Source organism: Phacochoerus africanus, chromosome 9, assembly GCF_016906955.1.
Source record: "Phacochoerus africanus isolate WHEZ1 chromosome 9, ROS_Pafr_v1, whole genome shotgun sequence".
Taxonomy (NCBI): domain Eukaryota; kingdom Metazoa; phylum Chordata; class Mammalia; order Artiodactyla; family Suidae; genus Phacochoerus; species Phacochoerus africanus.
The window spans coordinates 124,240,338-124,310,715 of record NC_062552.1 but is presented as its reverse complement, the minus strand read 5'-3'; the positions used below and the strand labels follow the sequence as shown (position 1 = coordinate 124,310,715).

Here is a 70,378-nt window from a genome sequence, read left to right as displayed (position 1 = left end):
ACAGCAGGTGCCTAAGCTGGGGCGGCCCCCCGACCCCACCGGGTGCCCCCCTGGCACTGGGGGCTGTGCGGGAGCCGGGATGAAGGGCTGCAGACGAACCCCTGGACTGGGGCCCCGGCTTGCAGAACGCCCCCCGAAGCGGCAGCCTTGCAAGGTGGCAGGAGCACAGGCTGCGCTGGGGGCTGGGTAAGGCCTGGCCCTTCAGGGTCACCATCGATTCCAAGTGGGAGGGAGGCAAGATCCAGCCTGGGTCATTAACCCCAGTAGGCCAGGTAGGGGCACCCTGTGGGCTCTCCTCCTGGCAGTATGGCCCTCTGACTCCTGGGCACTGAGGCCCCGGCCAGAGATGGCAGGAAAGGCTCCTCCTGGCCCCGGGGCCCTGCCCGGTGGCCGTGTGAGTATCCTGGCTCTGGGCCCCTGGTCTTCACTTTGGCCTTGAGCAGCCGACGAGCCCCCCGCAGGCATACATCCGTCCACTCCTTTCACCATCAGCCAACACCAAGCAAACAGATAAAGTGCTTTGTGAAGTGCAGGTATACAGGTAACGTTCCACAATGCCCCCCCGCCCCCTCCCCAACCCAGGGCAACTCGGAGACCCCGGTGCGCTGCCCCTGGAGGCCCCTCAGCAGCAGGAAGGCTGCTCTGGGACTGTGGGCTGTCTGGGAAACACTCCACTCTCAAATTTGCCTCCGAAACGTCCCCTAGGACAGGGACCCCCCTCCTTTGCTGATTAATCGAGTCACGTCTGGCTTGAATTTGGCCTGGCTCTCTGGACCAGCTGGCTGCGGTCCTGCCCTCCTGGCCCTGCCCGTCCGTCCTCCTGGCCCGCCTCTGCCCACCCACGTCCTCCCAGCCTCCCAGCCTCCCAGGCTTCTGCTGCTACTGGGTCTGGCTTCCTGGAGGCCCGGCGTGACGGCTGGGTGCACAGGTGCGGTAGAGCCCAAACTGTCTCCTGACAAGTCCAGGGAGGACGCTGCCTCCCGCCAGCCTGCGTGTGAGGACAGCCCGAGAGAAACCTTTCCTGGGCCGCCTGCCCCCACCTCCATCCAGCCCCCAGCTCCAAACTGCCGGCCACCGGTGTGGATAAGAGGGAAATTACAGTCATCCTGGAGCAAGGTGCAGCCCAAGGCAGCTTCAGTCCCTGCTTCCTCTAAGAGCTGGGCTGGGAGGGTCTGGGGAATTGGGGGCATAGCTCAACCTCTCCTGGGAAGAAAGGAGGCCAGGATTCTCCTCTCCCTCGGTCACCGCTTGCCTCCTTGCCACCAATCTATTTCACCGAGGGGCCACTACTCACAGAGCACAGGGGGGAACTCCCCCCAGAGACCCTCTCTCTGAAAAAGCAGGACAGAGCGAGTGATGGGGAGACTAAGGCTCTGACAGAGAATCGGAGACACACAGTGGCCAGGCCTGGCTCCCTAGCCTCCTGGGGGCGGGTAGGGGGGAGGTTCTGCTGTCCCATCACCCCCATACCCCAAGCAGCCTTGCTCCCTCTCGTCTGGTCTTCCAGCACGGCGCTGGGGCTGGGCTCCTGGAGAGCAGGTACCATCACAGTCGGTCTGTCCAAGGAGACAGGAGCCCTGGCATCAAGCCTTCCTGCTGCTTTCTCTCTCGCTGGGTGTCTGTGGACAATCCTTCTGGGCTCTTCCCGAATCTCAGAAAAATCAGAGGCGGCCCGCGTAGGAAATACCGACTTTCAGAGAGAGGTCTGGTCTTCACAGACGTCAAGCAGCCAATCTTTCTCTCGGCCTCAGGGTTCCCATCTGCAAAGTGGGAGACCACCACGGGCCCATCCAGGCCTGACCAAAGGGAAGCCGAGACCACAGCCGCAGTGCCTGGAATGCGGCTTTCTGCACGTGGGAGGGCAAAGACGGAGGCGAATTCACCTCTTCCCCCAGAACCTCAGCACAATGCCTCACACACGCCCGAAAATCTTAAGAGTTCCACGACCCTCCCGGGAGGGGCTGTGTAATAATCTCTGACCCCCATGAAGTCAGGAGGCTCTGCCTGACGGTCCAGGAGTTCCATCTGTCCTAATTTCCAAAACCGTGGAGCCTCGCTGGCCGAGGCCGATGACTTTACGGAGCAGAGTTCACGTTTTCTTCACAAACATTACAAGCCCGCTGGCTCACCCGTTCGGCATGTGGCTACAGAAGTTGTCGTGGAGACTTCTAGGAAGTCAGCAATGAGTGATTCTAATGATTGCTTGTTCTGGGAAATCTCCTAAAATAACTTGGCCCAATGAGGGGGGGGGGGGCGGTGTCCTCTGAGGCCACACGTTGCCTCCATTCCCCCCCACGTCTCGAGTCCCGGTTACTCAGAAAAGAGGGGTTTGTGTGCATAGTTCCAAAACCGAATGCATTTCTAGGAAACAGCCCCGAAATGATGCTGGCATCGTTGGGGCGTGTTTTTCAGGAACGAGCACACTTGCTCGTTGCTCCCTTCTCCTGCAGCCTCCAACTGCAGAAAATAAGTCAGTTGCTGAGATCCATTATTGCAGTTGTGTCTGAATGGCATAAATGATCATATCAGATTCTCAGAGCCTCCCCGTCAGCACATCCAGAACGTCTCTCAGCGTTCTCTGCGCCCAAAGTCGACACTTGCCGCAATTTCCACTGCGTCTGCCTACGCCGTTCTGGTGGCTTCTGAGCAAGTCAACACTGGGGGCCTTTTTTCATTCGTGGTCGTCTCTCTCTCTGGTTTGGGGGACAGTCTGGTGTCAACCCAACATCTGAAGGACCATCACGACCGGTGGGCCAGCCCCAAATGCAGCTGCATCTGGAGAGTCGTCATCATATGGCCCCTGGGGGAGGGGGGAGGGGGCCCCCCCTTGGCCATCCATACCACCTTCGTGCCCATCGAGATGGCCTGGCCCCATCTCAGTCCCAACCTCCATGAACTTCCGTTGCGGGAAAGAGGCAACCAGATCCGACCAGCCCCAAGGTCACAGCCTCACACCGCGCTGGCGAGTGGGCTTTTAGCACCTTCCCCTGGGAGAGGAGCTAAGCCGCAGAGATGAGCTTGGGTTACATTCCAGGGTCCGGCCAACTTGGCAGCCCCGTGGGTCAAATCTGGTGTGCAGCCAGCATGAGTCCAGCACAACTAAAAGGCATAAAACGGCGCTCTGCTGGCGAGATACGCGCTCACGGGCAAGATTCGGCCGCAGGGCTCCACCCACGATCCACCGTTTCCAGGACCGGGCTCTTCCCGACATGCTTCCTCCAGCCAGGAGGTCCTGCTGCACCGCTCTCCTTATGCAGCTGGAAGCCAGCTTCCTGCAGGGTTGAAACGCCACCTCCAATGTGGCCAAAGGGGAGGGCGGCAGGCCATGGGGGGACAGCGCTCTCCGTGGCTGCCCAGTCTCAAGTCAAACCTTGGCCACACACAGTCCTGCCCGTGGCCTTGAGCCTTTCTCACCAGTTCTGCAAGTTTGAGCTTCATCAGAGGCTGGAGCTGGGGTCTCAGCTTTGGACATCACGGGGCCCTTGGGCTCAGTGCCCAAGGTTCACTGGAGGCCAAAGATGGGGTCTCAGTTGCGGAACATAATACATCTGGGCATCTGAGCTTCAGCAGAGGCCAAAGATGAGGTCTCGGTTCTGGAACATTGAGGGGTTCCCTCGTCATGGACATCTGAGCTTCATCAGGGGCTGGAGCTGGGGTCTCAGTTCTGGACATCATGGGGCCCTTGCTCTCAATGCCCAAGGTTCACTGGAGGCCAAAGATGGGGTCTCAGTTCTAGAAGGTCATGCGACCTTCATCCAGGATGCACGAGCTTTGTCAGAGGCCGGGGCGCTGCCTGTCGCACGCAGGACTCCCCTGGAGTCTCAGTCCCACTCAGCTGGCTGTGGAGACCCCCGGGGCAGACACACCCTGGAGGCCGTCTTTGTCTCATCTCCCTGCCGCTGTGACCATCACTCAGCACCGTCCACGTCTCCATCTCCATCGGGGTCTGGGGTCACGTCCCCTTGGCTGAGACGCGGCCAGGGTTCCCGCCGTGGTCCTGTCTCTCCGAGGGGCCGGTCTCAGCCCCATGCGATCACAGCCGGGCTTGCCTGTGGTTCTCTTGAGGCGATCCCTTGCAGAGAGCGGAGAGGAGGAGAAGCAGGGAGGTGAGGGAAGGAGAGAGAGGGAGGAAGACGAGGAGCGAGAAAGGGGGAAGGAGGAGGAGATGGCAGGGGTGACGGTGATGGTGGCTTTGGCACTGATGGTGGCGGTGGCAACGGTCAGCCTCTCCTTTCCCACTGGTTGCGTGTCCAGCTCATTCGCTCCAGGAAAGCCAGGTGTGCCGACCCCAGGACTCCAGGTGGATTCAGGTCCAAAGCTCCCTGGCCCTGGCTCCCTCCTGTCCCCACTGGGCCCCAGTCACATGATGCTGACCAACAGCCTGACCTTCCTGAGCTGCGTCTGGGGGCTGCCAGGCTGGGTGCCCCTGCCAGTGGAGCAGGGGCTGCATCTCAGGCTCTACCTCTGGGCCCCCTCAGGGCCTGCCCAGTAGCCATCTTGAGGAATGAGTGTTGGCCACGGGCCGCAGCCAGGCTGGACCACTTGGCCATCCACTCGCTGTTACTTTAAGCCTGACGACTGCTCTCCGAGGCGCGTGCCAGGAACCTGGGGGAGGCCCCTCCAGGGCTCCGGAGACCAGCTCAGGCTTCCTCCGCCTCCTGTCTACATTCCTTTCCAGAAAGAAACCCGGTCCTAAAACTGTTAGAAGGGGACCAGCCCAGGTTAGTCCATCAACACATGCATCCATCTCAGGACCCGCAGGGCCAGCTTTGCTTCCAGGCGTCCCATCACCCTGGAGCGCCCGAGGGGTAGGGGCAGGCAGCTGCCTGGGACTGGAGCTGGCTCCCCTGCCCCTCCCATCACACAGGCCTGAGGCGAGGGAAGCCCCTGACCAGACAGCGCCCCGACAGTCACCCCTCCTCCGATTAGCAGCACATCCATCACTGTTTTTGTTAAGGCAAGAAACACATTTATTGAGAGCACAATGGCTGTGCCAAGCCCCCAGGTGGGGCACTTCCAAACCGCGTCACACGTGCCTCACAACAGCCCTGTGAGGTAGGGGTCTGCGCCCATTTCACAGATGCGGACGGCGAGGCGCGGCGCTCCCACGTCTCAGGGTTCAGGAGGGGTTGGGTAGGGGTCAAGCCCGTGGGTCTGACACTCAGATCAGCGAAGTCCACCAGTCAGAGGGCGGGCGGCCACCCAGGGGTGGCGGGGGAGGACACGCCCCTCCTCGCAGGGGGCCGCCCAGGTCCAGAGTCTTTGGGAACATGTGCAGGTGTCCCCGTGGCTGCAGAGGCTGAGAGAGACACAGGTGCAGATGAAGGCTGCCCGCGCCCCGGCTCCCTGGCTGACGAGGGTTCTCAGGCGGACGGGCCACCCAGGAGGCGAGGGGAGGAGAGCAAGCCCGCTCTGCTTAGGAGCCTGGACAACATGGGGCGGGGGCGCAGCTGCGCAGGGGCGAGGGGAGCACCCAGCCACCACTCCTGCCCTCTACCTGATGCCTCAACTCTGGCGTCCCATGAGTCACCCCCGCTCCTCGGCAGAGATTTCCTGAAGCATGACCCCTCCCATACCAGTGATGGCTGTCGCCTCACTAACCAAAATTCAGAACTCTACTGCAATAACACATAAAAAAATGAAGGAAAAAAAAACACAAAAAATATAATAATAGAGAAAAGACTACATTTATTTCTGAAATTAAAAAAAAAAAAAAAACAGAACTCTTGTCCTTTCTAAAATCCAACCCAACCCAGCTCTCATATCCAACCCCGCTATCAATTAAATTTGGGTGTTTTCTAAAACATCAGCTTCCAGAGTTCCTGTCGTGGCTCAGTGGAAACAAATCTGACTAGCATCCATGAGGACACAGGTTCGATCCCTGGCCTTGCTCCGTGGGTTAAGGATCCGGCATTGCCGTGAGCTGTGGTGTAGGTCGCAGATGCAGCTCAGATCTGGCATTGCTGCGTCTGTAGTGCAGGCTGGCAGCTACAGCTTCAATTCAACCCCTAGCCTGGGAACCTCCATATGCCACGGGTGGGGCCCTAAAAAAAATAAAAAATAAAAAATAAATGTTTAAAAAGACAAAAAGACAAAAAAAAAATCAGCGTTCTCCTCCTTGGTGATTTCTTAGAGTCCTCCCTGACCCTCCCACTCTGGCCTCTATCCGCTCTCCTCCGCACCTGCTACATCTCTGTATTCAAAAGCAAGCCCTTCCGGCCCTCACTGTCTCCCGAGATGGCCGGGTGCTTCCCTGACACCCTCCACTGGGCCCCACAGTCATTTCAGAAAGCCCAGCCCCGCCCAGTGGGGACAGGTAACAAAGCAGGTACTTTCACATAAAATCTAATTTAATCCGACGATAACCATGGCAGGTGACAGGACCACTTCGGGTGACAAGTGAGCCAACTCACCCAGCCACACACAGAGAGGTGCTTGGACAGTCGTGGACCCCAGACCTTGATTCTCAGTCAGCATCTGGGGTGCAGCGAGGCAGCCACCGTCCCCTGAGCGGACTCTGTCACTAGGTACCCATTCCACAGGTGGGAAGACCAAGGCTCGGGGTGGTTCAAGTAAGCGCCCCGGGCCACTACGCTGGCCAACAGCGATGCTGGGACCAGAACTCCAACAGGGGGGAGCCCCACCCCCCCCGAGCCCACCCCTCAGCTTGCGCCCGAGAATGGAAGAAAGGAGTCAAGGTCAGGGGTCCAGTCCCCCCTCGTGGGCTGGGCGACCCGGTTAATGCTGACTGTCACCAATGCCGAGGACAAAAACGTTTTGAGGACCAAGACCTCCACCCACCCCACCCCCTGCCTCAGCGAGGGCGTGGGCGTGGCCAAGACACCTCTCCCCCTTGGGAACCGCCAAGGGCCACATTTTCAAAATCACTTGGGCCACAACACATATGGGGTCATTCCAGCCCAAATAAAGTTTTATTCTAGATATAAGTATTTCCCAAAATGTTCAGAAGAAGACAGCAGTTTCCATAGGGAGGGTCTGTCTGGTGGCTGCCCCCTGGGCTGTGTCCCCCAGGGTAAGCCCCCCGTCACAGGCAGAGACCCTCAGGATTTGCCCCGAAGAGTCTTTGCCAAGAAAACACACATTTTCCTCTTAAAAAACGAAACAAACAAACAAAAATGCACATGCAGATTCAGCGTGTACATCGATCAGCTAACAATTTAGCTCAACACAGCCATTAAAAGCCCTGCCTTGTCCACTCCCTGAGCATCTATTAGGCACCCACTAGTGCAAGCAGCAGGGCCGTTAAGGGTCAGAGAAGCACAGGTCTCAGAGTAAGGGAGCGTGAAGGGCAGCTTGGCAGTGACCTCACTAAGCCCTCCAGAGCCAGGCACCCAGCCCTGCCCACCTGCAGAGGAGGAGGCCATGAAAACACTGGTGCCTAAAAAAGCCCCGTCCCTGGGTCACATACAGGCCTGGCCTTTGAGGAGCCTGAGGTCCATGACGGAGTGACACCTACACACAGGTACGGCCCTGCCCACCTGTCCCTGCCGTGGGGCCCCTTAGGAGCACCAAGGCAAGGCCCCCTGCTTCCAACAAAGTCTCAAGGACAGGGTGGCCACAGTGCAGGCACCAAGGGTGCCACCGCGAGGGCTCCCTCAGCAAAGCCAAGGCAGAGGGGCCTCGGGCACCCTGAGCTGGTGCTCCTGGCGGCCGGCACCGCAAGGCCAAAGGTGCAGTGGCCAGATGTCACACTGAAGGCTCCACCTCTGGACAGGAGCAAGGGCCATCACAGTGAGCAGTGGCCTGCCCAGGGAGGCTGGGAGGGCAGAGGCCAACCAGGGAGGCCAGAAAGTGCCCACCAGGGGGCAGACAGGGCGAGAGGGGGAGAGATCCCCAGCTTTCCTGGCACGGACTCCTGCTGCAGCACCCCACACATGAGATAAGGGCCGGGGGAGGGTCTCAAGGAGACCCCTGAGCCCTGCAGAGACGCCTCCTGGGACTTGGGGCAGGGGCACAGTCTAACTCAGCCAAGTTTCCAAGTCCATCTGGGCCCCCACTGAACTCCCCAAGGGCACTGTCCAGGGCCAGGCAGGGACGAGGACATATGCCCAGGCACTTGGGGGCCGGCAGAGGCCAGCCCCGTCCCCTGGGAGGACTCATGTGGCCAAGTGGAAAGAGCACCCTCCCGCTTCTCATGCAGGACTGTTGCCCTGGCTCTAATTCTCAGCTCTCCCTGATTCTCCACTTGCTCATCTGTAAAATGGGTCCACACTACATTCCAGCGGGGAGCCCCTGAGGCAGAGCCTTCAACAGCCCCGTGTCCGGCTCCAGGCCCATGCACGGGGCAGAAGACTAATTCCTCTACTTTACAGCCAGGGCAAGAAGGGGGACAGTGTGAGGACATCAGGAGCACAGGCCGTTCCCCTGAAGGGCGGGAGAAGGAGTTTTAACATCCCCTGTGCTCTCTCTGCACTGTCCCCCCCAACCCATACCCCGAGGGCACCCGCATGTCTGCAAAGCACCTCCACAGACCTGGCAGCAACGGATAGGGCCAGCCCAGAGCAGTCACCCCAGCCAGCTTCGACAGCCCAGGATGGAAGTGCGGGGGGGGGGGGCCTCCGAGGGAGGAAAAAGGCCATCGCTCATGCATCAAACCAACGTGTACCCTGGGCCCACCTGGCCAAGAGCCTGCAGACTGCCCGGCCTCTGTCTTACACGGCCCACTGACTGCTGGAAGCACAATCTCAGCATAAGGTCAAGGCTGACTTCTGATTCCCTTTGAACCAGCAAAGACTTCCCTGTTCCTTTTCAGACGGCCTCCGACACACACAACGGTCCTTGGGGAGAGCCAGCATGTCATTAGCACGGTCCCTCCATCCCTGGGCCCTCACAGCCACCCTGAGAGGTGAGCTTGCTGGTGACCCACGGCAGAGAGGAGAAGTGACTTGCCCAAGGCCGCCCGGTTGGTTAAGCGCCCCCCGGATTCTAACTCCTAACACACAGCCCCGCCTCGTTCATCAGACGGCTCACGTTCCATCCAGTGACGCCCGCAGCAAAGCCCAGGTTTTCAAACAACACGCATCATTCAAAAGTCCATACAACACGATACAACGGCTGTTAACAGGTTAATTGGGAGCAAAATACAATCTCTTAGGAGCTATGAACAATTACGGCTTGCAGTTGGTTACAATTCCGTTATGTGACCATCTACCCATCCAACAGAAACGGAAGACGACCCCTACCCCTGGCCTGACACTGTGTTAGGCACCCAGGCTCCTCGCATCTGAGCCCAAATGTTGTGACCTGGGGGAGGGGACACTGGGGGTGGGGGGGAGTAGTGTCTTTGACGGCTGGTGCCTAGTGTTTTTGCGGGGAGCACACTGCTGGGGGCGGGGTCCCTCGTGGAGGTTAAGTGCCGCCCACAGGCCAGGCGCAGCGGTGGGGAAGACACGGCCAGGGGGAGCCTTCCCACCTGTGACGGAGACAAGTGTGAACGCGTACCCCAGGGGGGTCGGGGCGTTGCCCAAAGGGGTCCCCATTCCCCAGCATGAAGGTTCCTGCCAAAATCTATCTAACTGCAGAAATGCCAGACAAATCTGGCATTCGATCCCACCATACCCCCTGCCTGTTGGGCAAAATCACGTCCCACTCATCCGCCCAGGTAGGGCTGCCCCGCCTGGCAGCACATCCTGCACCCCCCTATCCCTGCACACCCCCGGGGGCACGCGCACACCCTCTCAGCGTTCAAACTCCTGCTTACATCACTCCTCACAACAGCCCTGCGAGGTGGGCACCCTCGTCCCCCCCAGAAGACAGACGGATGCTGTCACCATAAATTTCAACCCCACACGTTTGTCCAGCCCCAGGGTCCTGGCTTTGTCCACTCCGCCCACTGTCCAAGGCAATAAATCAAATACAGAACTCTAAGTAACACCCCAAGACCTATGACCCGTCCCGGGCAGGCGGCCGTGAGCGAGGGGAGGGGCCCGTCTGGCCTGGGACCGGCCTGCGAGGGCCGTGTGCCTCGGATGCCCTGTTGTGCCAATGGATTGTCCTGTGCAGACCCCACATGGGGAGTGAGCTGTGCCACCCAAAGCAGCAATCATCACCCCAGTTTTCTCTCAAGAGAGCCCATAATTAAAGAATCTCAAAGGGACAGGAATGACTCTGAGATCCCCATTGGCTGGGGCAGAGTGTTTTAATGACTTGAAAACCTGCTCACGGCCAGAATCGGCCATTTGTTTCAGACCCCCCGCCCCCGGCCCCGCCACCCAGTGGCCTCTTGAGGCTCTGGGCTATGACTTCCAAGCAGCCAGGGAACCCAGTTTGCTGATGGCTCATCAGCCTCGTTTGGGAAAAAGGACCAAGACGGAGAAGGTGCAACACGACTCGGGTCGCAGACCTGGAGTCGAAGCAAGGGTCCCGCCTCGTTCCTGACACACAAACACAGCCCCTGGCGAAGCACTCATCTCCTCTTTCGGAAGGAGAGGCCACAGGCCGTCCTGGCGAGCCCCCTCTAGTAGAGCACCGGCGGGCTTTCCTTCACATTGGAGGACCGTGAGTGAATGAATGAAGGGATGAAAGAATGAATGGGTGGGTCACAACCACTGCCATCTGGTGGAGGAAGCTGAATGGCTGAGGGCAAAGCTCATGGCAGGGACCATGCACCAGGCAGGGTGGGGCCTGGGCGGACACCTCCGCTCCCAGGCGGAGGGGCGAGGAAGGGGGCCGCTCTCGGGCCCTGGCCCCGGCTCCATCGCAGTGTGTGATGCATGGAGCAGCGCCAGGGGGAAGGAAGCCGTGTGGGTGACGGTGGCCGATGACATCCAGCTGGGACGTGCTCAGAGCAGTGACCCCGGAGGAAGAAGCCACAAGTCAGGGCGTTCCTTTTATCACCACAGCCCATGGCGCCACACAGCCTGCCCCCAAAGGAAAAGGTTCGCTTTCAGGAAAGGGAAAGGCCAAAGCCAAGGTCAAGAAACATAGGCCAAAGGCATGGACGGGTGGGTGGATGGATGACGTTAACGTCAGGGATCACCGCGGGCCTCCCGAGCGTGGCGTCGATGCTGGGATAAACATGGGCTGACGGGCTCTGATGCAGGCGAACAGTGCTCAGTGCTACCGTAGAGGGTCAGTGGGGAGAGCTGGCCGAGAAGGCAAGGGCGAGGCCTCCCCCAACGGCCACGATGACCTGGGAGCCCTGGGGAGCCCTGGGGAGCCCTGGGACGGGCCGTGAGACCAAGCCCAAGGAGAACACGGGTCCCCTCTGCTCCCTGGATCTCAGAACCGAACTGCCTCCGTTCTCAAGGAGGCTTCGTCCTGGCCCAGCACGTCCCCCCTTAATCCATTAAACCCCAAAGACCACCGTGGAGGCCTAGGGGACATCTGCTCACCCACCACAGGACACTGAGGACGTAAAGGCAGCAGACGGCCTCCGCGGATCTCCCTGAGGGGTGCCGCATGCTGACCCAGGGGGGCTGTCTTGGATCCCGGTGGACTAGAGGAGGGGGCGGGGGAGCTGGGGCGTCCCCCAGCAGACTCTCCAAGGTGCTGGCACGGCTGTCTGAACCCCAGAGGGTCAAAGAGATATTCCTGCCCCCATGAGAGTTACCCAGGGTGAGGTTAGTTTATAGATTACAATGCACAGGCCCGCCCAGGACACACGGCCTGAAATGCCACTGGGCTGCCAAATGGAAGACGCCATCCAAACCCAGGTCCCTGGAAGAGGACAACCCTCGAGTCAAACAGCCCCGAGGGGCCATCTGGGCCAACCCACTCCCACTGTTTGAGTCTCCTTAAAACCACCCTCACGGAGCGCCGGCCTGGAGTGCCTCCCGTGATGAAGGGAGGCACTCGCTCTGTCCCGAGGATGCTCATTCCACCGCTGAGCAGCCTCATCACAAAGCCATGACCCAGTGGCCCTGGACAAACAGTTCACAGAAGATACAATGCAGTTTTTTAACAAGCACGTCACAATGCTCAACCTTCATTAGTAATCAATGCAATGCAAGTTAAAATGACAGAAAACCAGTTTTTAACAGAGAGAAACTCACAATATCTTAACAAAATGCTAATACATCACTGGACATAGTACAAGGCTGTAAGCCTTCTGAAATTAGTCAATATTTATACAAAAAAAAAAAAAAATCCCTAGCCTTTCATTCCAGACAGTCAACCTAGGAAAGTCGTTCCTGCATTCACCAACCCATTTATTCATCCATCCTTCCGTCCTCTCCTCCAACGGCCAACCAACCAACCACACACTCGCATTTTCATCCACCCTTCCATCCTCTCCACTGACATTTAGCATCTATAACATTTCAGGCATTAGAGATACAAAGATTCAATTCAACAAGCTTCTTCTTGCCCTTCAGGGGCTCACAGCCTCGCAGGAGAAACTGACACATCCTGAAGCAATGATTATTTCTAGGTGTGGGAAAATAACTCGTAAAAATGAAAAAAAAAAAAGTGGGTGTGCGAAGCCATTAGCTGTGGCGTAATTTGTAACCTTAAAAAAGATGAATTATGCATTAGCGATCGTGACAATAGCAGGTCGGTGTTGTGAATGACTGACACAGCCGCTCAATGAGACACGAGGCAGCCAGGGAGGGGACGAAGTCTATGAAAGAAAGAAAAACACTGACGATGGAATATTAAATGGAAAAAAAAGGGTATGTGCGGAAGAATGACATTGAGGTTCAAAAAAAAAAAAAAAAGGATGCTCATTTGTAAAAAACGTGGATGTCCATTAACAACAGTGCTCACACACAGGGATTTGAAGGGGAGAAATAAAGATGGGTGACCTGTCAGGATGATGGGTGACCTCCTGCCCTGGGTCATGTGCCATCCACATGACAGTCGCAAAGGGGCGCTTGGCCCATCTGCCCCAGAGGCCCAGCCTCCATGCTCCCTCCTCCGGAAGGCCAGCCCTGAGGCCAAGCCCCCCGAAGAGGGAGTCAGGCGTGTCCTAACAGGAAGCCAAGGCGTCTTCTAGCCCCCCCCCATGTCACCTGGGAAAGGATTTGTGCAAGGGGTGCATGCAAAGGTCAGGGTCCACCGGCAAAATGTATCTTTTTCTTAAAGAGTTCAAGACAGAAACTCATAGCCTGAACCAGGCCCTGATCAGAGAGGAGCGATGAGACCCCATCTGGGACCTCGGGGGTCGGGCACCGACAGAACCAGGGGGTGTGGGCAGGGGAGGGGGGAGTGGACGTTCCACCCCCAGCTTCTGCAGCTATGGGGGGCCCTGTCCTGACACTGGGCACCCCAGAACTGCAGACCCTCACAACGCCAGACCCCCGACCCTTAAGCGACCTGACCTGAGGACCTCAGGCCCTCGGTATCCCTAAGAAGAATGACTCTAACCCCAACCCACCCTCCCATCGGGGCTTCCTCCCCGCTGACCCACTCCCCTCCCACTGCGGCCCCTCGACAGCCCCCGGACTTGGGGAGACAGTGCCTCTCTAGAGGTCGGCCCTCTCCTCCCTACTTCTCTGCGCCCGTGGCCGTGACCCCTCCAGGGCCCCAGTCCTTCCTATGGCTTCCTGTCCTTCAGCTGACCTAGAAGACAACCACGCGAGGGCTCTTCCCAAAGGCCCTCCCAGCCTTGCCCCACGCCTACGCTGGTCCACATGCCGACACCTGGGCTGGCTGGGGGGCTCTCTGGTGGTCCTAACTGAGCAGGTGTCCTCAAGGGTCCCCCCAGGCTTCAGGCCGGCCAAGGCAGGGCCCGGAACCCCCAGATTCCGAAAGAGAAGACAGCAGAGCCCTGAAGCCCCAGCGTCACATCAGGCCCACAAGGCCCTGCTCACATGGCCCAGACACGTGGCGCTGGAGGCAGGGAAGGGTGGCTCCTGGCACGCAGATCCCATGTTCTCTGTCTCCTAAATGCCGTTTCCATCTAGTCGGGGCCTGCACTAAAAGCACGGAGGTGGCCCCGGTCCCCTTCGCTCCGTCCTCGCGCCCCGTCTGCAAACCCTGCAGCCTCGAGTCCCGCGCCCCCACGGTACTGCCCTCAGAGCACGTCCCCAGCAGCCTGGGCCTGGACCAGAGCGGCAGCCCCACCTCGCCCCTGTGGCCTGCCACCCCCTGTTCCCACTGGGGTCCAAAGTGGCTCCCGGTGTAACCCGCCTACCTGGGATGGTCCCCGCCCCCACCCCCACCCCCCCCCCCCCACCCCCACCCCCCATCAGGCAAAACACTAGCCCCACCTGAGCCCGACACCCCCGGGGTCCCTCTGCTCCCGGCCACAAATCCTGGGTCCAGCCAAGCTGGCTCCTCCTGCTCACGGCACTTGTTAGGAATCCAATTTTTTTTTTTTTTTTAATGTCCCCAATAGGAATTGGGAAGTCAAAAGGGACTTTGGTCCTCGTTTTTCTAGACAAACACAGGCACACAACACACAGGTGCACAAATCCTGTCCAGTACAGAGAAGGGAGACTGCACAGAACCAGGGGGTCCCTGGGGTTGGAAACGCAGTACACACAGCCCCGGGGGGCGGGGCGCGGGGAGAGGACAGTTCAAGGACACACAGTGTAAACAAGCTTTCCGCCGAAATACAGAGGACATCGGAAACCAGGCGAGAAGACAGCAAGGCCTTGAAACGGGCTCTGGGGATGCCAAGGCGAGGGGGCCAGGATCCTGGGACCCTTCCGACACAACCCCGGGCTGAGAAAGGAAGTCAACCCCCCCCTCCCCCGCCAGGAGATGGGGCTGGCGGGCCCCCCGGGCTCCTCTCAGAAAGTTGCGGGAACAAGGTTTCCGGAGATCCGGCCCTGCTGGCCACCCTCTGGTCTGCCCTCCTCTCCCCCTGGAGGTGTGGACACCACTCCCGGGACAGGAGGGCACAGCAAGAGGGGCCCACATGCCACCCAGGGCCTCCTGCTCCCTTACCCTCTGCTGCCCCCTGGCGGGAAAAGCCTCCCTCACAGGGGACCCACGCCCAGGGAGGGGCCAGGACACCCACCTGGCCCAACATCCCTTGTTCACGCAACCTTCTGCAGGGCCCGGGGCCTGAGCCCGTCCACCTACCCGGGGCCACAGACAGGGCACTGCCAACAGGCAGGAGAGCATTTGCCCCCATGATCCATCCAAGCGGGGAGCTGATGCCATTCCAGGTTTCCAGATGGAGAATCGGAGAATGAGAGCAATGAAGTGAAATGGCCCCCCCAGCCAGGATGTGACAGTGGCACTCCAAGGCAAGGGTCCTCCTGGGCCAGCCCCTCCCCACCAGGAAAGTGCATGTCACAAGCACACAACATGCCAAGAGCCATCCCAGCCTGTGCCCACTTCATTCAGCTGAACCCAGGGACCCCAAACAGGAAGCCCCCCCCACGCCCTCCTCCTTCCCTCCTTCCTCCCTCCCTTCCTCTCACCCCCTCCCTCCTTCCTCCCCCTCCCTCCTTCCCTCTTTCCCCTCCCCCCTTCCTTCCATCCACCCATTTCTTCCATTCCCGCATTCATTCATTTAGACGTGATGCCCTTATTCACCCACTTCAGAAGCATGACTTTATTTTTATTTTTATTTTTTTATGTCCTTTTAGGGCCGCACCCGCAGCACATGGAAGTTCCCAGGCTAGAGGTCGAATCGGAGCCACAGCTGCCGACCTACACTAGAGCCACAGCCACGCCCGATCCGAGCCACGTCTGCGACCTACACCACAGCTCACGGCCATGGCGGATCCTTCACCCACTGAGCGAGGCCAGGGATCGAACCCGTGTCCTCACGGATACCAGTCAGGTTTGTTAGCACTGCGCCACGACGGGCACGCCGGAAGCGTGACGTTAAATCGCTCCCAGCCCTTCGTTCAGGAAGCTCTTCCTTCGCAGGTTCTACGCACTCCTTCTTCTATTGTTTTCATTCCATTTTCCTCTTTTTATTTCTCCCTTGCCCTCTCGCTTCCTGACATGCCCTCGTTCTTCCAAACTCAGGGGCACAGAGGGACGAACCAGGGTCCCGTGTCCAACAGCCTCCCGTCCCTGGCGCGCACAGCACACCCTCGCTCGCTCACTCACGGGCTCTCTCCATCATTCACTCACTTTGCCCCCCTTCCTCCCTGATGCTGGGCACCCGTCTACGCGGTTGCCTCCTGGGAAGCACTCTCCTGAGGCAAAAGGCCGACAATCTGATTAGTGATCATCACACCATGTATTTATTCGTGTCTGCAAATCCTTCTCCCGTCTTTCATCACCGTTCACATGCTGGTATTTACGCTCTCACTCGCGGGCCTCAATTGCGTCTATTTTACGACCCAAAGATAATAAGAAAAGGCTGGAGATCGCAGTCTTGTCGCTGGGCCGGGTATGTCCGCTCGTTTTCATCTATTCTGGGAAAGGGGTCGGGAATTCACCTCCTTAAGGTGACAACGAATGACAATCGCTGCACAGACCACCTGCTTCACTAACCATGTACCACCCTGGCTGCTGGATTAGCATCTTCCCTTTGTCCGTTCTCGCCTCGTTTTTCGTCTCTCCGTTTTCCTGGGCCCTAGAAAAGGGGCCTGGGTGGTTTGCATCCGTCATGAAGACTGAGGGCGACCCTGACCCGTCCCGTTCCTCTCAGAGCTCCTCTGGGACGCGCCCCCCCCCCCGCCCCCCGCCGCCCCGGCTGTCTAGTGGTTCCCTCGCCACCAGCCCTGCTCTTCCGCTTAGTTTCACTCTGCCTTGCCCTCCTCTCTCTCCTTGACTCTCTGAAGCCTTTTTCCTCGCATCTTTTCCCTCTCTGGAGCCTCAGGTGCCTGGCGTGAGATGGGTGACAATCCACGGACCAGGCCCCCCGGCCACTCCAGGCATTTCCATTTCTAATCAGTCGTTCGTGGGCCCACTCACTCTTTCTGTCAGTCTTTTATGTCAATATTTATTCTTTTATTTATGGACCTCAGGTGCACCGAATTGGATTAACCATAATCTGCGGTCCTGGCGCCTTCTCCGCCCCCATCCAGGGGGGTCCCCTTCTGCTCCTTAATTCCTTGTACCCGTGATTCGGGTCAGGATCTATTTAACTCTCTCAAGAGCCCGGTTTTGCATCAGTCCTAATTCTCGGCTCACCCTGGCTTCTCAGGGCTTTGTTCTAACATGGCCCCTCGCTCACAGGTTAATGTACCCATCTATTTATTCCTTCGATATGCTTTTATTGCTAATATCCATCTTGTCATAATTGTCCCTGTCCCCGCCACCCTCACCCTCTCCCTTTTTGCATTCTTTGATGCTTGGGAGCCGCAGGTGCAGCCCCGAATTAATTAAAATCATTTTTCTCATTCATTCGTTCACGCAATCCCCTCTCTCTTCTTTCTTTAAGGCCTGTGTCTTCTTCCTGGGCAACGTCAGCCTTTCTCATTTGTTCTCTTTAATCATCATAACATCTGTCTATTACATGTAAGCATTTTCCATACGCCTATTTTAGCCGCTTTTCCTACACCTTCCTTTCTCCCAGCTCTTCCTCCCATGTTTCAGCCTCCTTGCTCATCTTCTCACGGAAGGCCTGCAGGTTGTTCCTGCAGGCTTTTATTTATGGGGTTGTTTTTATGATGTATCCACTTTGGGACCACAGATCTGAATTAAGCGCATGATCCGAGCCGTCCCCTCTCATCGACGTCATCGTTCAACCTACGTTTTATTATCTTTTTACTCCTTTTTCAACATTTTCGACTTTTCCTCCATGTTAATTTTTTTTTTCCTTCCTACCAGTCATGCAACCTTTCTTCTTGCTGCCTTTCTTCCTCGAGGAGATCAGGCACCAGGGACTGGATGCAGCCTAAGCCCCTCTGTAACCCTCGCCTCGCTGGTCCCTGCACATCTTTTTTCTCGTCCATTCCCTCGTCCAGGCACGCATCCGTGCAGGCTTTCCTTCCCCCTAACACTTATTTTTCGCGCGTCTAGATGGCAAGGGCCCCTAACTGGACACATGATCACCCGGTCAGTGGGTCCATCCTCACAGATGGCAGCTCTGAAGGGCGCCCTGGGCAGGGGGGGCGTGGCCCATCGCAGCCCAGACGTGAATACATCAGGGGAATTGGGTCCGCCCCCCTCCCATTCCTGCTCCTAAAACAGCTCTCTCTCAACTACATAGTCCTCTGTTGGTTAATAGGTCACCTTTCTCCTTTTTCCATGTTTAAGTCCGCCTTTACTGTCTGATTTTTAATTCGTTTCCCCTGTTCACGGTTTTCTCACTCTTTCTTGCATTCTTTCATTGTCTGGAGCTCAGGCGCCGTGAAGTGATAAACCTACCGCCACCTGCAACAGCCACCCCAGGGGCTGCATCTCCGCACCCCCCTCGCTCCCTCTCTCCCTTCCTCATCTCTCTTTTGATCAGGTGCCGACTCCTCCATGAATCCAGGTCAGGGCTCTAACCCATGAGGATCCACGGTTTGGACCAGTCAGGCCTTCATTAACACACCTGAGCCTGACCCCTTCCAAAGAGCTGCCATTCATCACCTCTTCACCCTTGCTTTTGTCACAGCTTCCAAACCTCTTTCCTCACTTTTTCTCACTTGGCTTCCTTCATTCCCCTGCAGCTGTGGTGCCCAGACTGGGATGGGGGTTGGGGGGACGGGTAATTACAACCCTCCAACAGCATCAGAGGTGCCTACGGCCGAAGACTCCTCCCTGCTCACTCCATCCCATCTCTTTCTTTAGATACTCATGCATTTGTGGGGGGGGCGGTGGAGGGGAGTTTGGGGGGTTGCTATTTTAGGGCCGCACCCGCAGCATATGGAGGTTCCCAGGCTAGGGATTGAATCAGAGCTGTAGCCACCAGCCTACGCCACAGCCACAGCCACGCCAGATCCGAGAGCCACGTCTGCAACCTACACCACAGCTCAGGACAACGCCAGATCCCTAACCCACTGAGAGAGGCCAGGGACCGAACCTGCATCCTCACAGATGCTAGTCAGGTTTATTAGCCCCTGAGCCACGAAGGGAACTCCCCTTTTCCATTTTTTTTTTCACTTGTGTATTTTGATGCCTATTATTTTGTGACGCTGTTATGGCTTTAGAATTGGACCAGCCGCACCCTGGATTCATGACAGCCTCTGACCCCTACTCCCAGAGCCCTGCCTTTTTTTATATGGGTATTTATTCACCCATGAATGCATTCCTCTACTTAACACCTGTTCCTTTTTCCTCCCAATGTCATGATTTGGAGTTAGACATCTTATTTTTCTCTCTCGCTCTTTTTTTTTTTTTTTGTCTTTTTGCCATTTCTTTGGGCCACTCCCGCGGTTTATGGAGGTTCCCAGGCTAGGGGTCTAATGGGAGCTGTAGCCACCGCCCTATGCCAGAGCCACAGCAACACAGGATCCGAGCCGCGTCTGCAACCTACACCACAGCTCACGGCAACACCGGATCCTTAACCCACTGAGCGAGGCCAGGGACCGAACCTGCAACCTCATGGTTCCTAGTCGGATTCGTTAACCACTGTGCCACGACGGGAACTCCATTCTCTCTCTTTTTAATCCTTTCATGGAACCTCAGTGCCTGGGACCAGATGACTCGAAGCCCCTCCTGCCATGCTCCCATCTGGGCCCAGGGATGTCCGCTGCTCACTCATCCCTTTGGTGGTCCCTCTGCTTTCTTTCGTTTGGGCATTTACTTATCTATACGGGCCCAGAGTCGGAAAACTTTAGGCTAAAGTTAACCCTCATCGTTGGTTCCCTGGGTCCTTTTCCAGCTCATCTTTTTCCAGAACTCTCCGTCTGCAGTTTCTTTCCTTTTTTGTGCCGGGAGTATGCATTTGGAGTCATCCTAATGCTTGGCTCATAATCACGTGACCCTGTCCTCCATAGAGATTTCCTCGCCCCCTAATTTTAAAAATACTTATTTTGGGGGCTCTCTCCGTGTGCCTTCCCCTTTCAGTCACTCCTTCCCTCTCCTGCACTGTCTCCCCCGCTGGGCCTCATCATCTCATTGACACCCCTGGTTTACGCGTGTCCCCCTCTAACTCATTCTTTCTTCCATCTAGGTTTTATCCTTTAATGACAAACTTCAGGTGCCCGATACCCAAAGTTCAGGGGTCGCTCCGCCCACGATGACCTGACCTTGGTTCCGACGTGGCCCTATGTCTATCCCGATTCCCGATTTCCTGACACAACCACTGACGTCCTGGGCATCGGTTGGCTCTCACTCAGGGCACACTCTCATCCTGGCTTGATTCCTTCTCTCCCTGTTTCTCTGTTTGCTCATTCCCGCATGCTCTCATCCACGGATGCATCCATTCGCTTGTTTGGACCAGGTCACACCTCCCAGCCGTGACCTCCCAACCAGAATAGAACCTTCACAGTATCTCTGACCTCCCAGCTCCTCCCACTGAATTAACCGCCCAGGTGCACACAACCCACGGTCCCCAACACATACGCATGGCAGGTGCAGGCGCAGGCACAGGAAATGTTAGTGCAGCCAGAACCCGCCCCCGCCGCCCCAGGGGCTCATATCCTACACAGATGGGGTGGGGGTGGGTGGGGGTGGCAGATCTGCAATTAGGGCGGGATGCCCCAGTCCCCCCTTCCCCAGTCCCCCTTCGGGGGGGCAGGCGCTTCCCCCTGGACCCCTGTGAATGGCCATCCCCAGGAGAAACCCGTTTCAAGACCCGAGAGCACACAGACACACACACGGCAGACACCGTCTCCCCGGTGGCCAACGACGGACAGAGTTCATCTTAAAATAGACGGCTTTGTCTGGAGCGATATAAAAATATTTTGGCCTTTCAGGGCAAATACAAAAGGAACTACCCATTAGCACTGCTGAGTGTCTCAGTCTCAGTCCCAAACAATAAAGAACTTTGAAGAGGTTTAGCCGGAAACTTTGAAGACAGAAAATCTGTCCATTCTGTTTTCCAGACAATTCAAGGAGGAGGGGGACGCGAAGGTCACTGGAGCGCCGAGCCCGTTCGAGAGGCTGGTCCCTCGGCCCTTGGAAGGGCCCCCCAGCAAGGCCACTTGCATCCTAGCCTGCCCTGCGGCACAAGAGCCAAAGGGAGACTCGGTCATGAAAGGGCCATTCACGTGGCGCAGTGGGCCCTGGAGGCCGCCTCGGGAACTCTTTGGCCGCGGAGGAGACACAGGAGCCTGAGGTCCGGCCTCAGAACACAAGCCCCCAGGGCCGCCCCTGGCTTGGCTCTCTGGGCACCCACCTCCCGTGAGCGGACCGCCACCCAGCGCTCACCACTCCCTCTCACCAGGCTGTTCTGGGTGGCAACCTGCCACCCTTGGTGACCAGCTACCAATGTGCTCCCCACACCCCAGCAACTTACGATTTCCGAGCTGGAGGGGGCAGGAGCCACATGTCTGAGGTCCCTTCCGACAGAGAACAACCAGATGATGGCTTCAGCTGGAACGAGAAAGCACCGAGTCACTGCAACAGAATCTGGCCCAGCGGAGGCAGGGCCGCCCCAACTCGCAGCAGGCGAGGAGCTGGTGAAACCAACCACGCCTCTCTCCATGGCACGCGCTCACTCGCTCTCACCTGCCCAGCGCCCCAGCCCGGCATCCCCCACATCTGGGACAGGGGTGATGGCATAGAACACGCCTCCCGCGTAGGGTTGGCTGGCACTTCCTGTGATGCCAAAAGCACTGTTCTGTGGAACCCAAAGGTTTAGGGCCACCGCCTGCGTGAGAGCTGAGCTGGATACACCGAAAGCCAAGCTGGAAGGCTTCCTGGAAGGGAGGGCGCCGTGGGGGCACGGCCAAGCCAGTGTTAGTGCTCAGGGAGCAGCAGCAACTGGCCAGCTGGCCTTGGATGAGACTAGGGAAGCGGGTCCTGAAACCACAGGATGGAAGAGGAGAGACGATGCTGCCCAGACAAAGGTGTATGCATTTCCAACAGCACCACAGACAAGCCACGACCAGGCACAACCAGTCTCTGACCTCGAGCAGCTGCCTTAAAATTGTTTTTAAAAAATGAGTTGAATAATGACAGACCCAGGTTTTTACACCTGTCAAAACCCATAGATGGTAGGACACAAAGAGTGCCCCCTAACGATGTAAACAACAGACTCGAGTTAATAGCGGTTATCAAGGTTGGCTCATCAACTCGAACGCCTGCGCCACATTAATGTGAATGGGGGGAAAAGGGGGCGGGGGTTGAGGAGAATTCCCTGCACGCACCCCTCTCTCTGCAAATCTAAAATGACTCAAGACGGCCCTGATGCCCTAGGGGGTTGAGGGCTCCACGCACCGCTGTGGCTCGGGTTTGATCCCCGGCCCAGGCACTCCTGCATGCCGCGGGCGTGGCAGACATAGATAGATAATGCAACTGCTCAGGAAAATAAAGCGTCGTTTTGTTCTTTTTTTTAATATTTTAAGGGAGTGGATTTTGACTAGTGCAGGGGGGTAGGCATGGCTGACAGGAGGTGGCTGACGGCTGAGGTGTGAACAGCACTGGAAGGTGGTGAGGGCAACACCAGAGTCTGGGGCAAGCCTGAAGGGGGCACAGTGCCCCGTGGGCCTGCGAGAACCCCAAGGAAGGAAGAGGCCCTCACGCCCCTGCCCTGACTGAAGCCACTGGGGCAGCCCCGCCCCCACCCCGGCTGCCTCTGTCCCTCCAGTCCGGTGACTCACTCGCTGGGGCACCCAAGACGTGGCCAGGGCACGGGACACCCGCGTCTCACTTCCTGTGCTCCTAAGAATTCCCTCCCTGGCCTTGAGCTTCCCAAACGCTGCTCTCCCTCAATTGCTTGAGTTTACAACCAAGAAACACGAAGTCTTTAAAATAAAGAAAGAAGTGCTCTTTAAGCAGCCAGCAGCTCATGGGTGACCAAGGGCCGACTCTGGTTTTGTAAGGGCCCTCTGGGTGCCCGTGTTGTGCCCGATGCCAACCAAGAGGGTTCCCAGCCCTCCCCAGGAGCCCGGGAGTGCCCAAGCGGCCCTCTCATCATCACTACGGTCCCACAATGCCCAAAACAACTCCAGACCCAAACACGCAGCAAGACCACAGGCCCCGGCACCTCCCGTGGGATTAAGAGCCGGGAAAGCGCTTTGCTGGGTAGCTCTGGTTGGGTTCTCTTGGGGGAAATCAGAAGCAGCTCAGGGCATCTGGGTTTTTTCCTGCTTCTGCCCTAGGGACCCCAGGAACCCTCCGAGCTCCTGACCGTCCGTAATTAACCCCAGGCTGCTCTGCAAAGCTGAAGCCCCGCCAAAGCCACGCCTCAGTTCCCAAGCTTCAGGACCAGCCCGGGGTTTGCCGTGACGGAGGAGCACGGCAGCGCGGGCTGTGATGGGAACGGACGGAGGTGCCGCAGGTGGAGCCACTGTCTGGAACCAAAGGAAAACACCAGGCCCCCTTCCAGCGTCCACAGGCCATTGAGCGACAGCCTCACTGAGGCGCGTGCTGAGCTCGTGAGCCACGCAGGAAGCACGGGTGGGCACGTCGCAAACACGCTCCGGGGCTTAACAGGATTGGAAAATTCTAGCTCTGCCTCTCAAGACGTTAAGCGTTCCTCTCTTCTGGAGGCAACCAGAACCCAATTGCTCTGGCACGTCTTCGGGTACAAAGAGCGTGGGAATGTTTCGCGCGAGGAAAGAGGTCACAGGGTGATTTTTCATAAAAGCGGGGATTCTGGGAACGAGAGCCACGAGTTTCCACAGACCGTCATCGGCCTGGCCTCAGATCTCAGGCTTCCTACCTGTGTTGAGTTCAGACCACCCTCCTCCAGCTCCCCCCGCCCCCGACCACCCCACAAATGCAAGCTCTTCGCACAACTCATTTCCTGTGCCTTTGTGGAGGCCAGGGCCCTGGACGTTCTGGGCCCATTTATGAAAATGGGGGAGCTAATTAGGACATCTTTGGAAATCACGCTCCCCCCCTCCACCGCCTCGCCGGCCCCCACTGGCCCTCTTATTTCAGGGGGCTGGGCTGTGGCGGATGCTTACATATATGCCTCTTCCTGGAATTTCACTCTTTGCTTCAGGAGTGGGCAATTAGAGAGAATTAAGGCCTATTTGGCATATGTGTACCATTAATGGACAGAGCCGCGGAGGCAGCCTTAGGAAAGGCAGTCGGCGGGTCTAAGTGAAGCTGGCAATTTTTCGATTCCTCCTTTCAGCTCACAGGTATTGTAGCAACCAAGGTCACCAAACAAAGGCCGCAGCCCAGCACGGCGATCGCCAGGCACAGGCCCACTTCTGGGCGCTGTTTATCACCACACACTGAAGCACAAAGACAGGCCGAGGGCTGCTTGCAAATCGGAGCCCAAGATGGGCAGCCAGGGGAGGCCCGGCCACTGATGCCTTTTTCAGAAAGTTCTCAGCTGAGCGAGCCGGGGCACCAACAGAGGTGTTGCCGAGGGTCTCGTGACAAAAAGGCCGTGCAGCCGGCCACACCCTCCCGGGGCTGTGGCCACAGGGCCAGGCCCACAGCGAGGCCCAGCAAGGTGCTCCAGGCCTGGCCGGCGGCCCACCTGTTTGGAAGAAGCTTCCGCAAAGTGTAATCCCTGTCCCACAGCACGTGGGCAGCCCCTGGCAGCTGATTCTGGGCCTGAGTCCCGCGTGTTCACAAAATGCTGACCATGAGGACTGGCCAGGGACGGTCACCCTGCTCAGCCATGGGCCGTGGGCTTCACGTCCAGGGCCAGCCAACCCTGGCCCCTCCCGTGTCTGGTTTCCTCATCTCCGAAGCAGAAAGGCTTGGAAGGCAGAGGCCCAGTGACATCCAGCCCTTGGACTCTAAACACATGGCACCCACTGAGGCAGCGAGACGCTACCCAGAGCCCCAGGGGCCCTCGGGTGACTGAGCGCCATTTCACAGATGGGAAGACTGAGGCCCGGGGGGCTGGAGACACGGGCCAAGGTCATCCCCATGGTGGGAGCTGAGCAGAGGCTGGGGCCGGGTCTCTAGAGCTGCCACCTGAACACCCGATTTGAACTCTCTCCCCTAGAGTTCCCTGGTGGCCTAGTGGGTTAAGGATCCAGCACTGTCCCCTCTGTGGCTCGTGTCACTGCTCTGGCACTGGTTTGGTCCCTGGTCCTGGAACTTCCAAATGCCGTGGGCATAGCCGAAAAAAAAAAAAAATCTTTTGAACTCTCTTCCCTGACTGGCAAGGCCTGAGCAGCAGGGTTGTGCCCTGCTCCCAGCCGGGAGGCTGGTAGAGGCCCAGTCTGGATGCCAGGGAACCTCAGACCCCTCCTATGGTAAAAGGGCACTCGCTTTCCAGCACTGACCTCCCCTGCTGCTTCTGCACCTGACAGGCTACTGTCTCATTTTACAGACGGGGAAACCGAGCCCCAGACACCACAGTGACAATGACAGTGGCCAAGACCCGGTCCCTGGACTCGTCCCCCCAACTCATGGCAGGGCCTTTGCCCCTGACTCCCCCAGAGGGGCGTGAGCCCTCAAGACAGTTTGGGGCAGTGGTGGCACAAACAGTTTTCCCTCTAACTCTAAGGACCCCCCCTTGCTCAGGGCTGCCCCCCGCCGTGGGCCCTGCTGTCCCCCTTCTCCCTGGCCCTTTCGGACTCCGAGGCCAGCCCTCTGGACCGCCAGCTGCTCAGCCTGGTAGGAATGGCTCTATCCCCACCCACAGGACAGCCCGGAGAAGGGGCTGGAAAGGCGGAAGGCCCCGCACAGCTGCGGCCTGGGGAGCCAGCACAGGCGTGCGGTCCGTCCTTGGCCCCTGAGGGTCCTCCCCCAACTTTCCAGCCCGGAGTTGTGGCCACCTCTGTCTCCGGCTGTCTCTCGGGCACCAGGCCCCGTTTGATGCAACTCTTGTTTACAGGCACGGAGACTCTGAGAAACTTGCAGAAAGCAAGCCCTGGAGCGGGGAAGGCCGGGCATGCCCAGGGTCACGCTGACAGGGTGGCTGGTGAGACGTGCATTGTGCCGCCTCTTGTCTGTGCCTGGAGCTCACGACACACACACACAAGGGCGAGGGGCCGCGTCAGCCCCCGAAGGGAACACACACACACACCCCCTCTGTTTCAGGGGAAGGTAATTGAGGTTTCCTTCTTTTCATGTGAAGAAAAGCCACCTTCTATTGAGAGAATGTATTCAGAGAACCTGGGAAAACTCATCTGCACTCAGCCTCCCAATTAACCCCAGGTGGCTGGTCTCCACGGGGGCCCCACATTCCTTTCTGCCTGGGCCTTTGTTCCCATCTGAACGCCCTGGGAGATCCCAGGCTAAGAGTCTCCTCCTTAAGCCCCTGCCAAAGACCCTATTCACCACGCAAAGGTGGTGGGCAGCCTTCCTCGCCCCTCCCCGACTCCCAGGAAGGAGGACTTAAGAATTCTCCATCTGGATTTTTTTTAAGCCCAAAGAAATTGGAGAGCAATTAAGAGAGTCACGACTACACCCTCCACCACCCTCCTCTCCCTTAATTAATTCCTCTCTCACCCCCACCCCCAAAATCGGGGCCTACACCGGCCTGAGCTCCCCCCACCCCCGGCACCTGCTCTGCCCACTGGTCCCTCACGAGGCCAAGGCCCTCGCACTTGGCTCCCCAAAGCGTAGCTCCAGCCCTGGGTTTTCCACAGTGAAGATTGGGCTGGGGGCCAAATGTCTAAAATTTGGAAGCACCAGAAATTCCCAGATGTGTGGGCATCGCCAAGATGGGCCTCCCAGGCACCAGGCGGCTCTCCTGGGCACAGATGAGGGGACCCGCCCCCACTGCTGGATCCAAGTGAACGTCAGACCCCTCCCGCTGTTGTGTCCTCCTGCCGCGAGGGGGTGCCTGGGGGGGGGGACACTGCGGAGTGGGGGGCCTCCTCCCAGTGGATTCCCAGTGGCTCCCCCTTTCCCTCCTCTCCTGGCTCCAAAACACTGCCCCCCTCCACACAAAGGAAGGGAGCCTACCTCTGCAGCACCCTGCTTCTCAAAGCCACATGGAAGCAGCCGGGACTTGGGGCTGCCCCCTGGCACCCGACCCCGGAATGCAAGCTGTCCCTCCTTCCCTAAGCAGAGCCAAACGGATGCCCTGGGAACCCCTGGTGGTCAGGACTTGGCTCTCTCACCACTGCAGCCCAGGTTCAATCCCTGGTCTGGGAACCGGCATCCCACACGAAGCCGCTGCACGCCACGGCCAAAAACAAACCAGACAAAAAACATGGGGACCCCAGGCTTGAGATGGCCTCATTTGGAAAGATATGACTCTTTTCCAGAATTTTCCATCTGCTCAAACCAGGAATGGGAGACCAGGCTAGAATCCCCTATTCCTCCTTTCGGACAGAGGACGAGGCTCAGAGGCGCAAAGGGAAAGGGGGACCAGTGTGTGGGGCGTGCTCGCCTCTAGCTAAGTCCAGTCCTCCCCAAAGAAAATGCACCCAGCGCCCCAGGCCCTCCTGATCCAGCTGACCATGCAGGGTTCGAGCCCGCCTGCGGCCCTCTAACCCTCGGGGACCCTGCTCTGTCTTCCTCCACGCACCCTTCTGCGTAAAGCGACCTTTCTCTTCTCAGGGAAAAACTCATTAGCAAGCCCATTAAAGACAGGGAACTGTTTCTTTTCTTTCTGGAAGTCAGATTGGTCATAAAAAAGAAAAAAACCCACACGTGTCATTTACTTCATGTAAATGAATGAATAAGAAACACGTGCGTCCTGTTGCCCTTCAGTCTGGCCAGTTTTTGACATTATTTGGAGACGTGCTTGGAAATACATTTGGTGTCTGAGTCACAAGTCAGGAGGCACTAGGTCAGGGGCCCTGAAAGCTGTGCTCGGCCCCAGGAGCAAATGCAGGTGGGAAAAGCGGGGGCGCGAGGGGGGCGTTTTCCTCCTTTCCAGGGGCACGGAGGCTGAACGACACTCCCGGGCCCCTTTGCCATCTACCCCGGGCAGGGGCGGGGGCAGAGCCAGTGAGACCCGAGGACCTGCTTTCAGGCAAGACCCCACCATCTCTGCTACCTCACCCACCTGTTAGCGCTCAGCCCCAGGGACCAGCTCTGTGCCAGGACCAACAGCCAGAGAGCCCCTCCCACCCAAAGGCCGTGGTCCTCAGCCCACGTGGCCCGCCAGGGCCTCGTTTCCATCCTCTTGCCGCTCAGGACGGCCCAGTCCATCAAAACAGAATTTTCCTGAAACTGATGGTTTCTTGCAACACTTAATGACGGGCTTTCTGCGATTCTTAGGATGATCGGCTACGAGCTGATGGATGATGTGATGTTTCAACTTCTCCATCGAGAACTTGACCTGTTGGTATCTGTTTGCTGCCTCCCGACCGACACACAGAACCCAAAATATGCATCTGCCTGAGACTGAGCATTCCCAAGTGTCCCTGAAACAGAACACAGCCCGGAGGCCCGCGGGGAGCTGGCAAAGTCTGGAGCTGGCCGGGGCCTTGCCTCCACCTTGACTCCACCCCCTGGCACAGCCCACCTGAGTCCTGGGACGTCCCTGCGGGGGGGGGGGGGTCCGGGAGCCCCGGGCACTTGGTTCCCGCGAGCTCCCCGGATCTTTCTGGGAAGCTCCAGATGTGATGGAGCCACAGAGCCCACCCCCTCCCAGGTCTCTTTTTCACGTCCCTGTGTTTGCAGGTGCTCAGCAAATGCCAGCTGTGGAGTCAATGCCACAGGGCAGAGCCTTCTCCATGCCCCCTCACTGGAGTTAGCCCTGGGGGCACATCTCCCTGCCCCCGCCCCTGCAGCCCGCTGGGTGCTCAGAGGAGCAAAGACAAGCCGCCCCAGGCGTCAGCCCCTGCCCCCTCCCCGCCCCCTGGCTGCCTGCTCTGATGGGTTTGTGGAAAAATAGTATCCCCACCCCATTTCCAATTCAGGGGAGAAGGGCGGGGCGGTGGAAGGGCTAGAGACCTGTTTGATGGGACCTTCCCTGGAAACCGAGACCCCCTGGGCAGCACTGGGCAGCACTCTGCCCCCTGGGCAGCAGCACCCCTAAAGAAATGCTCACAGAGGAAGGAACCCCAGCCTGGCACGGAGCCCAGGGCATCATCACCTTCCTCTCACAGAGACCCCACCCGTAAGCGACAAGGGGTGCTGGCATGGGGACTAGCAAACCGCGCTGGGCCCCTGGAGCCTCCTTAGACATCTGGGCACTTGAGTCCACTTATCCCCGCTCCGGGCCTTTCCCATCCCCCACCTGGACCACCCTGGCATCTACCTGCACTTTCATTCACCCCAGCAGCTACCCAGAAAGCCTCAGACATGCGCACGGAGCCAACCACACCCCACTGGGCTTCGGGCTCTGAAAACACCCCTGGCCCCTGCATGAGCCTCTGGCCAGGCCCCGCCATGGGCCCAACCCCTGGGACTCCTAAAGGGAGGTGCCCTCAGCTGAGCCTCCTCGCTCCCTGTCCACACGAGCCACGTCACCTCACGGAACCTCCCAGGACACCCCAACCAGACCCTTCGGTCCTTACGGCTGAGCTGGTTTGAGGCACCCCCAGAAGACCCCCAACCCTGGGCCCCCCTGGCTCCATGAGCGCATCCTGAAGAAGCCAAGCCCAGATAAACAAGTGACGCATCCTGGAGGGAACGGCGGGCTGTGGTCCCCGCTTTCCTCTTCTCTGCCATCCCTGATTTTATTTAAACAAACAAAAACATTCCCATCGCATGGCAGTTTCAGGGGCGAGGAGAAGAGGCCAAGAGAAGAACACACTCAAAAACCACCATGCGACTATGGGACGTCATCAAAGCCCCGTGGGGGAGAAACCACCCTTCCCACGGCCACCGACGCATCCACGGCTCGTGGGGAGAGATGTTTTTGGTGCTACAGGACAGGCAAGCTCTCCACGCCCCCAAACCGGCCCACTCGCCGGGCTTCAGGAGGGCGAACACAAAGCCTGCCGAGGACCTACCATGTGCCCGGCCTGCGCTGATGCTCAGGGGCCCCGACCCAAGGTGGACCCTCCCCACTTACCGTGCTGGCCGCCCGCTGGGCTCCGTGGGGCCAGGGTCTCGGCTCCAGGCAGCTTCCAGAACCCCAGGCCCCCACGGCTGGCGTGGAGAGGCCTCCATCCTGGCAGGGACCCCTCCCAGCGCAAGTGGGTACAGTCTTGAACTGAGGGATGTGAGCTGAACCTGGGGAGATGGTGGCGTCCAGAGAAGGTGGCACTCACCCCGATCCGGGAAGGAGTCGCAGCCCGAAGACGCCAGGCGACCGACCTGAAGGAACGCCGGTCCGTGGTGACTCTCCCGCCTCTTCCATCCGGTTCTTCAGCCGATGCTCGCTGCCAGTGCGTCAAGGACAGGCCGACCTTGGGGGGAGGCAGAGAGTTGGGCGACAGCAAGGCAAGCCCCCCCAGAAAAGCCTCACCCAAGAAAGGGCACAGAGCCCAGTCTCACCTGCGGCTTGGCTTTCTGTGGAGGGAGGTGGCTCGTGGGGATGCCGTGATGGGAAGAGGTGCAAGAAGAGAGGCGACAGGCCGGGTGGCAGCCCCCAGACTGGCCATGGGGCCTGGGGTGGGGCGGGGCCTGGGACTCAGGGGGACAGGGCAGCCATCTGGGCAGGCCCAGCAGGACCCGATGACGAGGGGTCTAGGGGGTGTGGGGAGGGGAGCAGGACAAAAATCTGGTTGTAGCCCACCGTCATTGAGACCCTGAGAGGCCACGGCCAGGAGAAGAGGCATCTGAGGATGACCGGGGGAGGTGGCGGGCCAGCTCGGCCTTATCCCGGGGCACCGGAGACCCGCTGGAAACTTGGGTGGCCCTGAGCGGGGAGGGCTTCCTTGCACCGGGGGACGGGGAGGGCAAAAGGCACGCAGGTGGGAGGTGGGCGAGGCAGCAGGAAAAACAACCTGTTAGGCAGAGGGCGGCACAGCCAGGACCCAGAAGGTCCTGAGCCCAGTGACGGGGGGCATAGAAGGGCGGGCCGGGCAAGCAGAGCTCCAGGTGGGCAGGCACCCTGGCTGGGGGGAGGGAGGCAGGGAAGGAGCCGCCAGGTAGAGAACAGGTGGGCAGCCAGGCCTCGGCAGAGCCTGCAACGCTCCCCGGAGGTCCCCCAGTCATCTGCCCTTTGCCCTGGACAGGCCCCAGCCAACGACTGGGGGCGCAGAGGAGGGAGGAAGGCGTCACGGAGGGAGGGGTCCAGCTCATAGACCCCAACTCCAGAAGGAGACCTGTGGGACCAGAGCCCGAGGGGACACACATGAACCACAGCTGTCCCTGTGCCCCCACCTCAGTCCTGAACTTCAGGGCTGAGGGTCCAGAAGAGTCATCAGCACTCAGCCATGGGGTGGGTCTTGGGGGACAGGGGGAGGCCAAGAGGGCAGGAGGGGCTGGCTCGGGCCGGCAGCAGAGCCCTAGAGAAGGGCAGGTTCAAGGCTCCCCCTGGAGGAGGGAGGAGTTGACTGAAAAGGGGGCCCACTGGCCAGAGGCAAACCAGCCCACCCCTCGCACCCTCCTCCCGCTGCCTTCTCTCCGGAGCAGGAGCTGCTGCTCCAGCGCCCTGGAGTCGCAAGGCCACTCTCAGCAGAAGCAGCCCCCCGGCCCACCCTCCTGGGGAGGTAGAGGCCATCAAGGGACGCCCTAGCGTGGCAGGTGCCCAGCCCGGGGCCAGGCGGTGGGCTTGCTCAGTAAGGATCAACTGTTGGATGACGGGGTGGACGCATGAGTGAATGAAGGGGTGAGACTGGTGAGGCCCCACTCAAATGGGGCTGGGGGTGGGCGGCGCCCACTCCTCTCAGGGAAAGCACATCCACCCTCCCCCCGGACCTGCAACTCCCTGCGTTCCCCACAACTCCCGTCTAGCAGCTGAGTCGGGCAGTCGAGTTCCTTCATTGACTCACCTGTCCAAGCAGACATCCCACATACTCTTACTGAACCCCACTTGGTGCCAGGCTGGTGCTGGGACACCCCAAGGAGGAGTGGGCTGGACTCGGGCACCCCCAGGGGACCAGACTAGGACATGGTGATGGAGTAAGGGAGAGAAGCCAGGGTGGAGAACAGAGGGAGAGCAGTAAGAGCAGAAAAAAAACAAAAAACAAAATGGAAAATCAGAAGAAAGGGGGGTGTCTCCTGGCCTCACTCCTGAGCCTCCAGGACTGATTTCATGATGGATTCTGGGACCAGTGGGCCCTGGGAGTCGGAAGACCAATGCAGGAAGCCTGGCAGGACCTCTGGGCTTGGAGAGTGGGGCGCAGGGGTCCCGTGTGCCACAGAAACAAGGACACAAGTTAAAACCGGCCCCTCCACACCCGAGGCTAAGCAATTCACACAGACCCCTCTGCTGGGGGGCTCAGCACACAACTGCCTGCACCCCTCCCCAGGTTCTCAAATGCCAGAATATTCAGGACTTGGGGCATGTTTTCATTATTGGTATGTAGTTGACGGTCCTATGGATTTTTTTTCCTATTTAAAATAAATCCTCTTACTTGACAGAACATTGTGAATCAACAGTAATAAAAACAAATTAATAAAATGAAATCCTTTTAGAAACACCAGCAACTGCTCTATTATTTTACTCTGCAAAAGCTGCACGGAGGGTAGGTTTTCGTGGGATCCCTACTCTCAGAGGTGCTCGCCCTCATCCAGTTCCCAGGTCCGGGCAACACGTGGGTCACAGCCGCCAAAAGAGGCGGTCACCCCAACCGGCCCCCTGGACATCCTTTGATGGCATTTAGCGGAGGGGACTAGGGTTGCTTTTGCTAACTTGCAAAGAGCATCTAATTCTGATCCACGCATGCCAACAGCTAAGTTCAAGAAGGGAGGGCTTTTCACCTAATAAAAGTTTCTTGCTCCAAACATCTCACATCTCCTTTAGTTTTTTTCTGTTCGGCTGAAGATCTCGCTGGAGCCTGGAAATTAACTGGCGTGATCTAACCTTGATTCAGCGACCTTAGGGGGCGAAATGCCCAGAACTCAGGATTCCTGAGGGCAGGTTTCCCTGCTGGACAGCACAGACGTATTTGTCTACGTGTGACTGGGTCACTCTGCGGCGTTGCAGAAATTGACAGGACATTGTCAATTAACTGTAATAAAGACAACTTAAAAAAAACACAGGCAGGTTTCTACTCATGGACGCTGGCGGTCAAGGATCAGGACAGAAAGGGGGGGACTGGGGATTCAGGTGGGGCCCAGGACATATGGGGGAGGGGCGACGTTTGGGGGGGTAGGAGTGGCGACAGGTTCTCGTGTCAGATCTGAATGATCCTGACAAACGTCTGGCCCTCTGAACCTCAGTCTCATCAGTGTGTGGGGGCCAAATGCGAGCCTGAATCGTGCCCTTCCATGGGGGGAGGGGGGCTGTGGGTACCACTGCCCGCTCACTTCTTGACCTGGACGGGGCATTTGGCCACTGACTCCGTGATAATGCCACAGGGTCCACACCCTTGACCTGACTTTCTCTCCTCTGAGAATCTCAAATGTTTCATGCTAGGCAGTCCTGAAACAGGTCGGGGACGAGCAAGGACTGGAAACAGCACCCCCAGGGCTTGGCTCGCCCCGGCCCACTGAGGGGTCAAACAAAGGAACTTTCTACCAAGCAGCCCTATCCGTGGCCCGGAGCTGCCTTCAGCTTTCAACCCCGCGGGATGGGGCCGCGAGCAGGGACAGAGGCAGAGACAAATGGGGAGCAGGTGGACACTGGGCTCCGGCCCCCATATTTCAAGGGTGGCCTCAGGCCCGTGGCCCCTGCCCCACGGCCACCAGTTCACCTTATTATGGTGACCAGTGTGTTTTTCCTTCTCAGACAAAGAAGGCGCCTTGTGAGTTGAATATTGGAACCCAGCAGCTACTTCAGCAGCTACTTCAGCAGCCTCTTCCTCGACAAGGGCCCAAGATTAGCCCTGTGTTCATGGAGGGCACGAAGTGGAGGAAAAATGAAAAACGCAGCTGGGGGGCGGGGCGGGGCCCTTTCTGTCGGCCGTTCATTCACTGAAAGACCCCGTGTACCTTCGGAGTTTAATCACCAGCCAAGGGGGCCGAGGAGGGTTTAACTGGGATGCAGAAGGTAAAGAGGTGAGACCTGACAGAAGGAGTTAAAAACACAAAATGGGGCGAGTTGACTTGCAAGCCTCCTGGGATTTGTCGCTGGGATCATCAATTTAAAACCTTTTTTCCCCGTGTACTTTCTTCGCGCCTAACCCAAGAAGAAAACTTTCCTGTGTTTGGGGTGGGTTTTAATCTTTTCCAAGGCTCCCTTCCCCACTTTTATTTTTTTTGGTCCTTGGTTCCCTTTCCCTTTCTCTTTTTTGCTTTCTCCCCCTCCCTGCCCCCCGCCACCCCCCCCCTCCCCCGGCTTCTCTCGCTGGTCCTCCCTGAGGGCACTTAACCTGTGAGAAAAAGCTGATGGCAATCCCAATTGCATGTTTCCACGAGCCCTTTCTTGACCTCAAGTCCCTGGTCCTTCCCTGCAAGAGAGCCCGCCGGGCCTGCTAGGGAAAGACCTCACTTCCGCAACTGAGAAAGAGGTGGCTGGAAAACAGTGACCTACCCCAAGGCCTCAGCGCTCAGTGGTTCAGACTCCAACCCAGGCAGGTTCCAGAAGGTGGGAGGTCTGGCTATTCCTGGGAGAGGCTAAGAAGGACAGGGGCCAGGAGCAGGGGACTCTAAGACGTCTCCAGAGAGGGGAGAGGGGGGCGTCTGTCAACAGAAGGGAGTCAGAGCCACAGGGCATGTACGAGGAAGACCGGATGTGTCTGCGGAGCGTGTGTCTGTGTGTCCATGTGTCCGTGCGCCAGAGACGTGTCGGGGGTGAAGCTCCAGAAAAGTCATTACCTTCGCGAGAGCCGCTCGACGGCGTAGAGGTCAAGAAGCAGTGGGTTGGAGAGGACATTGGAGGTGAGCAAGAGAGCCAGCGAGTGAAGACAGACCTTTCGAGAAGCTTGGCTGTGAAAGGAAAGAGAGAGTGACGAGAAAGGAGGCAGGGGTCGCCTGGAGGCTCAGAGAAGGCCAGGTTAGGAAGAGGGAGGGAAGGCCTCGTCGAGATGGGAGGGGCTGGGGGGGGGGACACGCTCCCTTGGGATGCCCTTGACGGCCTCTGCTCCCCGCAGAGGCGCAGGCCAGCCCCGGGTCGGGACAGGGAGTTGTGAGGTTCACGTGAATGGATGGTTGCGAAAAGGCCCTTGCCAACTGCAAAGGGAGACACCACCGTCCCCCCTCCGCTGTCCTCACGCCCTGGTAGCCCGGACGCTCAATTTTACAGCCCGCTCAGATCTCACCAGGGCCTGGGTTTTCACGGACCATAAATTATGCGTCCTTACATTAAGGATGTAAGACCCAGTGGTAAAAGCTCCTGCCAGCCTCGGGAGACAAAAGGTCCCTCCTAATGGCCTGGATTAACTCACAGCAGATCTCCGCCCACTTCATTTGTCACCCTCCAAGTCATCCTTCCACCTTCATTTGCCGCATAATCCAATCAGCCCCTTTCAGAAGTCTGGGAGCCATTGTGGACCCCAAGCCCCGGTTCTCTAAAGCGGGCCCCGTTGTTTTTGTCTCGTCCGGACAAAACTGGTTGGCTTAAAAGGGGACGAGAAGAAAGTGGCGGTCAAACGAGGACCCCAATTAGCTCCCGCGAGACTGTGTTCATCAGGCCTGGTCGGCTGGGCATATGGTAGGAGGTGCAGAAAATGTTTGTTGATTTAACTGTTTTTACTTATTCCGGAATTTATTTATGGGGTGCTGGCTGGTATTCCTGGGGTGAGGAGGGGGGACAGGGCTGAGTGTGGGACAATGAGGGACAGCCCCCCAGTGTGAAGCATCTCGCAATTTCCCCAGCAATTGACAAAGCGCTTTCATAGCAGTTACATCCTTTGGCCTTCCAAAGCACCCTGTGGGGTAGATAAACGCGGGTGTTTTTTTGTGTGTGTTTTTTTTTTTTTTTCCCCTAATCCTCATTTAGGCCATGAAAAGAACTGAGACCCGGAGAAGTTAAGCGACGTATTTAAGGTCACACCGTTATTGAGAGGTGGTCCCAGCTCATGGTACCAGCACTGGGGCCACCCAAGACCCCCCGAGACCACCCTGGGCAGCTGGGATTTCAAACAGGCTGTCCCACTGTCAAATGTTTGATTGGAAATCAAAGAGCGCTCAGGAGAACTCTGGGGCAGGGGGGGTAAGGGGCAGCCACAAAGGGCACCCAGGGTCCAACTCGGACCCCTTCTCTTGCCAGCAATGTGACAAGATGCTAACACTCCTCCAGCCTCAGGACCTCAGGACACGTAAATCAGTCCTGTGCCCCTGGGGTGGGGGCTGGGGGGGCTTTGCCCCCCCACCTTTTAAAATTACTCAAATCGAAGCCAAATTCATACTCCTCTGTCAGTGGGCCCACCTCACTCCCACGTATGCCTGACGCAGTAACAACGCAGGCCGAGAACACAGAAAGTTCTAGAAATGACCACAGGCACAGTGCGTGCCCTGACTCATGTCAGCCCGACGCCCGTCTGGGTGGAGCCCTACCTGGTGCAGGCAGAGCCCCGTGGCCAGGGGCCATCCGGAGTGCTGTGGGAGAATAAACGAGACGGTGAGACACGGGAGCGGGCCGGGGCTGGACTGATTGGCCAAACTTTATCAACAAACATTTGCCGACTGCCTCCTCTATGCCTGGCCCTGCCTGAGGTGGCTTCATCTCATTCAATACTCACAACCCCCTGGGAGACTGCTCTTCTCGTCCCTGTCCCCCCAGGAGGGACAGGGAGAGCTCAAAGGAGGGGGGGTTGCCCCTGGCAGTTCCGTGGCATGACGTCGGGGCTCATGCTCATTCCAGAAGCCCACCCAGGGCCTTGGAATTGCCAGTGAGATGCTGGTTGTGCCCTTGGCCCAGGTCGGCCTCCCGAGACGTTCCCAAAGGGACCCTTCCGTTCAGGACGTCATTCGGGCGACAACAAGTGGAGCGAGAAAGACTGACACCTCCCTGGGGGTGGCAACCCTCCAGGGCGCTGGCAGGTTATCACAGGCAGAGACATAGAGGCAAGTATCAGAGCAACAAGGCAGAAGCATAGCAAAGGTCAGGGGTTGGCGACCGATGCCCCCTCACTAGGGCACTGGTTTAAGCCTTTAGCCAAGGGGGCTGGCTGGTCGGTTCTGGTCGTCCTCCTCCTTCGTTGTCCTGGTCCCAGGGGTCGCTGCCCGTGGCTTGCTTCGTAGGCTGGTGGGATCCAGGAATCCGTGTTCCCAGCGTCCTCTGCAATTGATCAAAAGTTAGAGGGCACACTTACAAGCCCAAATCTAGGCATTCATTAAAATTTAAGTAAGTTAATTACAACGAAAAGTCATGAGGTAAAATTTTAAATGGCCTTTAAAGGCCTAATGGGTCTGGGGGTGTTACCAAGAGGGTGGCTGGGGTGGGGGAGTCTGCCTGCCACGTTAGGTATAAATTGCCACAAGGAAGGGCTGAGGTACCATGAGGTGGAGGTGGGCGGCAAGCACCTTGGCGTCAGCTTGGCATCCACAGGCGGTCCTTGAAGCCAGAGAGGCAAACGGATGAGGTCATCCTTCAAGACAGACCCTAAGGCATGGGAGGGGGCCAGACTGACACCATCTTGATGACCTCTGACGCTCAGGAACCTCAGAGAGGGCGGCGGGAGGGAGGGGGCAGGCAAAGGAAGAAGGAGAGGGGCAGCCGAGGGAGAGGGAGGGGGCAGCCAGCGAGCCAGAGGAGGAAGGAGGAGCGAAGAGGGAGACGTGGGAGGGGAGAGGAGGGAGGAGGGAATGGGAGGGATGAAGGAAGCGGGAAGTGAGGGAAAGGGGAGAAGAGGGAGGGGAGGAGGAGGGAGAGGAGCAGTGGGAGGGGGAGGAGGAGAGAACTGAAAAGGGGAGGAGGGAGAGAAGTGGGAGGGGGTAAGGAAGACTTGATTGACAGGGCACAAGTGTTCGCTGTGTGCGCATGCGCAACCTGAAGCCTACGCCAGCGGGCCGAGAGCCATTTGCGGGCATCGACCGCTAGGGGGCGCGCGCCCAGCACCCAGAACCCAAGAGCACAGCCACCTGCTGCGCGCGCGCAGGAGGAGCCTCCTGAGCCCCCCCTCCGCGCCTGGCCCGCAGCTGCCAGGGGCACAGCTGGCGTAAGATGTGACGGGGAGGGGGAGCCCCACAGGTCTCAGGCTAGGAAGGTGGGCACAGCCCATCCCAGGCCACCGCGCAGAGCCGCAATGTCCCCTAAACTCCACGCCTGCCATCACCAGCTAGAATCCACCTGTGGACATCAGGCAGCAGCCGCCCCCCCCCCAACACACGCACATGCATCCTGGGGGCCTTCTGCGCCCCACAACTGTGGAAGTCATCTTGCACCAGAGACACAGGAAGATTTCAAGGAGAAAGTTGCCATAAGGGTCTTGCCAGAACACGATTCCACTTTTAATAGGTAAAAACACAGAAACCTTGGCTCCAACCTCCAGAAAATGCAATTAAACATGAATTAATTAAAACTATAAAGGCCCAGTTCTCAGTACACCATTTTCACTCATATATGTTCTCTGGACACATGATACAAAACATGGTATCACTAGAAAATAGTATAAAAGCGGCCAAAACTGCCTAAAATTATCCAGACTGCCATTGACCACCCGCCCCCATCTTGCTTCCCTTCAGTAAGAATTTCAAGACCCCTGCATGATGGCGCCTAATAAGCCATTTTACAGCCTCTTCATCCTATTCCAATCACCCACACCTTCCTTAGACCCTCAAAACCAAAACCCACCGAAATAAACTAATCTGCGTCCACACTCTTCCACGGCACCCCAAGTCACGCAACCAGTGCCAATCACGGCATCTCTGCCCAGGGCGAACCCTGCAACAGCTCCCGGGTGAACCCGGGGATCTTAAAACATTTCTCCCTTAGGTAAATCAATCCAGAATCCTCCAGTAAATCCCGTGCCCGACCCCCTCCAGCAGGAGAACAAAGGCCACCTCCCCTCCCCACCCCGCCCCCCAAAATTCCGCAGTGCCTCCAGCGCCCTCTGGCGGCCAGCAAGAAAACCTTCCAGAAACCTGCCACGTAGCAACCCGCTCACTCTCCCCCTCCCCAAGCCCGCCGGCCCACGGTGGGGAGGGGGCGGCGTGGGGGTGGGCTTGACAGGGACAAAGGAAACGGCAAAAGGCGACTTCATCAAAAGTGAAAGCCCACAACATGTCAGAATCTTCCAGCGACCATCACGCAACACCGAAAAGACCCCCGACCCCCAATTCCCAGCTCCCAGTGGCCAGACCACCCCCCCAACACGCCCCCTTTTCTGCATTTCTCTCTTCCCTCTTGACATGGCCCAAGGACATGGCCTTCTCTCCATCCCAACCCATCCCCTGCTTCTGCTCTGCCTGCGCCCCCAATTATTTGACCCTCCCCCTAGCAGCCCTTCTCCACACACCTCGTCCTAGGGGGCTTCGGGCAGGTTTGCACTTGGGCGCCATCTCTCTCCACTATTTTAATAAACCACCTGATATCAGTTCGCAATTGTACTGTCCACATTTTGACTGGAGTCGGCTTTGCACTAACCTGTGTGCTTGGATTCGCAATCCCTAGCGGATAGGAACCTCTACTCCTCACGCCCACGGCCACCAAGAACCTGGCCAGAAACTAGCGGGAAAATGTGCCCGGGAGACTCTTGTTTTCGGGTGCTTTCCACCCCTAACCCGAAGAGCATGCAGAATGCATCCGCCGCCATATCTCCCACCACCCGTGATTCCAAAGGTAGCTTCGGGCACAGAAAATCTGGGGTTTGGACCCCAGTGACTGCGGCACGCTGGCCTCTGACAGGGGCTTGATCGGATTCCTCCCACTCGTCTGATGATGCCTTAAGCCCCTACCGGCCAGCCTGCCCTCAAGGACTGGGCCAGAAAGGAGCTCTGGTTTCCCCCAGGAAAATGCGCCTCGAGATTTTCCTCCTGACAGAATTTCGTTGCCGATGCTCGGGGACCAGGCGAAGAGTCCGCCTTCGGGAGAAGGTCCCAGGCATCCATCTCGCCGCATGTCCCGAAGGACATTGTCCAACCCAGCAAGGGATGTCGTCTTCCTTTTGCACATCCTTTCCGGCGAAGGATGGCCAACCACTCACCAGGTAGGGAGGTTCTCGCGTGGGCGCCCCGGCTCTCCCGAGGAGCTGCAGCCAAGGCCAGCGGGCCAAGGCGCGCTCCATCCCAGCTCTCCGCCGTCTGCGCTAGGGGCTGGCTGGGTGGGGTTTATATGGAGGCGCAGAAGGGGTGGTCTCTGACGTCAGCGCATTCTGCTGCAATGCGCTCATTTCTCCAAAAGCGATTGGCCGGAAAAATGAGCCCCCCAGATTCTATGACAAATTGCTCTAGCCGCACCCAGATTGCAGCAAAGAAGGGAGGAAAAAATTCTGCCGCAGTGCCCCTCGCCGCCATGACCAACACCCTGAGCGCGCTGGTGCTTTCTCCCTGCATGAGCCTGGTGCGCCGGGCGGGGAGATTTCTGTGCACGATTTGCCGGGGGAACTGGACAAGGGCTGGTTTTCCTCAGGCGGCGGGCCGAGGGTAGAGCTGGGGTGCTGGCGCAGCAGATCACACACCTGGCTGTTTCGGAACCTCTATCAGAGGATGCGGCTTAGGCAAAGACGATGATGCTTTCTGCTTATTGTCCTGGAAAACAAAATGCCCCAGGCAAGATAACCGGTACCCCAATATAAGCCAGCGGCTGTCACCCTCTTTTAGTCCCCCAGTCCATTTGCGATTGGGAGACTCGGCGGTACAGCAGCTCCGAGTCAGAAAAATGGTGTTTCGAGTCGCAGGCTCTGCCGCTTGCAACCTGCGTACCCAGAATCCTGCAATGCTCCCTCCTCCGCCGCTGGGGCGGCGGCGGGGGGGGGGGTGTCCGTTTCCTCCACGTTAACGAGGGGTTACCCCCCCCCCTTACCGGGCTTGTAATAATGTAGACACAAGCCATCTCCCTATAGCGAAAGTATTCTTTCAAGGAGGACTAGGTCCCACAAGAAGATGCATAGGGTACCCACAAATTTGAGACCATTTCCCCACACGTACACTTTGAACCCCCCCACACACACACACACACACTCTGCCCCAGGGAAACAGGCAGCGACACATGTTGCGGCAGAGCATAGCTGCACGGCCTCGTGCTCCGGGATTTGGCACATGAGATTTAATCCTTAACAGGTGGTGCCTTCGGCAGCTCTGCCGGGCACTGAGTGGCAAAGCGGGCAGAACCGTCAATCAAATGTCCTCTCGCAAAGGTCAAAATGCTGTTGAAAGGGACTAAGGATCTATCTTAGGGCGACAGGTGGGTGGCAGCCGGGAGGGCAAGGATGAAACGCCTGGTGACAGAAGAAGGGTGAGAATGAGTGATGTGTCCCAAAGGGGAGAGGCAAAGGGGCCCCCCGGCGGCGGCGGCGGGGGGGGGGGGTGCGGGAATCAAGTTAGAACAGGGCCTTCGCGCTTCTTTGGGGCTTCAAAGTGAGTTTCAGAGAGAGCCTCCCAGTGCCCAGCGACCCTGTAGGTGTAGGTGCTATAGCACAGTCGGGAGGGACAGGGCTGTTTGTAACTCCACGGCTAGTGGCAAGGAGGTGAAAATGAACTACCAGGTCGCTGGAGACACTGAGCCTTGGACGGGGGCGTTCGTTTACAGACAAGCAGGAGCGCTCTGGGGAAGATGAATATAAAGTGATCTTTGGGGGCCATAGCAGGGAGCTACCTTAAAGTGTCAGATAATGTGAAGCTGAAAGAGAACACCCCCCTTCACAGTCTGGAGAGTAGGCAAGGCGCCCCAGAGACTGGAGCCCCGGCAACAGGACTTGAGAGACAGAATGGCCCGCACCAACCGCGGATGTCAAGAAAGCTTCAAAAAATCATGGCTCCGAGCATCCTTGTCAACAGGAGAGCGTTTATTAGCCACGGTATTAATAGCTAGGAAACAGTCGGAGCCAGCAGGGACCAATCAGCGGCCAGGAGCCCCTGTCGTCAAGCCGGCACGGCCAATCAGATGCAGGCAGGCCCGGTTGCTAGCCTCTCGGGGCAGAGGCGAGGGGTGCGCGCTGTCACGGGGGTGCCAGCTCGCCCTCCGTGCGTGGGAGGCCTGCGTGGGAGCCCAGGCAGCCAGCGGAGAGCCTCAGTCGTCAGACCCTTGGGGTCCCTGGAGGCTGTCGTCGAAGCAGTGCCTCCTGGCGTCATCCCTGCGGCCCCCTAAAGAACAAGAGCGATGCTCCGGGAGGAGCCCCAGGCGTTGGTTGGGGTGCCTCTGAGAGGCCCCTGCAAGGAGAAACTCCAGACGTGCAACGCGCATCTCTGTCCTCAAGGCCTGGCGCGGTGGAAAAGTCGGGCCTCCCAGCGCAAAGCCGGCCTCTCTGGTTTTTTTCTAGGCTCTTCAGCCTTCTGCTCAGAGTTTTACAGTAAATCCCACTCCTCTGTTTCAAGGTCTTTCTGACAGGCCAAGGTAAAGGACCCTGGAAAGTTTATGTTGCCGACAAAAGCACCGCGGGTTGGAATCCCAGCTTTGCTCCCTCTGAGCTGGAAGGCTGCTGTCCAGGCCCTTCACTCTGGGCCCCTATTTCCTCATCTGGAAAAAGGAAAGCGTTGGACAAGATGGTCCCCAAGGAGCCTTCCAGTCCTGCTTTGCTTGATTTGAATGTATACATCAGGCGAGTCAAATGTCTTCCAGAACATTCTGCATGACAGTAATTAGTATCAGGTGTATCCTGCCGTCCATGTGGTTACTTCATCATGCTGCTTTTCTTTCCATTGTATTTTATTTTAAACAGAACTCCATGGCAACATGTTTATCCTTCTGGCTTCTTAAAAGAAAGAAAGAAGAAAGAGAAAGATAGGAGCAAAAAGCAAAGAAAGAAAGACAGACGGCTGTAAACGAGTCTTGACCGAGCGTGGTTTAACCACTATATATATATATATATATATATATCTCCATATGTTTAAATGTTTTTGTTGGCTTTTCTGGAGCTCAGAAACTGACTTTTTAAATATTTATTGGTCCAAAGCAATAGATATAACTAGGAAAAAAAAAAAACTCGAAAGAGTCCTAAAATCTACGGTAATATTTGGACCTGAGCTGTTTCTCCGTCCACACAACGTCATGCACGCTCTCCTTGCTCAAGGAGAACATTTGAGGGCTCAGATTCGTATCTATAGGGCAAAGCAGATGAGGAAATCGAGCTTTGAGAAATGGCTCGCTTTCTTTCTGTACATGCTGAAACCCAGCTCTCCTGAAGAGCCCTGGAGGTGAGCCAGTGTCCCAGACGCAGGGCTTTGCCTGCTGTCATTTTTTTTTTTTCCTGCATAGATCTAATTCAAAGCACATAGTTTTCTTCTTTTTTAAATTCATGCTTGGGAACCCTCAAAAGCCGGGTGAGCGGTCTCTCTCTCCACATGTACATACTTGTGGGCAAGTGTGCAAACGTCCTACAATTCGGCCAGGAAATGAAGACAGCTCCTCCAAGCATCTTCCGGGAGGGGTAAATGGGCTCTCTTCTCAGACACTGTACTCGGGCGTTTGCTCAACAGGGACCCAGACCCCGAGTCCCTGCCCCTCTGCGCCTTCCTGGTGAAGTGCTGCTGTTCCCCAGCCATCTCCTCTCCAGGTCCTCTTCAGCACTGCTGGCCAGTGCCTCTGCCTGCCTGATCTCTAGCCCCAAGGCCAGCTTCTGGCAGTTCCCCCAAAGCACATGTTCCTGAAACCCACCCCCACCCCCACCCCCAGACCTCATCCTACATCAGAGAAGCAGAAGGACATACAGAGGGACTTCCTGTGAAGCTGTTTTGGGGTGAGGGAGCACTGGACTGGTCAGGTACCACCCCTGGGCCTCCTGTAAGGTGCAAGACTGAGCATCGAGCCCTCAAGGTTTTTTTAGGGGAAATAATCAGATCCACAGCAGTCCCGTCTTCCGGAATCCTGGAATTCACAAGAACGCTTCTAAAATGCATACTGATCTGTTGCTCCCATGCTAACAGCCTTTCAGGAACTTGATTTTGCCTCCAAAATAAAGTCGAACCTCTTTAGTTTGGCCTTCAGGCCTTGTGGGAGGGGCTCACTTTTTACATTTCTGGTCACTCATCCCAACACAATTCCTAGCTCCATTTCCCGCCAGTTGGATGCTTGGGGGACCCTGCAGGGTGTCCTGATCCTGAGGTTGGACAGGAAGAAGCACCACGGCTGCCTCTGCACTGTGCATATCCCCCGGAGACCCCAGTGTCAGCAGCACTCTGTTCCCCGGAAACCTGAGTTCCAGGTGCAGCCCCGACCTTTGCATAGAAGAGTTTGCCAAACTGTAGATATTAAAAGACAAATAAAATTCAGCGCCTCTCGCAAAAGGCCAGGGATAAAGCCGGCTTCCCGGTAGACCACTGGGCTTCAAGGCAGCACAGTACGTGTTGGACTCTGGGGTATGTGGTATGTGGTGGAGGGAGAGGGGATTGCGCTTTAGGAATACTTTTCATAACCAGAGCCAGAGAAAAGAGCTAGAAGATAATCCCCCCAAATTATCCCAGTACTCTGCAAAACCATTAGTTGTCCCGTGTAAATAAATTCTGACTCATCTGTCTTCTTTCTACTTTTATGCCTTTCTCTACTGATGCATATTTCTTTTCTTTTTATTTCTTTTTTTTTTTCTACTTTTTAGGGCCACACTCACTGCATATGTAAGTCCCAGGCTAGGGGTCCAGTCAGAGCTATAGCTGCCGGCCTACACCACAGCCACAGCAGCAGCACCAGATCTGAGCCGCGTCTGTGGCCTACACCATAGCTCAGGGCAACACCAGATCCTTAACCCACTGAACAAGGCCAGGGATCAAACGCACGTCTTTATGGATATTAGTCAGATTCGTTCCTGTTGCACAACGGGAACACCCATGTATTTCTTTTATAATGTCCTTTTTTTTTTTTTTTTTGGCTTTTGTCTTTGTTGTTGTTGTTGTTGTTGTTGCTATTTCTTGGGCGGCTCCCGCGGCACATGGAGGTTCCCAGGCTAGGGGTCCAATGGGAGCTGTAGCCACCAGCCTACGCCAGAGCCACAGCAACGCGGGATCCGAGCTGCGTCTGCAACCTACACCACAGCTCACAGCAACGCCAGATCGTTAACCCACTGAGCAAGGGCAGGGACCGAACCCGCAACCTCGTGGTTCCTAGTCGGATTCGTTAACCACTGCGCCACGACGGGAACTCCCATAATGTCCTTTTTTTTATTTTATTTATCTTACTTTTTTTTTGTCTTTTTCTAGCGCCGTATCTGTGGCATATGGAGGTTCCCGGGCAAGGGGTCTAATCAGAGCTATAGCCGCCGGCCTACACCACAGTAACAGCAATGCGGGATCCGAGCCGCGTCTGCAACCTACACCACAGCTCACAGCAATGCCGGATCAGTGGGTTACCACTGAGCAAGGCCAGCGATCAAACCCACAATCCTAGTCGGATTCGTTAACCACTGAGCCACGACGGGAACTCCATAATATCCTTTTTTTAAAAATGCACCAGTCCAAGAAGACTGACCATTTGCGCCTCTTTCTTACCTCAAGGATGAAATATTTTACTAGTAAGTAAATAAAAAGCAAAAGACCCAGGACTCCCCTCCTAAGTAGTTCCAAGCAGAGTCCTTGGAGGCGGCTGAGCAAGCACTGGGTGGGCATGGGAGGCCCAAGGGCAGCCCTGCGGCCCCACCTGACTCCTGGGAGGGCTCTCCTGAACCTGCCACAGAGGTGAACAAATTCCAAGCAGGTTACAGCAAAAGGAAATGAACTTCAAGGGTTTCACTCCTACAGGAGGGATCTAAGGAAATCCATTTGCCCGGAGATGAGACAGACCAAGAATCCTGACACCGGGAGAAGGTCCCCACGTCGCCCAGCCCCGCCCCCACCCAGCTCCCCTGGCTTTGGGCATGGGCCAGCCCGGGTTCAAGCAGGGGATTTTCTTGGCCCCACTCCACGGAAATATTTCCTTCGGTGGAGCAAAGAACTGCTTCATTCAACCGCCTGGGGCCAGGGAGGGGGCTGGCTTTGCTGTGTTGACAGAACTGGCAGAGGCCTGGGGAGGGGCCCCCAGGAGAAAACGTATTCCAGGTAGAACAGGACTGGAAAGTTTGCTTTTTTTTTTTAGCTAAAAGATTGCTGACAGTTGAAAAACTGCCACCCCACCCAAGAGGCTCCAAGAGGAGACATTTGTACGAGGTTTCAGCAAGGACTGTCGCAATGACCTGTCACCTTAACAGCAGAGAGAAGGGGGCCAGTTCCAGGCACGCTTTCCATCGCAACATTCAAGGTCTGGATCCTTCCAGGGACCAGGGTTGGCTTCCCAGGGCCGAGCCTGGCGGTATCTGAGTCTCAGGGCTCACAAGAAGCCACCAGCTCACTAGCAGAGTCAAGGGCGCCTGGGGGGCTCTGTAGCTGGGGGCCCTGTGCACTCAGAGGTTGAGATCCAGGGCGCACACCGTTCTCCCTGGCTGACCCTCTGTTTGCTGAAGTCCCTGTCACAGTCTGTGCCCAGGAGAGGCCACCCACAAACATAGGAACCCCCCGCTCCAGCCCCGTCACCAGGAAGCCAGGTGAAAACAGAGTCATGTGACTCCTGCCTGAGAGCACAGCTCAGAAAGAAGCACTTCTGCAAATGAGGGGGGGTGGGGGGACATGGGGCACCTTTGCCATGAAACAGGGGATGTTTCCTGCCATCCTGCCCTCCTAGGGACGAAAGGAGATGAGAAACCACCCGAGGGCAGGGCATGGGGTACAGGTGGGTGCCTCGAGCTGGTACTATCTGGCATCCCAGTCGGAGGGCTGATACCCGTGATCATGGGGCTGTTTGCTGGCGTTCTTGCCCAGCTCTAGGGTGGACCAGCAGTCTTGCCAAGTGGGTAAGGGTTTGGGCCCCAAGCTCAGATTTCAGGTGCAAGTCTGCTTGCTCCCCGACCTGGCTGCCTTTTCCTGGTGTCGAGACCTGACTTCTAAAAGCCAACTCGTGGAAGAAAAAAAAAAAAAATCATTGTAACATAAAAAAATTTAAAAAGCTCTCCCTTGTGCAAAAAATAAAAATAAAAAAAATAAAAGCCAACCCACGGCAGTGGCCTGTTTTGCCAAGACCCCACGCTTGGCCTGCCTCATCCCCCAGTAAATGGATTTCCTTAGGCCCCTCCTGTAGGAGTGAAATTCTTTTTTTTTTTTTTTTGTCTTTTTGCTATTTCTTTGGGCCGCTCCCGCGGCATATGGAGGTTCCAAGGCTAGGGGTCTAATGGGAGCTGTAGCCACCGGCCTACGCCAGAGCCACAGCAACGCGGGATCCGAGCCGCGTCTGCAACCTACACCACAGCTCACGGCAACGCCGGATCGTTAACCCTCTGAGCAAGGGCAGGGACCGAACCCGCAACCTCATGGTTCCTAGTCGGATTCGTCAACCACTGCGCCACGACGGGAACTCCTTTTTTTTTTTTTTTTAGGAGTGAAATTCTTGAAGTTCATTTTCGTTGGCTGTAACCAGCTTGGAATTCGTTCGCCATGGGCCTTGGGTTCGTTGGTTCATCTCCCCGCACCTCATTCTCCTGGTCTGTAGAATGGGGACACATGCCTCCTGCAAGAAGGAAGATTAAGTGCCCTGGTCACCATGTGTCTCCAGGGACGGGGGGAGGTGAGATCTTCTTGTTCTCTATGCTGTTGGCGTTTATTTTATGAGAGGCATACATTTATTTTGTAACTTACAAAAAAAATTAAATCCAACAAAAGTGCTAGAAGTGAGCCAAGGTCTGTGTCACGTGTGCCCTGATGCATCGGTGCCCTTCGAATGTGAGTGGGACAGCCTTGAATGCCACTGCCTCCAAAATGCCCGCGAGCTTGGCTGCTGCACCCCCAAGTTTGAGGGATGGGCGCGGCTGGTCCCCACAGTCAGCCGGAAAAAAAAGAAAAATATGCCCGCCCCCCGCTCTCAGCCTCTTTGCTGAGCCCTGTGGGTCCATCCTAGTGCAGCCACCTGGCCCCATAGCCTCCATCCCCTGTACCAGCAAGAGCCAGCGTGTCCCAGGCAACGCTTCCTGCCTCAAAGACTGGGGTGTGATATGCGGTCTGCCAGCTCAGGGCGGGGCTAGACCTTCCAGATAAAAATACTCCCAGAAGGCGTCCCCGTCATGGCTCAGTGCTAAAGATCGCGGCTAGTATCCACGAGGACACAGGTTCGATCCCTGGCCTCGCTCAGTGGATTAAGGATCCCGCGTTGCCGAGAGCTGTGGTGTAGGTTGCAGATGCAGCTCAGGTCCCACATTGCTGTGGCTGCGGTGTAGACCCCCAGCTGCAGGTCTGATTCGACCCCTAGCCTGGGAACCTCCATATGCCATGGGCGTGGCCCTGAACAGACTGAAAAACAACAAAAAAAGTGTTTTCCCGGAACACTTGGCCTGCCTCCTCCCTCCTCCCCCTCGTCCCTGCTGTTCTCCTGTACCTGGTAGGGCACAGGCCCTCTGGGGCCTGGCATCAAACATTTAGCAAGGAGGCAGGGAGGAGAGGTGGGTGAGGACACAGGCTCTGACGTCGGACGTTCTGGTTCAAGTTCTGGCACCACCACTTCCCTGCAGGCTGTCTTGGACGGAGCCCCTTTGGCCTCTCTGGGTCTCGGTTTGCTCATCTATAAAATGGGGAGAATAAGCACCCCGGCCCTCGGGGTTGTTGAGAAGGTTACATGAGGCCACATGTGGGAAGTCCCCAGCACAGCGTCCTGGGAGAGGCCCGTCACTGAGGTGGCACCCTCCCACCCATGCAGACAGCCTCGCTGCTCCCTGAGAAAGTCAGTCAAAGGATGCCACCCTCTCCACGGGGATGCAGAGCATGAAAGCTTTGTCACAGCCCCCGGGTTCAGGAGGACCGGGCCTGGCTGATAAGAGCTGTGGCTTCTCGGTCATGGGAACCCCAGGATAAGGACAGTGGCCAAGATTCTGAGGCTGGCCAGGTGCCCCCGGGCCAGCCCCTGCATGTACCCTCTAGAGCCAGAATGCAGACTCCTCTTGCAGGCTCAGCCCACTGAAAAACGCCCCCCCCCCACCACCACGTCATGAAGGGCACCTGCACGGCCAGGGTCGCTGGGGGTAACTGCAGGTCACCGCGGGCATCTCTGAACCACGGGTCACCGCGGGTCTCGGCGCCTCGCCCGCGCCTACCCCCTTGCTCAGGCGTATGCTCTGCAAACGCTTTGCCCTCTGAGACCTGGGCTCAAATGTTCAACCTACCCTTTAGGTGTTTGCGGAAAGGATGAGCTTAACGCATCCGCCTTTAGGTAAACGGAGCTGCCCTCGCACACTTGATGATGGAGAAAAGCAAACAGAGGCCACCTTTCAAAGCAGCCGAGACACCATTGCCTTTGTGAACTGTGGGGGGTGAAGGGCTTCGGGAAGGCTCTGAGAGGCCCTGGCCCTTGGACGAGGGTCCTGCTCATTCACCCCCCAGAGCCAATGTCCCCTCTAAAAATATGAACAGTGGGACTCAGATCACAGGTTTGCCCTGAACACAGAATGAGACAGACGGACAGACGATTCAACACAAAAAGCCTCCTGCTTGGCGTGGAGGGACCCTGAGGGTTAACAGCCAGGGCTGGGGACGGGGAGCCTCTGTCTGAGCCAGTCACCTGGTAGGGGGCACTGGCTCCTGGGAGCCAGGCCAGGCTGACTCAACATCCAAGATACACCACTGAGGTTCTTTAGCCTGAGCCTTGCCAACTTTCAAAGATGAATTCTAGGAGTTCCCATGGTGGTGCCACGGGATCGGCAGCGTCTTGGGAGCCCTGGGACACAGGTTCAATCCTCGGCCTGGCACAGTGGATTAAGGATCTGGGGTTGCTGCAGCTGCAGCTTCAGTCTCGAGTGCAGCTGGGATCTGATCCCTGGCCCAGGAATTCCACAGGCTGCAGGGCAGCCAAAAAAGAAAAAAAGAAAGAAAAAGATGTATTCCAGATAATGTGCTGATGCATGCATTCATTCAGTTCAAAAAACACCTACCAGATGTTTCAGATGCTAGGAATAAAGTGACAAGCAATGGGACAAGTTCCCTGTCTCCTGGAGTCTAGGGAGTTGCAGACCTACTGTGCGCCAGGCTCGGCTCTGGCTGCTCTGCTCCCCTCTCAGGTGGACAGTGCACTCAGCCCAGGCCCTGGAAGTCAGTGGGGACGCCACCCCCTGGGAGGAATCAGCCAGTGGCAGACTGTCATTTAACTAGAAGAAAGAGCCACGTGGGGGCTGGGCGCCCCTGAGAAGCTGGCACCTCTCTCCCGGCCCTGAGTATCAGGAATTCTGGGCCCACGTCCTTTCCCGACAGTCTGGCCTTATGTACATTTCCCAGAAAATCTCACTGTTTACCCTAAGGGGCCTCCCCACAGCAGGAGCCGTACAAATCCTGCCTGCGGCCATAAGTCACTTTCTGGCCGGCTCGGGGCACAGACATCTCAGAGCCCTGGACGTATGGCCACGTGGCCACCCCTGAGATCCAAGCAAAACTGTCTGGCTACCTGGCCTGCGCCGTCCCTGAAAGGCTTCAGTGTCCACCCCGGGCCCTTGTTTGCGGTTCACACCGGGCGCTCACACGGGTCCTGAACAGCCCGTGCAGACCCAGGCCGGGATTTAAGGCTGATTTCCCCCGCCCACATCAAGGCTGTAATTTGGGAGGCAGCCGAGGGGACTGGGCCGGGGAGGGGGGTGTCAGGAAGTGGCCATCTCCCGCCAGGCTGGGGAGGACGTCTCCTCTCTGGGCGAGGTTTCCACACGTGTCAGGACCTGGTCTAAAGGACCTGCTGACCAGTCCACCCCACCCAGGAGTGACCACGGCTCAAGAAGTGTGGACCAACAAGGGGAGGCGGAAGGAAAGCTCAGACTCCCACGAGAAGCCTCTCTGTGTCCGGCATCCTCACCCCACAGTCTCATGATGAAACGGGTCCTTGTTGGGTCCCCGTGGCCCACGAAGTGGTGAACGCTGGAGAGAAAGTTCTCAAAACGAACATCTCCAGTGAGGGAGGCAGACAGTGGAACAGGTACCCAGGAACCTGGGGGAGATGCTGCCCCTGTGTGGGGGCTACATCCCAGGCAGTGGGCAGTGTGGGCTGGGAGAAATGGGGGTCCCAGACCTGGGTTCGTACCCCCCTACCAGGAGGCTGTCCCGGCACCGAGGAAGGGAGCCCCGGACCCACACAGCTGGAGGCAGCTGGCAAAGGCATAAGCAGCCCCTGGTCACTCTGGGCTCCCCAAGCTGCTTGCAGATTCTGGGATTTTTTTTTTTCCCCCTTTGGTCTTTTTGTCTTTTTAGGGCCCCACCTGCACATATGGAGGTTCCCAGGCGAGGGGTCTAATCGGAGCTGCAGCTGCTGGCCTACACCACAGCCACAGCAACACGGGATCCAAGCCACGTCTGCGACCTACACCATAGCTCACGGCAACGCGGGATCCTTAACTCACTGAGTGAGGCCAGGGATCGAACCTGTAACCTCATGGTTCCTAGTCGGATTCATTAACCACTGAGCCATGACGGGAAGTAGGAATTAAGAGCAGGACTTGGGGTCCAGGAGGACAGCCCCCAAGGTGGGGTCGTTGCACCCCTCCCACTCAAAAGTGCCCTGAGGTAGATGAGGGCAAACCCATCACACTGCAGCCTTTCAGGGACCAGGGATGCTGCTGGGGGCCCAGCCTCGTGGCAGGTCTCTGGGAGGGGGGCTGGGTCCAGGGCAGAGGTCATTGCCACATTCCCCTATGCTGTTTAAAGCGGTGCTATGCCTGCATTCTGAGCTCAAAGGAAGGCAGCGTGAGGCAGAAGCCAGACGTGAAGGAGCCCCAGAGCCAGGTCAGGATGGCCTGGCCCCAAAGGCTGAGGCAAGGCTCTCTGAACCAGAGACATGGGATCCGGCCGCCTGGAGCCCCCCCCCTCCCCCCCGGTGGCAGTGGTGCTGAGCAGAGCAGCGGGCAGAGCCGTGTGCCCCCAGGTCAGGATTTACACTTGAGCCCACATTCTCTCCGAACACAGTGAAAAGCCCCATCTCTGTCCTTCGAATCTGCCAAGATTCACTTGCTCCCAGCCAGGGCGTGTGCCAAGGCCACGTTCAGATTTGTGACCATCCAGCATCTGTCGCCCCAGCCTGCCTCGTGGGGAGATAGTCAGTGGGGCTCCAGGTCCCAGGCCAGCATCATCCCACGGGGGCGGGGGGGGGGGGTGAGAGGGCGGGGTGTCAGGAAGCGAAAAGGGAAACACACTATATTTGGACCATGTCAAACTGTCCCCGCAGGACTTCTGTTTGTTTAAAGATCTACATTCTTTGACTAAACTATTGGAAGATTCACCAGAAAATGCCGCACGCACACAGTTTCCCTCAGCAACTTAACGCCGCGTCTGCGGTCTAAACCGGCCGGACTTCTCCGGAAAGCCTCCTGGCAGAACAGACCTAACGTTTAAATGCGCAGGAGACTCCGCCCGGCCATTTCCTCTAGAAACGATCGATCCCCGATCCCCGTTCCCCGATCCCCGATCCCCGATCCCCGCAGAAAGGGCTGCACAAGTGCATGAAGATGCAGAGCAACGGGGGAGGTGTCTGGTGTGGTGCGAAAACAAGGCTCCTGGTGCGTGCTGTGCGCCTGGCGGAGTTCTCGGGGATTTCAGTACCTTTAATAGCTCATTTTTTCTTCACCCAACGGGCGTGGGAGAAAGGCCTGAGTTGGTTCCCACTCCAACCCTTTTTTGTTTTTTCTTTTTTTTTCTTTTTTTTCTTCGCACCACACCCGGGCATATGGAAGTTCCCCAGCCAGGGATTGAACCTGCACCACCAGACTGACAGTACTGGATTCTTAACCTGCTAGACCACCAGGAAACTCCCTTATTCCAACTCCCAGGCAAACACCAGGAGGGGTCTGGCATGGCCCTGCCCAGCATCACGGACTAAGCCACAGAGATTGCGGGGTTCCAACACTGTAGTCTGAGCAAGCCTTGACATTGTCGGTAACAGCGGCAGGTGCACCGCCCACCGTGGTGAGTCCTGGCGAGTCCTGCTGATCACGGCGGCAACAACCGGCAGGCCGTGTACACCAGCCAAGGGATCTGGCTCTAACAGGACCACAAATGGTTCAAAATCACGGATTGGAAACTACAACATTCAAGCTATTCTCAAGGCCATCAAACACCCCGGGCACACACGGGTGTTTCCTGAAGCCCCCTTTGCATTTGCTCAAAGAATAAGTGTCACTAGCAAGAAGCGCCCAAGGAGCTTCAGAGGTGTCCTGGCGATCCCTGCAGGTGCCACGCCTCCTCTGAGACTCCCCCACCTGAATGCCCTTTCCTCTGTCCTTCCGGGGCACCAGAGGAGGGGGATGGGCAGCCTGCAGCCTCCCTCCTCCCCCCACCACAGATACAGTCATTTGCAAACCAGCCGGAGGAGGCTGGGGCCCTGAAAACCCCAGCACTGGAGAATTCTTCCCCTTCTTAAAGGGACAGAGCAACCCCAGTTGGGAGCAGCCCCAAGACCAAAACCAACCCCCTGTGGGGGAATTCGTTTCCATTCGCTTCCCAGGCTGAGTGGCAGCACCCCCACTCCAGGCTGGGGAAGGGAACCCACAGATCCCACTGGCTGTGCAGGCTCCACGCTGGAGCCTTGGAAGGGGCTGGCACCGCGTCCAATACCACTGCAGGAGGGCTCGCTCCGGATCCCTGGGACACCAGTTCAATTCTTCTTAAAACCTGGGGATTTGGGGGACGCCCAAATTTGGGGATCGTGCTGTGGTGTTCTTGTTTTTACCTCCTAATCCTGCCCATTCTTCATTTTGATATAAATGCCTCAGCTGAGCTTCCCAGAAGCCCAGAGATTCACCCAAGTTCCCCAGCTCTGATTTGGCAGTGCTAAGCTGAGAACCAGTGGGCGGACTGCCAGGGCTTCCTCCTCACTGCCCTGGGAGAGTCTCCTGGAAAAGCAGGACCCGGGCCTCCTCTCAGTGCTGGGGAACAGGAACCGCTCCTCCTCAGAGTAACGGAGCTCGAGACCCTGTACCTTCAGTGCTGGGAAGAAGTCTAGGTCCACTTCGTGGCAACGGAGCTGGCCCAGACATGCGTGTGTGTGCACGCACGCACGCGTGTGGGGTGAGAGGGGGTGGGCTGCAGCCTATGACACAGTGAGCCGGAGTATGATACCCAGCTTGGAAAGCCCTGATGGGACCCCTAGGACTCGACCACCTCTGCTCAAACAGACTAGAGGGCTGAAGTCTGCCTGGGAATGGGGACGAGGCTGCACCACCATCCGATCCCACCATCCCCCCCACCACGGACGGGTAATTCCCCAGGAAACAAGAGCCTTGGGGGAGGGAGGGTCGACGAAGAGTCAAGTATCAATTCCTCTCCCAAAGCAGAGTTTCAGATGGGGGAGGTGTAAGACAAGGGCCTGGAGCAATTTTGCTGCAGCCTCCCCCGCCCCCAGACTTGAGACGGCACAGAGTTGCCCGAAGTCCAAAGATACACCAAGGAACTGAGAATCCAGGAGACCCGTGAAATCACCAGCCATGGCGAATTGTGTGGTGAATCACAGGGAGCTGTGCTACAGAGAAACACATCTGGGTAAAGAATAGCCAGGAAACCAGGGGCCCAGGAAGTGCGGCCAATTACAGCCCCACAGGATTACCGTTCGGACCGCGGGCAACCGGCAAACCCCTCCAGGGCAAGTGCTGCTGCCTTCCTCTCAGACCTCCGAACCCTTAGCAATCCCCGACTTGAGTCTGGGGCGTGAATATTGCCCTGGCCCCCAAGCCACTCAGCAGCTTATCCCCGCGGCAGTGCAGAGCTGTGCTCTCTTTGCTCAAGGGAGCCAGACCTCCTCCAAAACTCAGCAGCTCAGACTACGGGCCCGAAAGAGGATGCTGCCGAGCTCATTCTAGGGATAGAGCGGAGCAGCCCCCGGGAGTTCAGCCTCGGCGGGGGAGAGCCATTCGCAAAACAGCAGGCCAGATGGGGTGGGGGGCATCCCCTCCCTGGAGTTCAGAAAGAGAGTTAGTCTTTTCTGATCCAGCCCGACTATTTCTTCTTAAAGGAGCGGGGTACCCCCAGGCAGGCTCTAAGGATGAAGTTTAAGCCGTTCGTCTCGGGGCGATGGGGAGCGGGGGTCACTGCTGCCCTTCTTGTCCTCTCCCTCACTCCACACGGGAGGGATGAAGAGCAGGCACAAGGCTTCCAGGAGCAGCCCAGGCAAAGCCATTCTGGCTACACCGTTCTCTCCAGAGGTGGAGCGAATCCAGAGCGGTCACCCACACTTTGCGGTTCTTGCAGGCACTGGCTCCGGCGCGCTCACAGTCAAAGCACTTTCAGGGACCACACTACAACGCGGATTTCATTCATTTAACACAACAATGTGAGGAATTGAGTCTTTTGTCCTCCAGTTTTGAAGCCTCCCACACTGACTTCGCTCACAGGGCGGGGGCCAGAACCACACAAACCATCAAAGGACAGGGGTTACCGTTGGGATCTTGGCACTTCTGGATTGGGGCAGGGGGAGGGGCTAAACCATTTCCCTAAGTAGGAGGATGTCTGGGGCAGTTTCCACTGCAGAATTTCAGCACTTCTGGAGAGGGTGCACAGGATTGCCCGAGAACCACTGGGCTTGGTGTGATCACACGCAGGCACCTTGAAATGAGAATGCAGAGATCTAGATGCTCACGGATCTGAGAATCACGGAGACCTGAGAAGTCGCAAACCTGGGTGAAGGGTGTTGAATCACAGTGAGCTGTGCTGCAGAGAAGCAAAGAAGGGCTGGGCAGCCCAGGGGATGGGGCAGACTCAGTGTGGCAGTTTTCACACTGCAGGATGACAGTGCAGTGGGCCACAGGTAACTACGCAACTGATGGGCCTCGGGCAGCGGGTAGACCGCGGGCAACTGGCAGACCTCAGGCAGCAGGCAGACCGCAGGCAACTGGCAGACCTCAGGCAGCAGGCAGACCGCAGGCAAGTCTGAGATATCTGTCAGACCATGGGCAATTGGTGGGCCTCGGGCAGCGGACGAATCGTGAGCAATTGGTGGGCCTCGGGGAACGGACGGACCGCGGGCAACTGGCGCGCCTCGGGCAGCGGGCGGACCGCGGGCAACTGGCGCGCCTCGGGCAGCGGGCGGACCGCGGGCAACTGGCGCGCCTCGGGCAGCGGGCGGACCGCGGGCAACTGGCGCGCCTCGGGCAGCGGGCGGACCGCGGGCAACTGGCAGGCCTTGGGCAACAGGCAGACCATAGGTGAGCCTGGGGCATCTGGCAGACCATGGGCAACTGGAAGGCCTCAGGCAACTGGCTGGCCTCAGGCAGCTGGCAGACCACGGGTGAGCCAGGGGCATCTGAAGGACCTCAGACAGCGGGCAGACCACGGGCAATTCGCAGACCTCGGGCAACTGACAGGCCTTGGGCAGTGGGTGGACCGTGGCAATTGGCAGACCTCGGGCAATGGGCGGGCCTCGGGAAGCAGGCAGACCATAGGCAGACCTGGGGTATCTAGCAGACTGCGGGTAACTGGCAGTCCTCCAGCAACTGGCAGGCCACAGGCAATTGGCAGGCCTTGGGGAGCAGGTGGGGTTTGGGCAGCAGGCGGACCAAGGGTGTGCCTCAGGAAACTGGCAGACCATGGGCAATTGGCAGACCTCGGGCAACTGGCGGGCCTCGGGTAGCGGACGGACCGCAGGCAAGCCTGGAACACCTGGCGGACCGCGGGCAACTGGCAGGCCTTGGGCCGTGGGTGGACCATGGGCAAGTCTGGGGCATCTGGCAGAGTGTAGGCAACTGGCGGGCCTCAGGCAGTGGGCAAATTGTGGGAAACCAGCAAGCCCTCAGGCAGCAGTGGACCATAGGCAGGCCTGGGGCATCTGGTGGACCTCGGGCAACTGGCAGACCGCGGGCAACTGGGAGCGGGGCAATGACAGAATTAGCAAGCCCTGGGCAGCTGGTGGACTGTGGGCATCAGGCAACCCATCGGAAATTGGCAGGCCACGGGCAACTGGCGAACCCTGATTCAACCGCAGGTTGTGCTCTTTTTGCCCGAAGGGGTAGCCAAAGATTTAGGGGTGAGGCTACAGGTGCCAAACCTCCCTAGAGACCCCCAACTCAATTCCTTAGATGCCTGGATTCAAAGGGAAGGGTGCAGCCGGGGTTGGAGGTGGACCCGCCTCGGGCTCGGAGAGTTATTTGCAAAACTGCGAGGGGCATGCGGAGCTTCCTCCCGAATTCAGATTTCCGTTGGCTTTTGAGTTTCCACTTAAAGACACAGGGCATCCTAAACAGGCTTTAAGGAGTTTCCCCGAGGGTGAAATTTACCAGGGTCATCCTGGAGAGACTTTGCACTTGCTGCATATTTACCCCAGGCAGGGAAGGCGGAGTTTAACCCGCTGGAAACCTGTCCCCCAGGCCTCGGGTGGAGTCGCATGCACAATCCGGGCAAATGCTACAAAACCTGGCAAGTCCTGGTGAACCGTGGGCACAAATCGTGGTCGGGCAGGGGTGGGGCAGGGTGGCCAGAGGAACCGCGGTGAACCTCAGCGTAGGCTCAGGATTCCCGGGCTGGGTGCTGCCTGACCGCGGCCGCTGGCGAACCGCGGCCCAAAGGAAGTCACCTCTCACCGTCCAGCCAAGTTCTCAACCCCGACTTAGGACCTGCGGCAGGAAACCTCCCCTCACTTTTTAGCCACCTGCAGCCCAATCGTCTACCTGGGCTCAGTGCTCTTGCAGCCCTTGGGGGACCCTGCAGACCTCAAACCTTCTCAGGAATCTCCAAGCTCAAAACGATAATCCCCCGGCGCTGAAAAAAGGGCGTTGTGCTCTCTTTGACCAAGGGGTGGGTCCATGCGCATTCTTTGGGAGTCTTTGTCCCTGGGCTCAAGCCTCCGGTAGGGCCATTAGGAAGCAGCAGGAGGGCAGTACAGTAAAAGGGGAATTTGTAATCCTTTTGGCCCTTTGGTCTTTGTCTACGCAGTGGGTCTTCTCTTAAAGGGACAGAGGATCGCCAGGCAGGCTTACAGGGGCAGGTGAAGTTTGAAGCTTACTGAGCTCCAGGAGTTCCCGTCGTGGCACAACGGAAACGAATCCCACTAAGTACCATGAGGTTGTGGGTTCGATTCCTGGCCTCGCTCAGGGGGTTAAGGATCTGGCCCTGCCGTGAGCTGTGGTGTAGGTAGGTCACAGACAAGGCTCGGATCCCGCGTTGCTGTGGCTGTGGTGTCGATCCACAGCTGTGGCTCCGATTCAACCCCTAGCCTGGGAACCTCCATAGGCCGCTGGTGTGGCCCTAAAAAAGCAAAAAAAAAAAAAAAAAAAAAAGAAAGAAAGAAAGAAGGAAAGAAACCTGGGAGGGCAGCGGGGGGCCCGCGGTGGATTATGTGTTGTGTGCATGTATTCATTCTATTCTCTCCCGCTTGGGGACCTCCCAGAGTGGGATCCACAGACTTTGAGAAGTGACGTTACGTCATTCCAACACCGAGCAGCACCCTGCGGGGCCCTCCAGGTACAAGACCCTTTCCCGTCTCCCATTTCTTGTTTGTAGGCAAAGACATTACTCTCCTAGACTTTCCCTGGGATCTGAAGTGCAGATGCAAGCAGCTCCTACTTGGGGAAAAGAGAGAATGCGGGGACAAAGCGGTCCAGAAGCAATCACGCGGCCCTAAAGGGCAGAGACAGGACCCTCGAGGGCTTCTCTCTGAGTCGTTCTGCAGTTTCGGTTTGGCTGGCCTCACTGCGCATTGGCGCACAGGACTTATCTTCCCTAGTTCTGCTTAAAATCATTCTTCCCTCTTCTCTGGGGAGAGGCTGGTGTGGTTTCCTTCCCCACCCCACTCTGTGTATCAGATCTGGGGGGACCTCAGGGGTCTGGTTGGTTCCTAAACACGTACATGTTGTATATGCTTCATAGCACCCAGAGAATGTATTTAACACAACAGACCTAGGAAATGCGTCTTTTCGTCTCCTTTTGTTTTTTAATTCTTTTTATGTTGGCCCCTGTGGCATGCAGTAGTTCCCAGGCCAGGGGTCAAACCCACACCACAGCAGCGGCCTGAGCTGCTGGACTGACAACGCTGGGTACTTACCCCACTGAACCACAGGGGAACTCCTAGTCTCCAGTTTTGTATAATCTCAAACGGTCTGTCTTGGTCATGGGGAGGGCTGGGCCGCGCAAACCTGGAAAAAACTATCTGTGGTCACAGCCAGGCTCTCCACGGAGAATGGATTCAGCGCAAAGGCCTGCAGCCATTTCAGGGCCCCCGCTCCCGCCCCCGGACTCTGCCCCAGCCTTTGTGAGGCACAGATGGAGCTCCCGCCAGGAGTTCAAGGTCACAGGACTCCCAGGGGACCACGAGAACACACGGTACCGGAAGAGCCAGGCCACATGACCACAAATGAGGTGGGACAGACTGCGAGCTGCAGCATGGGGACAAGGGCAAGCCTCAGCACCCCCAAGGAGGGTCGCCTCACCGTGTCCCTACTGGCGGAGGCACAGATTTGAGGCCTGGGCCTTTCAATTCCTTTTATCCCTGGGGCCACCAGGAAGCCCCCCCAGCACACACACACACATTTGGGCATCAAGACCCCCTCTTATTTGCTCATGAAGGTAAGCATGTGGGCAAGCAGCCCCAAGTGGCTTCTGGCGAGCTCAGGGTGCCCCCTGCGGGTACCTGAGGGCCCGATTCCCCATCCTCCATTCTGGGGCTCCGCTGGTCTCCGGTCCCACCCCCACCTTCTCAATCCTGCATCTTGCACTTTCAAAGTGGCAGCTGACGAGGCAGGGGGCCAGAAATTAGGGATTTTCTTTGTTGAAAGCTCCAGGGAGTGCTCCTGAGTTGTTCTGATTAAAAGAGCAGCCAGAGCAGCCCCTGGGACCGAAAGACCACCCCTCACCCCCTCCAAAGGCTCCCTTTCTCTCCCTTTGCCCTGGGCTGGGGGAGGGGCCTGCCACGCTCCCAGGCTCTGAGCCAGGCAAGTCCCCCAGGCAAGCCCCCCCGCTGCTACAGCTCCATCCACGCCCTCAGGAGGAGGGCTCTTTTGGGACCCCAGGCGTCTGGTTGCTGCCTCCTCTTCAATTTACTGTGATCTCCGGAGCCTACCTGACATTTATTTTAGCGAATCCTCATGACTGGCCACGGACGTGCGTTTTCTGTTTTCCTACTGATGCCTAAAACCCACCACGGCGAAGTCCCTTGATTTCCTGCATCCACTATGCTGAAACGGTTGCATCCCAGTTTCGAGACTTTCCCAAAGCCTGTGTGCGGCCCAGAAGGCAAAGGTGGGGGCAAAAGACATCCCCTCCCCACACCCCAGGACAGGTCCCTAGAGCAAAGATTTGGGCCGGCAGGGGCAAGGAGCAGTGCCGAGGCGGGGGGGCTTTGGGATCCAAAGCCCGGGCTGGAAAAGGGAGCCCAGGTGGGAGCACGGCAGTTCTGGAGAGCTTGAATGTGCTACTAAGAATCGCACCCCTAAAGTGCTTTAAGACAGAACATTCCACTCAAGGACTTAAGTGCACCATTAGGATGCGAGGCCTCCCTGGAGGACCTCATGGGGAATCTGTCACGTTGAGGATGCCAGGAGACAGGATTTGATGAATGACAAGCTTAGAGGACCAAACATCTCCCCACAGACCACTGAGGCAAAGGAGCCCGGTGGCAGAAGGGCCGTCCTTCTTCCTGTGCAGTCAGAACGCTCCAGAAAACGGCTCTGACGTTCCCTGGAGCCTCGTCTCATTTAATTCTCCCAACAGCCCAATCAGGGAACTGTCATAATATTTTAACCTTTAAGACAATTACAGGAATAATTATTGTTTAAAAAAAAAAAAAAAGATAAGAACAAACAACGCAAAACAAAAACCAAAGAACGCAGGGGTGTGTGACTCTGAAAAGCACACGTTCCCACCCCCATTCAAACCTCCCTCCCTCCCTAGCCAGCCAGGGTTGGGGGCCCACTGGTCCAGGCTCGTATTCCAGGTGTGATGGGGGGGGGGGAATGTGAGCGGAAGAGCTCCTTCACCATAAAACTCACAAGGAGGTCACGGCCTCCGTGGCCTTCCTGCTGGAGCCAAGATGCTGGTGTCCACACCCAGGGCTTCAGGGGCTGGGTATCGGGTGGGGTGGGAGGTGGGGCTGCACCAAATGCTGGGCTCTCAGGCTCCTCCCCTGGACAGCCAACCCTGGTGGCCCAGGGGACCTGTCAACACCCCAAAAAGGGCTGGAGGCAAAGGGAGGCCAGACTTCGCGGGGGGGGGGGGGGCGGGGGGGAGCCCTCAGGTGGGTGCAGGCTTTGCCCTGTGAACCCCCACACCCAGGACACACCCGCCACAGGACACCAGGACTTCCACACCAGGAACCTCTTCCCACCTTCTTCAAGCACAGAGAGCTGGACACGTCTGCTTCTCAAATGGGACGTGAAGGTCAGGGGCCATGGCCTGGGCAGCGGGAACTGGACCCTAGAACACAACCCACCCACACCACTGGTCCAACACCCTCTGAAAATAAAAGGAGGCAGTAGAGGGAACTCTAGGGGGCGCTGTTTAGGTGCGGGGGGTAGGAGGAGAGGCCATGGGGCAGGTGTCAGAAGGAAGAGCCCCCCTGCAGAACGGTGGTGCCGGTAGAGGAGACAGGTTGGGGTCTGGCAGGTGGGCACTGCCTGGGGCGCCCAGGGGTCTCCACCTCTTCCTTCCCCATTCATGGCCAGCCGGAGTCAGGGGCTTCCCAGGCCTCCGGCAGCACAGCCAGCGGGATGGGGGCCCCACCCGGCTGACACGCGCAGTGTCACGTGCCCGGATGCAATCTGCTCCCACCCAGCCCCTCTATCCCTGGCAGGGTCCCACGGTGAGGCCGGCGTCGCAGGATCGGGGCCACGTGGCTGAGACTCAGCTGGTGGGTCGCGAGGCTTGTGCCCCCCCCCACCCCCGCCCCCGCCCGCGCCCCCGGTGCGCACGTGGCACAGCTTCGTCCAAGCAGGGAAAGCAGCCAGGACGCCTGCATCCCTGCAAAGAGAAATCGGGCAAGAAGGCGCCGCAGCGGGAGCCGTGGTCTCTGGTGCAGCAACCGGGCTCCTGGCGAGCTTGAGTGGGAAGTCGCCTTCTGCTGCCACAGCGCCTCCGGAGAGTCCATCCCTATCCGGAGAGCTCTGGGCTGCGGGGCGCTATCAGTTACTTCTGTTCCGGGGAAGTCTTTCCACGGCTGCTGCCAAATGAATTCCTTATCTAAAGTAACACTCTTATCACCCTGGGACACTCGCAGTCCTCCGACGGATGTTTCAAAACAGCGACCACGGCCGCGCGCCTTGGCCTCGGTGACTCCATTTTCAACTCCCTCACGTCGCTCAAACCCTGCGAGGTTCACACCAGAGAAGGAGAAATCATTCCACAAAGGGAATCGCATCGTAACAGGCTCTCAGGCGCGGCGCAATTTTAATTTACAGTTGACAAACGTAATTTATCCTGTGTCCAGAAGAAAGTTGGACAGGGAAGGAGTTTTGTGAGGAAACAGGGAAAGGAGCTGCAAGGCCGAATGTTCCAGGCTCGGCAGCTGAAGGTGACGGGTGTCTATGGATCCAACGCTGGGGGGGCGGGAGAGGCGGGGGGGAGCCGGGGACCAGCAAATTCCTTTGGGGTTTCGTTGGTCCGAGGCTCTTGCGGGACCACCGGACCACCAGGCAGAGGGCTGGGCAGACGGCTCCCTTTCCACTGAGACCCCCTCTGAGGAGGTTCTCTGGGGCAGACGCCCTCTAAGTCCCTCAGAGCATTTTCAGGCAAAAGGGAGCCTAAGAGTGATATGGGTGGAAGAGGTGAGTTTGGGGACCATCTGCGCCTTATCCACCAAGGAGCTAGCCTCACCCCCACCCCCGTCACTCCCCTGAGAGCCACGGGGCCCATTCCCTGGCGAACCCACACTTAGCTGTGTGCACCTAGGCCAGCCAGGACACACGGACTTTTCCAGAGCTCCAGGTCCTGCCATGCCACGCCCCAAGGCAAACAGCTCTTCCAAGTGAGTCGGGAAGGTTCCTTCCTGCTGAAACCCTCAGAGACCCTTCAGTTCCCCTCCCTCCCCAAGTTACTCTCATCCAAGAGGACAAGATTTTGTAGCAAATATATTTCACCCTCGGTAAGGCGTACTGACAGGTGGGTGATAAGCAGAATATATCTAAAGTTGTGCAGGAGTTCCCATGCTGGCTCAGTGGGTTAAGAACCCAACGCATGTTCTTGAGGATACGGGTTGGATCCCTGGCCTCATATCACTCAGTGGGTCGGGGATCTGACGTTGCCATGAGCTGTGCTGTAGATTGCAGATGCGGCTCGGATCTGGCCTTGCTGTGGCTGTGGTGTAGGCTGGCTGCTGTAGCTCCAGTTCAACCCCTAGCCTGGGAACCTCCTTATGCCGCAGGTGTGGCCCTAAAAAGATAGAATAAAAAAGAAAATTAAATAAAGAGGATAAAATGAAAGAGTGCGAAGCGGGGTTTTAACCTGTATGCAACAATGCAGCCATCAGAACCAGCAAGTTTGTGAATCTATCCCCCCCAGATTTTCTCATCCTCTTCTGTGATTCCCCCCCTCCCCGCCCCCCGCCCCGACAAGTGCTCATCTGCTTTCTGTCCCTACAGATTCGTTTGAATTGTGCAGAGTTTTAAAAAGACAGAATCCTACAGCACGTCCTCTTGAGCCCGGTTTCTCTCGTTCACCAGAAATTATTTTGAGACTGAACTGTTGCCTCTGTGGACAATTCATTCCTTTTCTATCGCTGAATAGTATCCCACTGTGGAGCTAGAACACAATTTTCTTCTCATAATGTGTTTATTTATCTACCTGTTGATAGACATATGAGTTGTTTCCAGTTGGGGGCTGTTATAAACAGAGCCACTGTGGACAGTCATGGGCAAATTTTTGAGTGAACAGAGGTTTCATTTCCGGAGGGCCTTTGCGAACATGGGGTGTTTGGGTTATGGTGCAACTTTTGCTTTTTAAAAACCAGCCAAACTGTTTTCCAAAGTATTTGCACTTTTTCCCTTCACTTCAGTGTGCTACGGTTCCAGTTTCTCACCCATACTTGTCACCTTCCATCTGCCCTTTTTGTCTTTTTAGAGCTGTCTCAATATCTCATCATGGCTTTCGTGGCCTTGTCCTAACAAATAACAAAGATGATGAATGATTTTTGTGTGCTTCTTTGCCATCCGTATATCTTTGGCAAAGCGTAGGCTCCAATATTCGGCTCATGTTTAAACGGAGTTATTTGTTTTCTTAGTATTATGCTTTGAGACTTGTATTTACTTTTTAAATGATTTTTATTTTTTTCCATTATGGCTGGTTTACAGTGTTCTGTCGAGAGTTTTATTAAAAAATATGCCGCATGCGTGTTCTTTTTCAAATATGCACTTTACAAATATTCTCTCCCAGTCTGGTGGCCACTCAAGCCGGATCCTTAACCCACGGAACCACCAGGGAACTCTTTAAACGTGTTTTGAGAAGAGAAGTGTTCCATTTACCAATTCATTCTTTTATGGTGTCTTAATTGAAACATCTTGAAACAAAGCTCACAAAGATTTTTTTTTTTTCCTGTATGTTGTTTTAGAGGTTTTATAGTCTTCCGTTTTTATGATGCATTTTGCGCTTGTTGTGCAGGATGGCTTAGTTCATCTTTTGTGAATATCTAGTTGTTTCAGCACCATATGTTGCAAAAACTATCCTTCACTCACTGCCCTTGTGCTTTTGCCAAAAGTCAAGGTCTCCGCATACATGTGCTCTGTTTCTGGATTCTCTATTCGGTTCCATTGATCTCTCTGTCTCTCTTTTTACCAAGACCACGTTTTAATTACTATGGCTTTATAATGAGTCTTGGAATCAGAGAGTGTTAACCTCCCAACTTTGTTCATGGTTTCGAGCTGCTTTGGTGGTTCCAGGTTTTTCCATTACCGTATGAATTTTATTTTATGATTTAAAAAATTGGGGGAGCTCCCCACTGTGGTGCAAAGGGATTGGAATGGGTGGCTTCATGGGAGCACTGGGATGTGGGTTTGATCCCTGGCCGGGCACAGTGGGTTAGGGATCCTGCATTGCCGCAGCTGTGGCTTAGGGCACAAGTGTGGCTCCCATCTGATCCCTGGCCTGGGACCTCCATATGCCGCAGAGAGCCAAAAATGGAAAAAAAAATTCTTTTTTTCTTTTTGGCCGCACGGCAGTGCAGTGCTTGCCATGGGATCTCCGTTCCCAGACCAGGGATTGAACCTGGGCCACAAGGCTGAAAGCATTGGATCCTAACCACTAGGCCACCAGGGAACTCCAACCATATGAATTTCAGAATCCACTTAGAATGAATTGATCAATTACCTTTTTAAAAAAAATCCTGCTGTGATTTTGATTGAGATTGTGTCAATCTATTGATTAACTAGGGGAGAGATAACATCTCAACAACACTGAGTCTTCCAGCCCGTGAACGAGGCGTGTCTCTTTATTTATTTATTGGCCCCACCTAAAATATATGGATGTTCCTGGGCCAGGGATTGAATCCAAGCCACAGCTGTGACCTACACTGCTCCTGCAGGAATGCTGGATCCTTTTAACCCCCTGCACCAGGCCTGGGATCAAACCTGCGCCTCTGCAGGGACCTTAGCCTCTGCAGTCTGCTTCTGAACCCACTGCGCCACAGCGGGAACTCCTCCCTCCACTGATTGTCATCTTTAATTTCCCTCAACAGATTTGTAGTTTTCACGGTCCAGGCCTTTCACGTCTTCTGTCACATTTATCCATTAGTCTGTGATATAGTTTGATGTTATTGTAAATGGCATTTTCATTTCAATTTCTGATTATCTGTTGCTAGTGTGTGGAAAAACAACTGATTTTTTATATTAATCTCATAATCTGCAATCTTGCTAAACTCACTTATTAATTTCAGCAGCTTTCTGGCACTTCATTCCATGAGATTTCCAGCATAGGTAATAGGCCATCTACAAAGAAGGAATTTCACTTCTTTCTTTCCTTTTCTTTCTTATTTTTTTAAATTTTGCTTTTTTTTTTTTTTTAGGGCCACACCCATGGCATATGGAGGTTTCCAGGCTAGGGGTCCAATCGGAGCTACAGCTGCCGGTCCATGCCAGAGCCACAGCCGTGCCAGGGATCGAACCTGCAACTTCATGGTTCCTAGTCGGCCTCGTTAACCACTGAGCCACGACGGGAACTCCCTTTCCTGTCTTTGAGTAGAGAGGTTAACATCCCCAGGACAGTGTTGAGTATCAATGGTGAGAAGAGACATCCCTGCCCTGTTCCTGTCCCCTGGAGGGAAGCAGCTTTTCGCCAGCAAGTACAACATTAGCTGTAGGCTTTTCATAGATGCTCTTTGTCACACGCTGAGGAAATTCTCTCCCATTCCTAATTGGCTGGGAGTTGGTTTTTTTTTTTTTTAATCACAAATGGATGTTCAATTTGATTAAATGCTTTTTCTGCATCTATTAAAATGTTCCTACGGTTTTTCTGTTTTTAGCATGTTAATGCAGGAAATCACCTCGATTGATTTTCACATGTTAAGCAAATCCTGCCTTCCTGGAATAAACTCCATTTGATCGTGAATCTTTTCACATACTTAGTGTTGGGTTCAGTTTGCTGACATTTTGTTAAGGGGTTTTGCCTCTGTGTTAATAAGGGGCATCAGGGAGTTCCCGTCGTGGCGCAGTGGTTAACGAATCTGACCAGGAACCATGAGGTTGCGGGTTCGATCCCTGGCCTTGCTCAGTGGGTTAAGGATCCGGCGTTGCCGTGAGCTGTGGTGTAGGTCGAAGACGCGGCTCGGATCCCGAGTTGCTGTGGCTCTGGCTGTAGGCCGGCAGCTACGGCTCCGATTGGACCCCTAGCCTGGGAAACTCCATATGCTGCGGGAGCGGCCCAAGAAATGGCAAAAAGACAAAAAATAAAAAAATAAAAAAAATAAGGGGCATCGGGCTATAGTTTTCTCTCCTTGTAATATCTTCATCTGGTTTTCCTGTCAGGTTAATGCTGGCCTCATCGAATAAATTAGAATGCGTTCCTTCCTTTTGAATTCTCTAGAGTTTGTGTAGAATTGGTATTATTTCTTCCTTTAATGTTTGGGAGCATTCTCTGGGGAAGACGTCTGCGCCTGGCCTGGTTTTCTCTGTGGGAAAGTTTTTAACTACAAAATTCAATGCCTTTAATACATATGTATAGACGGCTCGTTTGGTTATTTCATCTTGAGTGAACTCACAGTTTGTTTCTTACAAAGAATTTTTCCCTATCGCATAAATTGCAGAATTTATGGGCACAGAGTTTTTCATCAAACTCCCTATTATCCTTTAACACCAGAAGCTATGTGGTGATGTCACCGCTTTCGTTTCGGATATTGGCAATTTGTATTTTCTCTCTTTTTGTCCTGGTCAGCCTGGTAAGAGGTTTATCAATTTTATTAATCTTTCAAAGAATCAGCTCTTGGTTTCATTGATTTTCTCTATCAATTTTCTGCTGTATGGTTCACTGGTTTCTGTTTTGATGTTAATTATTTCCTCTTTTCTGCTTACTGCAAGTTTAATTTGCTGGAGGGGGTTTTTTGGGTAGTTTATTAATTTATAAATGGAGGCACTGATCTGAGACCTTCCTTCTTTACAATATAGGCATTCGATGCTATAAATTTCTGCTTGAGAGACAGCCCACAAATTCTGATAAGTTGTATTTTAATTTTGATTCAGTTCAAAATCCGTCCCCCTTTTTACTTCTCCTTTGACTCATGAGTTATTTCGAAATGTGTTATTTCATCTCCAAGTGCTTGGAAATTTCCCAGCGATTTCTCTGTTATTGATTTCTAATTTAAATCCACTGTGGTCAGAGAACACACCACGGAGGACGTGTCTCTTTTTAAGCATCCGGATGCTGATTTTATTTTGTGGCCCAGAATGATCTCTCTTTATAAATGTTCCATGTCCTCTCGAATGGAATGTGTATCTGTGGTTGTGGGTGGAATGTTCTGTAAGTGTCAGTTATGTCAAGCTGGCTGATAGTGCAGTTCGAGTCTGCGAGAGCCGCACGGATTTTCTGCCCGCTGCCTTCCTGCCTATTAATTGCTCTATCAATTACAGAGACAAGGATACCGAAATAGCCAACGCACATCGCAGGTTTGGCTTGTAGCTTTCCGTCTTTGTCTGGCGGGTTTTGAACCGCTGTCATTAGAGGCGTCCACGACAGGGGTTGTTCCGGCCTCTTGACTCCCGACTCCATTAACGTTCTGCAATGAACCTCTCTTTTAGCCCGGCATCTACTCTTTTGATATTAATAAAGCCACTTGAACTTTCTTTTGATGAGTGATGACCTGGCATATCTTTCCCATCCTTTTCCTTTTAATAACCTGTCTGTGTCTTTCTACTTGAGGTGCATTTGTGTTGGAAGCGATGCTGGGTCTTGCTGATCTGGTGCTGAGGGTCCTTGGGAGGCTCATATTGACTATGAAACGTGTATTTTCCTTAAATTTGTGCCTGTCCTGGGACTATTTGCTTTCTGTTTGATCCACCAGTTCTTTGTTCTCTGTTGCCTCTTTTTCTGCATTCTTGGGACTTATCCTTATTTGTATTTTTCCAGTTTATCTTCTTTGTGGATTTCTTAGCTATAACTCTTGGTTTTGTTATTTTGGCCATTAGTTAGGGTTTAGAGTAACCTTTGTTTTTTGAGGTCTTTTTTTTTTTCCCCCTTTCTTTTTAAGGCCATGCCCGCAGCACATGGAAGTTCCCAGGCTAGGGGTCGAATCGAAGCTGTAGCTGCCGGCCCACAGCACAGCCACAGCAACACCGGATCCGAGCCACGTCTGCAACCCACACCACAGCTCAGGACAACGCCGGATCCCTAAGCCACTGAGCAAGGACAGGGATCGAACCCGTGTCCTCATGGATGAGAACTCCAACTGTCAGCTGTCTTTTAAAGAGTTTAAAGAGTTGAAAACTCATCTTGGCTATTGACCCACATGGTGACCATTGGGGGTGTTCTTTCGTTTGTATAGATCTATATATAATCCCATTTCCCTTATGCCTGTGCGACGCCTCTGACAGTTCTTGAGGTGCAGCCCTGCTAGTGATGAATTCTTTCAGCTTTCATGTATCTGAAAAAGGCTTTATTTCACCTTTGTCCTTGCAAGGTATTTTCACCAGGTATATCACTGAAGGTTTTCTAGGTTGGCAGTTTATTCTTTCTCTCAGGACTTTAAAGATTGATGCTCTATGGGCCTCTTGTTGGCATTGTTTCTAATGAGAATTCTGCATTCATCCTGTTTTTGTTCCTCTGGACGAGCGTGTCTTTTGTCTTCTGACCATGTTTAAGATTTTTTTTAAAAGTACTTATTAAATGTTTTAAATGTTTTCGTTGCAATTGATTTACAATGTTCTGTTAATTTCTGCTGTAGAGCAAAAGGACCCAGTCACACACATATATACATTCAAATCAGAGCTGTAGCCACCGGCCTCCTCCAGAGCCACAGCAACGTGGGATCTGAGCCACATCTGTGACCTACCCCACAGCTCACGGCAACACTGGATTCTTAACCCACTGAGCAGGGCCAGGGATCGAACCCACAACCTCATGGTTCCTAGTCGGATTCGTTAACCACTGCGCCACCACGGGAACGCCCTCTTTTAATTTTTTGGATTCTTTTCTCCGGGTGTTTCTTTTTGAATAGGTTCTAATACTACATCTTCCAGTTTTTATCTTTTCTTCTGCAACATTTAATCTGGTACTAATCTCACCCAGTGTAATTTTCATCTCACGCTTTGTCGTTTTCATCTCTAGAGTTCAATTTGGTTATTTATTTATTTATTTTTTTGTATTTTCCATACCTCTGCTTAACCTTTTGAACAGATGGGGTATGTTTCAATGTTCTTTTTTGCTAATTCTAACATCTGTGTATGTTCTGGGTCAGTTTCAGTTAATTAATGCGTCTGCTCATCATGGGCCTCTGTATCCTTGCCTCCTTGAATGCCTGGTAAACTTTGATTGGGTGCCAGGCACCATGGATTTTACTTTCTTGTGTGCCATGTGCCTTTATATTCCTATAAATAGTCCAAGCATTCAGTCAAGTTACTTAGAAACAGTCTGATCCTTTTGGATCTTGGTTTGTTTGTTTTTTTAATAATTTACTGGGCAGGTCTGAAGCAGCTCAGTCCAGGGCTAATTATTTCCCATGGCTAAGGCCATACCTTCTTGAGAATTCTACCCAACACCCTCTGCATCTGAGTTGTTCCAAGCCATTGGGTGGAAATAGACATGGGTCCCAGGCCCGTGTGTGTGTTGGGACTCACTCTTCGCTCTCCTCGTTTTGAATGGCATGAGGGTTTTGTTGTTGTTGTTTTATTCTTGGGTTTAAGCAACTGCCAACCTCAGCTGGTTTTCCCCAGAAGGGCACTGTCAGTCCTCTGCTGGGGACACGGGGGACCCTGTGCCGCCCTCCAGGGCCTTCTTTCCCCTAGCGGAACTCCTCTCTAGGCACTCCACTGGCCTTGGTGTCCCCAGCCTCTCAGCTCCTTCTCCTGGACTCGGGGCCCTTCAGGGGCCGCCCCCGCCCCCATCCCTGCCCCACAGCCCGGAGGGCTCCCAAGGAAGGGAGCCGGCCAGTCACAGACCTCACCTCACTTGTTGCCCAAACTGCCGCGTTGCCCGGTGTCTTGAAAAGCCGTTTTGTCTGAACTTCTTGGTACTTTCATGGGGGAGGGTAGATCTG

General features: G+C 56.1%; 1 long non-coding RNA gene across 2 annotated transcripts; it reads right to left on the bottom strand.

The window, feature by feature from the left end:
* Nucleotides 1–20,581: 20,581 nt before the first annotated feature.
* On the bottom strand, nt 20,582–39,903 carry LOC125135566 (uncharacterized). 2 transcript variants are annotated; one of them, XR_007136999.1, is made up of 6 exons: nt 39,816–39,903; nt 36,226–36,949; nt 34,262–34,656; nt 29,949–30,086; nt 21,206–21,282; nt 20,582–20,908 (listed from the first exon to the last, which is right to left on the bottom strand). It is a non-coding gene; the product is annotated as an uncharacterized LOC125135566 (long non-coding RNA). The 2 variants fall into 2 exon arrangements; XR_007136998.1 differs by lacking the exons at nt 34,262–34,656; nt 36,226–36,949; nt 39,816–39,903 and adding an exon at nt 30,175–34,013.
* Nucleotides 39,904–70,378: the final 30,475 nt, after the last annotated feature.